Source organism: Microplitis demolitor, chromosome 3 (assembly GCF_026212275.2).
Source record: "Microplitis demolitor isolate Queensland-Clemson2020A chromosome 3, iyMicDemo2.1a, whole genome shotgun sequence".
NCBI classification, from domain to species: domain Eukaryota; kingdom Metazoa; phylum Arthropoda; class Insecta; order Hymenoptera; family Braconidae; genus Microplitis; species Microplitis demolitor.
In genome coordinates, this window is record NC_068547.1 from 4,167,778 (window position 1) to 4,222,828 (window position 55,051).

Genomic DNA, 55,051 nt, shown 5'->3' on the forward strand with positions numbered 1-55,051 from the left:
AATTAAAAACAAATTTATTTATCTATTCGAGTCAATATTTTTTTGTGAAATTTAAAATCAAGTTGAACGAGTCAGAATTCGGGACAGTGTCAATAACTGAACCCTTTACCTTTATTAACATAATAATAATTAATAATAAGTTTTGAAAAATAAAACTCAGTGGATAAAACAGTTTGAGGATAAAGTAACGCGGACGCGACTGGTCGGCCAACAGGTGCACATCTCACAGGTGAGAGGCCGGGAAAATAGTTGTTAAAAAAAAGTTAAATAAAATAAAATAAAACAAATGGGAAGAGAGGGAGGTAACCAAGGTGAGTGGTGGACTGAAGGGAACGTCTGCTGGCTCGATGATTCAGTTGCCTTGTTGCTTTTAGTACAATGCCGGTTGCTAAATCATTAACTTCATACTCTCTTTGTACTCTTAACGAGACTCTTTTCTAGTCAACAGTTTTGTCCGTTACTTTGTTTTTTTATAATTTTTAATTAGGTGTTTTCAAGAAATATTTTAATATTTATACTGCAAAAATATTTTATACGATTTTTTTTAAGTCATTAACTTTTTGCGCGGCTAATGTGAGCTTAAATATCTGTTCGAAAGTGAAAAGAGGATGTCCTCTGAAAGATTTCATAAGTACGTTTTTTTTTTTTTTTAATATTTTTTATTTTTATTTATAACAGTGAAACCAACGGACAACTAACAAATTTTTATTTTAAAAAAACCAAAGTCAATCTTCTATAAAAAAAAAACGGAAGTGAATTCGGAGTGAACATAAATTTTATTTCAATTCAAATTCTTTTCACCTCAGAGTTCTGGAGTTTAAAAAAAAACACTCAGGAGTAAATAGGGAATGTTATAAATTTTTTTTACTCCGAAAGAATGAAATAAATAAAAAATCATCCGGATAAACTCTGGATTTAATCTGCATTCGCTCCGAAAATTTTTGGGTGCAATAATAGAAAAAAATTTCAAAAGTATGCACACAGAAGTTTTCGAAATCGCTGTGTTCATACTTTTAAATAATGGTTCATATATAAACTATTTCTGAAAACAAAAAAATTTTCAGACCTTTGCAGTTTTAAAAATCAATTTCATTTGAATTTTTTTTAAATTTGTAAAAGTTGTTAACTAATAATTAGTATTAATATTCAAATAAATTTTGAATAATTTGGTCAATAAGTTATTAGAATACTATCATTAAAAAAAAAAATGTGATTTAATCATTGATATACTTAACAAAAAAAAATTGTTATAAATTTCCAAGGAATTAGATGAAAATAAAAAACAAATATCTTAAATAAATATTGTAGATAAATAATTATCAGTTTTGAGAATCATTATCTAGTGATAAATCAATAATAGAGAAGATAAAAGATTTCACCTCGTTTTATTTATTTTCTATTTATTTATTTAAGTGAATAATTTTTTAATCATAAAACAAATGACGCAGGTTTCCTTGTTTGTAAATTTGAAAAGAGAAAATAGTTATAAATAAAAAGTGTCGAATGACATTTAGCAGTGACAAGTAGATATCGCATCGTAAATATAAAATAATAGTATAAAAAGAAACTTGGTTTAAAAAGGAGCATCAATGACTGATGATGATGGGGAAATTGTCATGTAGTTCGTTGCACTTGTAATTTTTCTAGTCTCAATTAAGATTTTAATCTCTATTCACTTACGTGGACACTTTTATATATAGGGTAATTAAAAAAAAAAGTAAACTGTCATGTTTGTCTTCGACATGTTAAGAATTTATTAATTAACAGAGCAAAAATATTTTCCAGTAATTTTTAAAACTTTTTTTTCATGGTGAAAATACTTAACTTAGTTCACTTAAAACAGTTATTTAAACTTGTTTAGTAAATAATTTAACAAGTGTCAGTATTTTTTAGTATCATTTATTTTTTAAACAGAGCAGCTCGTGATGGAGCACTTGAGATCCTTAAAGAAGCAACACGAAAGGATTGCAATACGCGAGATGACGGAGGAATGACCCCAACGCTGTGGTCAGCTTTTGAAGGTCACGTGGATGCATTGAGACTGCTTGTCGCCAGGGGGTATGTTTATTGTTTCTATAATAAACTATTATTATTATTATTATCATATATTTCATTTAAAATCAGATCTAGATCAACTTAAGGCAGTATTCTACTTTAATCGCTTGAAAAAAGGCTGTTTTTCAGGAATTTTTAATTACATGAATAAAGATATACATGCAGGCTTCACTATGACACCATAGTATTTAAAACAAGAATAATATTCATTTGATTTATCTACGACACCAGGTCAAGAATAAATCTTGATTTAGGCTAGCTTCACCTTATTTTCTTTTGAACTTATCGATTTGCCGACGAGTTTCCGATAAGATCTCGACTTTTTCGAGTTAAATTAAATTTTTTTCAACTTTTAGAGCTTTTTCCATTTTAGATTGAACTTATTCGTCTTCATTTCGAGCACAACAATATCATTCACCTTACTTTAGACTTGCTCGACCAAATCAAAAGCAATTAGTATGTTTTAGTGGACAATGTGTTTTTCGTGTTGTACAGTTTTGACTTTTTCGCCTTATAATTCAAGTCGAATAAGTCTAAACCAAATTAATTTTAACTTGATTAAGACTTTTTCGTTTTAAATCGTGACTAAGTAAGTCAGTTAAGTCTAAACCTAGGCGAAATTCAATGTATTTCATATTTCCGTAAAAAAAAGGAGTTTGTCTTATGAAAAATTTGTTTGTCTAAATTTCGCCATGATAAACCAAGTCTAAATCAAGTTTTATTTGTGAGCCAGGACCAAAAACATCTTTAGCCCTCGTAAATTAGGTTTTTTCAACGGTTGAATCAATATGCGTGATAACAAATTATTGTCAGAATAAATTGATGAATATCCAACATTTAGTTTTTTTTATTTTAAGTAAATTTTAATATAAATTCTACACATTATATTGTTATGAAAATAATTGAATTTAATGATTATCGACTAAACATTTCCTTAAATATAAAAATTTTATTGAAAATGAAAAAAAAATCAGTCATCTTACAAGTATTAAATTACTGTCAGATTAAATATATTGTGCTGATGAATGTTTAAAATTTATAAAAAATTTTTTTTTATGAAACTTTTACAATAAAAATTTATTATTAGAAATAAGCGAAAATAAATAGAACAATAAACATTTTTTTTCTTATAAGTGCACATCATTTTCGCGTTTAGAAAGTTTTATCGTTCAGATTCTTGTGTATTATCATGTTCAATAGCATGAAGTTGTACATACAATAATCATTTAACGAGGATAAACAAAAATGTAATCGATTGATTTCTAGGTTATTGTATCTATTATCAACTGTCATTGTTCGATCATCATGATTCCGATAATATCAATGGGTTACATTTGATAAAAATAATAATGGCTAATCTGTTATGATTTTTTATTCTAATGAAGTTACAAAGGTGATTACTCTAGCTTCATAATTAGTTCATGATAAAGTAATCTTGATTTAACTTTTTTTATTCACTGTCTTTTATGCATAATTGATAATGAGTTAATTAAATTTAAAATAATAATAATAATAATGATTAAAGAACATTCGCAATCACTTACATTGTCTTTATAATAATTTAATCTTATACTTTTTCGCTTATTGTATACAATTGATATTAATTCAATAGCAACTTTCATCAAGTCATCCCACGTCTTTTCTACAACGTAACAGTTTCATTAAAAAAAAAAAACATTATTAGAAAGAAAAATATATTTTTTACTTGACAACTGAATATCTGAGAAAAAGAGATAAAATAGGCTCTCCAAAAGTTTCCAAAGATGAAATTTAAAAAGAGCCAAAAGCGCATCTTCAATTTTTTTTTTAAATTGAAATAAGGGAGCAATCCGGTCTCCTACGATTTTAAAATTTAAAATTAACTAAAAATATTATTGAGGAGTAATTAAATTGAAATTTTTGCTCTGGAGACTTTTTTTGAGGTGACTCGTCTCTCCCCACTACCACTGGCGAGTTTTTTAATATTTTTTTATGAAAATTTAGCAGAATATTCTTGGAATGATGCTTAATGATGTCACAAAATTTAAGAATTTTAATATAGAAAGTACTCTGAAAAAAAAAAATCACAAAAATATGTTCTTTTTTTTTCATATCTCAGACCCTTTTTCCCATTTTGCCCCCTTTTCTTTAAAAAAAAAGTGTACATGTACATTATGATTTCTAAAAAATTATGAATGAAGAAAAAAAAATTCCAACTATTTTTATATTTTTTTGTAATTCAAATTTCCGCTCTTTAATAATAACTATGAATAATGTAACGTAATAATAAATATAACGAGTGTTTGATGCATCGAACAGCCGGATAAACCACACGACAGGTGGTCCGAAAGAACCGGAAATGTGCGGTGGAAGGTAAAAAGTGTGTAGCCGTGTAGATAATAATTCCCCGCGCAAAAAAATATATATATATATATATATATATATATATATATATATATATATATATATATTTATATATATACATATACATACGTAAATATACAGATATATATGGATAAAGATAAATATACTCACTCGCACGTGTTTTCCTGATACAAATTGTATATAAATATATATTATATATATTTTATATATATGGTAACAGGCATGCGTAGACGCCGGTTTATATACGTATGTTTATATGAATGTATGGCATGGATTGTTATGTATGTAAAGACAATCGAGCGTGTATGAAATGAAACCAAAGTAGAGTACGCAGAGTAGAGCAGAGCGTATTAAACGAAACGGAACGTACCGGAATGGGAAGAGATGTAATGCTTTTTAGCCGTTGTTAAAGAACCGCCCCTATTACCTGTACACTCTTACATATATTATAAATATGCGTGCTTATATGCACATTTAACTGGTTATGCCATAAACTCAGGCACTAGAATAGGAAATAATGTTATCTAACGCTTTCTATCTTTCTATACATTATCAGCATTGGAATGTTAATTATTGAGATTGTTGTTTATTTTATCATTTTTACCCTCAAATTTTTTTAGTAAATTTTTCAATGAATTTTTCATAATAAATCAAGTAGGTTCTAAAATGTATATAGTATATTATATACTGTAACGAAAGTGAAACTGGTCTTTTTATAAATATTTGTGATAATAATTTATAAGTTACTAGTTATTACAATATATGTATATGTATATACGAAAAAAAATAACTAAGTGGTGCAATATGGACCGGTCTAGGTGGGTCACCATGAAAAAATCATATTGGGGTAACATAAAATAATGTTGTAGAAACATATCTGTCATGTTGCTACACTGTAAAAAAGCGGTGTTAATATAGATTTACACAAGTGTAGGTGGTGTAATTTTGCGGTGTTAAAATATCGGTATTAAATTAGTGTAAAAATTGAATAAGTGCTACACTGTAAAAAATTAGGAGTGATTTCGGAGTGAATTTTTAGTTTTTTTTACACCTGCCACTCGGAATACTGTAATGAATGTTATGTTACCACAACATGAAAAATCATGTTGCCTTATGTTGTCGATTTCGACTTGATTTAGACTTATTCAACTTAAATTATAAAGCGAAAAAGTCAAAACTAAGGTGAAATACGAAAAACACATTGTCCACTAAAACATACTAATTGGTTTTGATTTGGTCGAGCAAGTCTAAAGTAAGGTGAATGATATTGTCGTGCTCGAAGTGAAGACGAATAAGTTCAATCTAAGATGGAAAAAGCTCTAAAAGTTGACAAAAATTTAATTTAAGTTGAAAAAGTCGAGATTGAAAAATCGTCGGCAAATCGATAACTTCAAAAGAAAATAAGGTGAAATGAACCTGAACCAAGTTGTATTTTTGACCCGGGTTAGTTTAAAAAATTTAAGACAATAAATAGCAGTAATAGTTTAAGCTTAGTTTGAAATTTATAAATGTAATTTACATTAACATCCATATAATTACTGAAATATATTCACTGTACTTGTATAATGTTTATAATAAAAAGCGTATTAAAGAATAAATATACTCACAAATATATATTTGTTTCAGAGGCGATCCAGATAAAACAGATCATTTTGGTAACACAGCGCTTCATTTGGCAGCGGCCCGTGGTCACGAATTCTGTGTGAAATTTCTCGTTAAATTCGGTTGTAACATTTGGTCTCTGGACATTGATCGACATTCAGCACGTGAATTGGCAGCTATAAATGGCCGTGAAAATATTCTACAATTTCTCGACCTCGCTCAAGCGGAACAAGAAGCTATTAATCGTAAAAAAAGTAAACTGTTACGAGAAAAAGCGGAAAAGGATGCGGAAAAAAGGTCGTAATTATTAAAAAAAATAATAATAACCGACAATCAATAATTAATCGCTAATTATATTTTTTTTTTCATTGCAGGCTTAAAGAATACGTGAAGCGCCAAAAAATAGCAGATATAAAAGCGGAAAAAGAACAAAAAAAATTGTTAAAAGATCGCGCTAAAATGGATATTATTGATACAATTAATCACGAAAGTGTATTACCTCATAGGCCTAGTATATTAACGTTTAAAGGACGTATGAAACCTTCGCAAACGTTTAGTGACATTGTTGGTACATTGTCAACAGCATCTAACACGACTCGTAGACGTGGTAACAGTGCCGTTTGTCGTAAAGCTTTGGCAAAAAAAGCTGTCACTGATGACTTTAAAGTAGTTGAGGTGATTAAAATTTTTAATTAATTTTTATAAAATTAATGACTATAATATTTGAATAATAGGAAAATATGGACTTAGAAGAGTATTATTAAGTAATAAGTTCATTTTAGATTGAAGGTGATGGTAAAAGATCTGTAAGAAGCCTGACAGGACTAAGAAGGGATTCAGAAGTGATGTATGTGGGTACTTATGAGACTCAAGCACAACAGCAGATAGGCAAGAGAGGAAAAATTTCTGATGTTTGGGGTACTCTTAGTAAAGCTCAGAGTACGCCAGATTTATTAGGAGATCGTGACTATGATGACGATGATATCCACGATGTCAATGGATTTGGAAAAAATAATCTTGTTGAAGAAGCTGTACTTTTTCAAGAACCTGCTAGTATTTTCAATAGACCAGGATTTGGTTCTGTTGCTTTTAGACGATCGGTAAATTGATTATTTATATTACCTAGTGATTAATAATGATAATTATGTTTTTAATACATTACCTATAGTAAGAAAGAGGTGCCTTGATTGCAAAACACATTTTAAGTTTAAATTTTAGTCAGTTATTCCGTCATGATTTCGTTGTTTCATTTTTAATGTTACTATTAAAGTCTCAAACTTATTTTTTTTACTTATTAATTTATTTAGAAATGAAAACTATTAAATTTTCTTCTTACTTGAATTCTAGGAGTTTCCTATAAGATAATTGATATTTTATAGTAAACTCGACCATTACATAATAAATAATTTGATATTTATTTTTGTTTAAGATAACGGCAACACTAGAGAATTTACCAGTAAGACAAATTGATGATGAACATAAGTATAATACTGATTCATTGGAGAATGCGATGATTAACCGTAAAAATAATAATAACAATAACAATAATAATAATAATAACAATAATAATAATAATAGCAATAATAATATTAATGGACGCAATAATGAAGAAATAAGCATTGGTAGTGCTGGAAGTCTCGCTAGACGGCAAAACATGTGGGATGATGATCGATTATCTGGTAAAATATGTTTTTATATATTAAAATAGTAAAAAATTTTTATAATTAAATCGAGGCTCAATATCCGATTAATTATAGTACTCTGTAATTATAAATTATTCAAGGAATGTTAGACAAAATAGATTTAACAGAATGACTACTAATGGATTTGAATTTACTGTTCGGTTAATTATTTCAATAATCAATATAATAGAAGTATAAAATTTTTGAACGGTTGTTAAAAACAAATGCGTACTCTCTAAAGTGAATTAATGAAATTCATGATCAATTATACGCATTATAATTATACCCTGGTTCGGAAATCCGATTCAGCGAAAAATTTTTGATTGAATATTATTTTATGCAATCCCTGCCTCGAAAGTTCAATTTTAGAGCGTTAGATGGCGGTGGAGAAACGACGAATTCCTAATGCCTACACTATATCACTTTATTATTTCATCCAGCACTATAATAGAAAACATTATTGCATGATCTATACTTTTATTCCACTAACTTAAAAATATTATGGTTAGCTTTGGTTGTATACATACTTTAAAGAATGAAATTCCTTTTATCGACTGACGTAATGATGCATACCTATATGCTCGAGGTTACTAGTGGTGACTTGCGCGTTCTTTATACCGCGCACTAACCTCCCTTACGGATCCGAGTTACGGTAATTGACGACATTTTTACCGTAAGCAGGTTTCCCGCAAATGTACGGCAAAAATACCGTACGTTTACCATAAAATACCGTAACAGTAAAAATACGGTATTTGACCTAAAATACCGTGATTTTTTCGAATACTGTAAATTACGGTAATTACCTGAAATTTTGATGTAAAAATAACGAAATAATAAAAATAATAAATTGAACACAGGTGAAGATGATACAGATGAAACAGACGAAGAATGGAGTCCGCTTCAACGATTTTTAGTAGCCAATAATCTAACATCGATACAGCCAACACTCGAAGCTGAACAGATAGATCTAGAGGCATTAATGCTATTAACCGATAATGATATTGCTGCGTTAAAACTTCCTCTTGGTCCACGAAGAAAGCTCACAAATGCAATCGCCACCAGAAAAGCGGCTTTCGTAACATCTCAACGTATTATTAAAGACAGTAAATTATAATTTATAATGTAATAGATATTAATTATCATACAATAATTATTTAAGCTCAAACAATTATTGTGTACAATGTAAAATGGCAATAAAAATTTTTTTTTCAATTCATGTTGATAAATAAATTTTTTTATCATAAAAAATAAATTTACAAGAACAAAAATTATTATTATTAAATGTTCATTTTTTTTTCATCGATTTGTATAAGTATTATTATTAATATGCTTAGAAATATTTTTAATAAATTTTTTTTTATAAATATATATATATTGCATACACATATACGTATATATATATTTAAAAAAACAACAAAATTTTTTTTTCATACTATAGATCTTAATTAATTAATAATTTATTCGAGTGTTAGTATAAATTAGATTTTTAATAATTATATTCTTAATTAATTTATCATCATTCATACAAATAGTCAAGGAAAGGAAAAATTATATATATTTTTTGTTGCTTTATAAATTTTTTGTTGATGAAAAAGAAGAAAAAATATAAGAGCACCAGTTGTGAGTCTGTTACGCTTTTCTTCTTCCGCATCTTTCACTCTCTTGTTCGTTTTATTTTATTTTATTTTTTTAATTATTAATTAATTCAACACGTGTTATGATTAATCGATCCCTTATTTAATTAAATTTAGCATCAAACTCAACGTGAGAGCGATTAGTTACATAATTTAACAAAAAAATTAATTATATTTATTAATTAATAACTTAAATTAACAGTCATAGATTAATGTATTCAACTAATTAATTAATTAATCATTTATTATGCATTTTTTTTAAATTAAATAAATCTATTATTTTAATTACTTTAAGTAAAATAAAATAATAGATTTATTATTGTTAAAACAATTGTAAGTATGAAAACAATAAATAATTAATTAAAATTGTTTTAAATTAAAACGGAGCAATTTTTAATTTTTAAAAAGTATTATTTACATAATTTTTATTATTTATTCTATTAAATGAAAAAAATTATTTACAAATTTAATCAGCTTATAGTTAAAAAAAATAGAAATTATTTAATTAAAAAATTTTAATTGTTCATAAGTTAATTAAAATTCTGAAAGACTTGTGAAAATTTTTAGATCCATGCATCAATTTTCCTGCGATTTTTAAATAAAAAAAAAATAATAATTTTGTAAAACTTTAGTTGACTAAGTCAACATTTACTAATAATTTTCCTACCGATTAATGCATACTGCAAAATACCTAATTACTTATAATTAAAATAATTTAAAAAATACTAGTATTTAGTATGTAAATTTTATTACTAATGAACATTGAGAAATTTTTCTTATATACAGCTCCACTTTTTTATTGATTTTACGGTTAAGATCGTAAAAGAATGATTTTTTTCTTCCACCGTTTTTTACGATTAACTCATTACTGCGCATGCGCGTTAGTGCAAATTCATGGACTTTACCATAACCAAGGCTGATAGAGAAAAGCTCATTCTTTTGCAGACTTAATTATAATCTGATTCTTTACGATTGAAAACAAGTGGAGCGACGTTGTTAATAAATTAATTTTTAAGTGTAAATTATACAGATGTTTTCCTTTCGTAGCATGTCATTAATTACATTAAAATAATTCTTTGAATAGTAATAATGCATATTAATATACAATAAATTATCTACACACTTTTATTTGTTCGCAATTATAATTGTAGGCATTAACACACTATAGTTTGATATTTTTTAAGTTATAAAACAAAACTGAGTATTAAGCCATTTTGTTAAGTATCATACACAAGTATGATGAACCACAAAAAGTTGCTTAATTCTGAACTCTCAAAGTCTTTTTAAATCATTATTACGAATTAGTAAAAAAAAAAATATTTAATGATTAAAATTGATTTAGAATTTATAGTTTTCTAATGAACAATGATTTAATAAAACATAATGATTATTTGTCAATCATTATATTTATCTATAAAATAAATTAATTACTAAAACAGTAAATAACATTAAAATATTGCTCCGTCTTAAACAATAATTATTTCTATGTAATTTTTCTTATAATCTAATTATTCTGTTAAGAAAATTATTTAAAATAAAAAATAAAGATCATTTACAATAAAATCTCATTGCAATTAAAAAGTGTGACAATTTTTTTTTCTCTGTTAGGCAGTATTCTACTTTGAGCGCTCGAAAAAAAAAGCTATTTTTTATTAATTTTTAATAAGATTATGAATAACAATATACATGTAGGGTTTGGTAAGCTTAGTAAATACACTATTGAAATACATTCAAAAAAATTTTATTATAAATTTTATACACGTTTAATATACAAAAACATCATTCGAATACAAGGTCTCGATTAATAGAAGAGTGCTCTTATTATTAAAATTTCAAGAAAGCACAATCTAGAACAGAAATTTTTTAATTTTTAGATTCGACACATCACTAGAAACTGGCTGGACTAGAATTTTTAATGTACATGCAAAAATGACGGCAAATTTTTAAAAATGAAGCAATTTTGTTTTCTCCCTTTTTTTCGCCACCATTTTGTTATTTTTGGACGTACGCATTAAGAGTCCTAGTTCAGTCAGTTGTTAGTGATATATTGAATCTAAAAATTCGAAAATTTTCTGTTTTAGACTGTCCATTCTGGAATTTCAACACCAAATGCAGACCCACCTACTAATCAAATCATTGTATTCGAATGATGTTTTTGTATGTTAAAAGTCTATAAAACCCATGATTTTTTAAATGTATTTCAATAGTGTATTTATTAAGCCTAACAAACTATATATATATATATATATATATATATATATATATATATATATATATATATATATATATATATATATATATATCTTTATTCATAATATCATTAAAAATTCATAAAAAATAGCCTTTTTTTCGAGCACTCAAAGTAGAATATTGTCTTAAACTCCACTTTATACAACAGAACTTGGATCATTAAAAATTTTAATGAAACTTAGTTTCATCACCTAATAATTTTGCTTTAAAAGTAAATAAAAAATTTAAATTAAAACAGTTGAAAAAAAAAAAATTTACTATCAATTTAATTAACCAAAAAAAAAAAAAAAAAAAAAAAGAATAATAATAATGGTCACGTTTAAAGCTATTGTTAGCTATTATTATTAATTAATAAATGATAATATTAATCAATATTGTTAACTACAGTACTTAGTTATTGATTTATATATATCGCATTAATAATAGTTATCTGTTTCTTAATTAATTAATTAATTAATTAGTTAATCAATTAATTATGATTAATTAATATATAAGCGTTATTTACAACCGAACAACAATACTCGTTTATAAAACAGTATTCTTGAGGGTCTCAGTCGATGACAGTTAAATTTATAAATTTTAAATTAATAATTTTGTTCATTTAAAGTCTGTCTTTAAAAAGTATAATTTAAATATACGAGTACGTTTATTTAATTATACAGCAATTTAATTTCTCGATAAATTTTGAACTTAAAAAAAAAAAAAAACTATTGCTACAATTAAATAAAAATGAAAAACAAAATAAAACATAAACATAATAAACTTAGATCGCGCAAAATACTAATAATAATAATTATTATTATTTTAATATAATAAATAAATAAGTGGGCGTATGGTTTAAAGCAAAAACCAGTTTAGCCCGACGTCCTCTCGCATTTTTAAATCGACCTTGAGACCCATAAGCGAAACGAGGCACAGTGCGTTGCAAGTAATGTACATTTACACTAACCTTCAGTTATTATCGGACAATATTGTGGTGGTACGATAATAAAAGAAGAAACCTAACTATTTTTCACATACTTTTACATATTACACACACGCACACACACATATACATAATAACACATATATGCGGACACGAATTTCATAAAAAATAGCTGCCTGGATCACGTTATGTCTTTTCAATTTTTTATTTTATGAGATTTATTTATTCTATTCACAATTATAATTTGTTCATTAAAATGATTAAATGCCAAAATTATTTGAATAATTATAAATTAAATGAAGAAATCTCACTAATTACCTTTTTTTGTTTTTGATTGATTAATTTAACTATAAAATCCCAGATAACTATTTATTAACGTTTCCGCTCATATGTTACCTGTAGATATGTTAAACTATTTATATATATATATATATATATATATATATATATATATATATACATATGTATATATATTCGTATTATGTATAATATTTATAATAATATCATATAAATATATCAAGTGATTGATAATAAATATACAATAATATTTATATACGTTTGTAGCAGTGAGAATGTTATAGTAAACAAATCTAAGTATTTATATTTTTTAATAATAATAATTATTATAATAATATATTTAAATTTTTCTAAAGCCTGTAATCTACCACTTTATTCATTATTGTTATTATTAATTACTTATTGTTATTATTATTATTAATATTATTATTATTATTTATAATACGTGTTTATTATTAGCTTCATTTGAATATCTAGTGACAATGAGTTACGTTACGTCTCATTGTAAGTAATAAAAATGTATTTACCTATGAAATTTAAAGATCGGCTCTCGATGATTTTTTAAAAATTAATTCTTTCTTTCCATTGACGTTAGCGATTAGAGTATAGATTTAATAACTGAAGAATAAAAATTAATAAATTTGTTGTTATTGTTATTGTTTTTAGCTGTTTAATTTATTTAAATTTAGCAATACGTTCAAGGGTAGAAAGGTTTTTTTTAAAGGCTATTTTAGAACGACGCGATTCGTTACATGAAGCGTGAACGTTTGTGCGTGGGTGAGCCCATGTCCACGTCATGTGATGCCGGTCGTTTGTGATGTCGAGCAAATTCACTGCTTATGAATGCTGACAATTCTGATTGTCGGCCAGCACGCCGTGAAATCGGTGATCCTGAATGAAATAATTAAACTGTTAATTTTAAAACTTTCTAATTATAAATTTAAAAATTTTAAATTCATTCATTTTTTATTAAATTAAAGAACCATTTTTTATGATTTTTCAAATGCAGATTAATAATTAATTGAAAGTATAAATTAAAAAAATTAACTTCCGCATGTTTTAAATTGTAACTTAATGGGTGATAATTAGTTTTTATGTTATGGTAGCTTAAAGATATTTGTATTCAAATTATTTTAATCGAAGCACGCACCAACTTCCGGTACACTTTGGTAAACTATGATAGCTAAATAAAATACTTCTCTTTAGGATTCAAAATTTTTTAGTTATTTAGCATCGCGAACTCAGCGGAACTTTTTTTTTTTTTTTATAACTTTCAAAAAGATCAAAATATATTAGCTTAATATTTTACCACTTTCTTCTTACCAAGAATAAAAAAAAAAAAAAAAATTGCTGTAAGATAAAAAACCCAATACCCGATCATGAAAGTAGTACTCGATCACTCATATATTTGTATATCTATATTTACTAAATTATACTAAAAATTTCAAAAAGTAAAAGCGTTTTTCGCTAGATTAGATAGTAGTGCATCAATATGCAGTCTGTAGTTTGTATTTAGATTTTGTTTCCGAGAAAAAAGCCGAAAATATCGGAAACTCTTGTTAAGGTAAACAAAAATTAAAAAAAATTTATATTATTTACTGAAAAGATATAGCCGACTTGTTTTGGTAGTTTTAAATTATAATCAAACGAATTTCAGTCAACTTATCTAAATTAGTATATTCATTCAAGAAATTTTGATAAACAATTTACGAACAAATTTATAGATTTTAATAAATTTTATGGCAACCAAGTGTGTTACCATATATTTCATCATATAAAACGGCGCTTATAATTGATAAGATACTTCTAAAAGTCGATGACCATCTACCAGTTAAAAAGAAGCTTGAATTTTCATTCAATCTATATATTTATGTTTTTAAATGTTTAAATTTGAATTTTAAAAAATTTTTAGTAACAAATATAGATATTTCGCTTTTCAATAGAAATATGAACCTAAGAAAATTTTATTGAAAAACGATATTCAACAAGTTCTTATAATTCCATTGAGTTTCGTTTCATCAAATTCAATATTTTAAATATAACTTTATAGTGTAATAGAAAATTCCTACTATACTTCTAGTATATACTAAAAATGTTGAATAAAACTAAAAAACAGATTTTTTTTTTTTGAAAATGAAACAGTACCCGAGTCCTTTTTCTTACACAAAGAAATAATCGAAACAATCTTTGTTGCACTCGTAGAGTAAATGAGATTTTCAGAACGATTTTTTTCGGGAAATAAAATTTATGAAAATATGAAATTCTCAGCCCTCTGTCACTATTTAAGCAAGTACTGTCGGTTGTATAATTACTGTTCAGGATTTAATGAAATTTCACTGTAAAACAATAATAATAATAACAAAAAACATCTAATGAAATTGTTGAAAAAGTATAGAAAACCAGTCAAATTTCGATTTTCATACATTTAACATTGAGCCTCATAATAAATTAGATTCTACTGAATTGGTTCTCTTTAGCTCTTCAAAACGTTTAATTAGATCTTTTTCTCAACGTTCTTTACTATTATAAGAAATTTGATTAAGTCTTGAACAGTAATTATAAAACCGTCAGTACTACTTTGAGCCTATAAATACAATGTGTTAATAATAAATTTAAAAGTGAATTTTCTAAATTAGAATTTTTAAAATGAACTTAAAAATAGCTCATCAAATAACTTTAAGCCGTATAAACTAGTCTCATCTGTAGTAACCGATTGCCGTAATACAATACATTCAAACAAACTTTACGAGTGGCATTAGAATAAAGATGCATTGTATAGAATTTAATTAAAAAGTTAAATTTAAAATTAACAAATTGCTAAATAAATTATAATCCATACGTTCAAGATTGGCTACTTATTTCAAAGATAGCTTATTGTGAATAGCTGATTATTTTTTTACTATGATTCGAGCTATGAAAAATTGTAGGGTTATGCAGTGATTCCATTACTACTGTTGACAAAATTAGTTCCCGGGGAGATTTCGCATCTGCACACAGTGCCTATACCTAATGTATATAGTAACACGTCTACTGCTGAAAGGAATTTGTATTATCTGGTAAACGAACGGTGACTATGAACACGATAATCAGTCATATTTTTGACAGAATGTGTAACACAATAATGGTTACTCTGTTAAATCGTATGTGAAAACTACCAACCCCTATTATAACGAGAACTAGTAATATACTAAGATCAGTTTCAACATACTTTACGATCATTCTTGTGTAGCGCAGTAACCATTCCAATCTTTTTTTTCTATTTATATGGTTTTCAGGGTTGTCACTCTAATTCATTGAAAAACTTTCCTAATTTTTTCGATTTTTTGTCAATACAGAAACAAAATATTTTCCTGACTATAAAATTTGTATTAGTTACTATTATTTACTACGAAAACTTCTCACGGCATAACATACTCATTTTTCAAGTGAATACTAATACTTGAAACCTTTTACATTATTTCAGGAAAATTAGAACAGGAGAAAATTGAATAAAAAAAAAAGAAAGAAACCTCAATTTATTACTATATAAATAAATTTACAAAGTTAATCGAATAATTCGAACTAAAAATTGAACCCAGAGCAATTCAATATCACGCTGATAGCTATTATCGTTTTTTTGAACAGTAGAATAATTGTTTTTCTTGTGAAATATATTTTCAGTTGAATTACATAATTGCATTTTGATTTGATGTTTACTAGTGATGATGCACAAATAAAAAATTCATAAATTACAAGATTTAATAATATTCAATTTCACTGATGTCTTTTATCAGTTGATGATCGTTCGTTTATTATAATTAATCGATTAATTTTTTTTCAAAATTGATTTGAATATTTAATAAATCAGTCATTGAAAAATAGCAACTTTTTTTCATAGAAGAGAAAAAAATTACTTATTTTAAGTCGATTTCTTTCTTACTTTGGCTAATCACAAAACTCCCTGATTAGCTTGAAAGTTAATTCGAAATTATTAAACTGTTATTTTTTTTCGAGTAAGTGGCAACCCTATGATATTTGAAATTTAAAAAAAAATGGCAAATAAATAAAATAAGAAAACTAATTACCGGATAAGGCAATAGCTTCTCTAAAGGCATGAAGATCAGAATCTTGGTCAACTGGTTCTGGTGTTGGTGTAACAACCATACTAGCTGTAGGACTCTGCGACGGTGGTGAACCGCATACCATCATACGCGGTTTAGGAGAACTTCTAAAACAATAAATATATTATTTAAATAAATAAACCCAAACAATAGAATTTTCCGTTAAGAGGGGTCTGAAATTTTTTCTTTATCACACTCAAGTCAACAACCGGTACTATCTTTGTTGCACTTGCGCAGTAAATGGAAACTGTCCACGTTTTTCTCTTAAACAAATGAATATTTTTTAAAAATCAAAACGTAGACTGCTAAATTATAGAGTAATGCATCGAACCTTGTTCTCAATTTTGCGTTTAGAGGTTTAGTTTGAGAGAAAAGCTTGGACAAAAATTACTATAGTCCCTTTTTAATACAGTAGACTCGAGATCCTCTTCCGGTTTTCAGGGATGTTGGGAAGAAAATCAAAAGAAGGTTAAGAGGCGTGGTAGTTGATAGTGGAGATACGTCTGTGTAGATGTTTTGTGTATTTGTGCAAAAATAAAGGATCTTCAAGGAACATAGTGTAATATCCTAATATCTAATTTCTATTATTTCATTCATTATATCAATATATAACATATAGTTATAACTATTTTAATAATTCAGTATTGTTAGCAACAGTTTTCAATACATATACAATTATTAATTTCATTGTAAACAAGTAAACGATTTATCAGTTTTAGAATTACTAATATCGTTTAAATTATCGTTACAAATATGAATTGACATGGTACTTGTATTGTTTCCATTCAAAGTAATATAAAAACTGTTATTAACCATTTCTTCACTAAAAATTTCTGAAAAACTTTCTTTCAAAAATTTAATTGCAAAAATTAATCTGTTACAACAATCGACGATCTGACATAAGCCTGGTCTAGGAGACGTCGGGGAAATTTTTCTTGGATTTCAGCCTTCCCACTACAGTGCGTTTAGTTTTGTTCTCGACTATCCGTTATAAGCCTGTTTTATTTTATATCATTTTAAACGTCATATTTACATTTTGTTACATACGCGACTATCCCGATTTTCCTGCTGCTTATAGGGCTAAAATAAATATTTATCTCTTTACACTAATAATAATTATAATGCAAAAAATTATAATGATAACGGTATTGATTACAGTAATAATTAAAATAATAATTTTATTGATGAATTTAATGCTCAATAAAACTTTTCAATTGTAACAGAAGCTTTGATTAAATGATTAAATTATTATCCGCGAAACATAGATAGTAAATTTTCATCATTAATTTGTCTATTTTTCCTATTCTTAGTTTATAATTTTGATAATTTTAACGGAGGCTTATAACGGGCTCTCTGGTACGAAACTCCTTAGAGTGGTTAAGTGGGGGAAGTTTTTTGGACTCAGTAACACCCGATTAAGGGGAAGAGGCTTATGAAGAGCAGGCTTCTGACAGATAGTCGACTGTAATCTAGTTTGTCAATTATTAATATTTTCATGAAAATTAATTTTTGAATACATTCTTTACTGTACACTGACACTAACTTACAGTCAAGTAAACTAGTATTGAAAGAATTCTACGGGCGGAGCTTTAAGGCAACTAAAGTTAAAAATGACATAAAAAAGGGTCAAATGGAAGAAAATCAAAGGGGATAACAATCGCGAGTCTGCTGTAAGTAAAAAAAATAATTAACAGAAACAAAAAATAAGCTAAATAATATACCTGTGAGTATGGGGTCTAGGTGGTGGTGGTTTACCAGCTAAATACGCCAATAAATCTTCCCGTCTAATAGTCCGTCTTTTCTTTCTCGCCCAATTCATTATTTCTTTACTTCTTTTCTGCCTTCCAATCTCAACACCCAGTTCGCTGCATCTTCTCATACCATCTAGAGAATCTATTAATAAAATAAATCAATAATTAATTAAATTTATTATGTCAACATAACAATTAACATTTAATACAGCAAACATTGTCTCAACAATTATTTAACAATGATATCGACAAATACCTACAATAGCTACTAGTTTATTGAAACAGCAGCTGTTCTTTAACTAAATGATAACCTTTCGCTGACAAAGAATAATGACAATAGTCAAGACAATTGTTATCACGAGCACATGGATACAAATATTTAACTAAACTATAAAATGTATAATTAAGACATTAATTAATAAAACTTACTTTTGTAAAGAGATGTTACCGTTCCAGCGGCCGTTTGAAATGGCAGCCAAAGAGATGCACCTTGTGTACGATCTAATTGATAAATAAGTAAATAAATAAATATCAAAAATATATATATAGATTAATATTTAAAAATGAAAGCGAGCTAAACAAAATGGATGTCAAATTGAAAAATGGCTACACTTCTATCACTATTTATAATAAATAAATTATTTATAATTATTACTACGATGTATTCTAATATATATACATATATATATCTGTAGATATTTATACGTATATATTTGTATGCATACATACAAATATATATTTGTATGTATGTACGTATATGTGGAAATATATAAGTACAAATAAGTGATTAGTAAATAATATGATAAAATGAATAAATAAATACCTTTATAAAGTTGAGCAATGGCCGATGCTGTTGTCTGAAAACCCGTCCATATTTGCTGAGAATAAATTTCCTTTTCGTTGTGTAATTGACTCTCATAATCTGGTTCTGATTCAATAGCTTCAATGCACTGTTGTTCCCAATTGCTGTACCAAAGATCCATTATTGGATCTTCATCACTGCGATCATCACTCATTTTATTATTTTATTATATTGTTTAGTCGTTCAAAAATTTCTTCCTATTCTTAATCACTAGTATTAATATATTTATTGTACTGATGATAATTATTATTTGTGTGCTTTTAAAGTTTTTAAAATATATAAATGTAAAATATATTAAAAAAGAAATAATTATTAATGAAAAATATATTTTTTCGACTGACGAGGACTAAGATCTCGGATGATGATGAAGGTCAGGTCGCGGCCATTACGGAATTAATCTCGTGCTTTTATATATGTATATATTTATATGTACAATATATGTATATTGTCTTTCGCGTATTAAATAAACACAAATTACACTACACTAGATTAATAACAATAGTAGTTATTATTATTATTATTATTTGAATATTTACTTATTATTCATTCAGTTTTTTAGGTGGTGGGAAAATGTGGCTGGATTATTGGGTGACGGATGACTAAATAGATGATATAATTATAATGGTGTTGGGTGTTGGGTTGGTTGGTTGGTTGGTTGGATTGATGGAACTTTATGGCGGATGAAATTCCAACCGAGAATTCACTCCACCAACCAACAGACATATACTGCCGTGTATGTACTGTACTTCGATGCACTCGCTCGAGCTGAGGAAAAGATCCTCAGAGTAGATGACGAAAATTTTAATATTTTATTTTTTAGGTGGGTTTAAGTAGTTTCAAATTTTGACGCAAAAGCGCTGAGTTCAGAAAGATGTCAAGTAGAATTATTTTTTTAATTAGAGATGGCGCTTCATTGATTATAAGCGCGGGAAAATATGAATTTGGTGTGAAACTATCGCTAATAGCACAGTTTGCTACGGCAAAAGTTTACTTTGCAAAATTTCCCTTGAATTTTTCGTCAAATGTACGTCAACTTGGGACTTTTCCATTTTTTATGACAATTTGTATACAACTTGCTATACAATATGACGTAAATTTACCACCCGATTCAGAATACAAATTTACTTCAAAAGTTGACTAGAAAAAAATTGTCGTCTTTTTTCAGGCAAATTTTCAATTACCTCTAAATTGATGAAAAATGAACTACAAATTTTTCTTTATAACTTTTGCTGTCAAATTGTTGACAAATTAGGGCAGCAAATTTCAGGTAACTTAACGTCGAATTACTGCCAATTTCAAGCTAAAGTGTCTATTAGGGTACGTATATTTTTTTATGAGGGTGAATGTAACTGATAAGTAGGAATTTTTTAAAATTTTGAATAAATATATAAGATGTAAGTAAATAAAAATTAAAAAATCTGTATTTAGATCAATAAAAATTCAAAACGCACATTTTTTTAAATTTCAATATTTCAATTCATTAATTAATTTATTAAAAATTCATAAATTGTCTCGTGTCTTCTACATTCACACGTATTTTTTTATGATACCGAAGTTAGCCATGAGTGTCCGTGTAGCAGACATGAGACAATTTATAAATTGAAAATAAATTAATTAATTAATTAAAATAATGGAATTGAAAAAAATGCGCAATTTAAAATTTTTACTCTACTTAAATTTTATTCATTTATTCAAAAATTTAAAAATTGCTAATCATCAGCTACACTAGTGAGCTTACACGCATAAATTAGCCGAGCTCTAATAATTTATGAATTTTTTCAAAAACGATAAATTATTTTTAAGAAATATTTTTATATACTCCACCTGTATTTTTTTTCAATTTTCTACATATGCAGTTTTTAGCTTTTAGGTTTTTTTAAATTTCAGAATCATATTTTTTTCAGAATATTTTTGTTTTTCAAAAATTAGCGCCGAATCTTTTTAGTGGAATTGTTACATAAAAATATCTTAATGTAAATTTTCAAATCAACTTATCGAACTATTTAAAAAATAAATATATAAATAAATAGACGCCATTATTATGATAAAAAAAAAATTTATTTTTCATTTAACTGTTATTTGATATTTCAAATTAACAAATTATATAAGAAGAATATTGATAATTGTTTTTCAAATAGTATACATTAACTTTGTACGGAATTTTCAATCATCTATTGCTTCTTTCATTAATTGAATAAATATGACTTAATATAAAATAGTTAAAAATAAATACCAACATCAAAAGAGTGATTTTTTGTTCGAAAAAATAAAAAGTCATTACAAATTAGTACAATTACTTAAGAGTTTAATTTAAATTAAATTGTCAATTAAAATTTATTGAGTCATATCAATAATAAAATCATGCATGTAAAAAAAAAATAAAAATAATCTATCGTCCACTGATGTGTAGATCATTAAAAATAACTTTACATGCACCTAAGAGATCATCACAAATTCCTTTATCAGCCCAGGCTCTCAATATCACAGATATTCCGTTTCTAAAGTACTCATCTTCTCTCGAATTTTTCAAATGATAAAATATCGGCAGCAGACATCTTTTAAATGCAGCAACAAGTTCCGGTGCACATTGCTCTGCATCTTGAATTATTTTATTCGCCAATAACATGTAATATAATTTTTGACACGGTCTCGCTATAAATTTATAATAACAAACATATTTATATTCAATTATTTCAAAACACGTTTTTGTCAATTATTTTTTTTTATATCAATAAGTATCAAATATTATCAATAAACAAAAAAAAATATATATTCAATTACCTTTGTACATTTCGTTCCCCCAAACACCGATAATCAATTTTGTTTTTTGTTTATGGTGTACAATATACTTGTATAACGCCTCAATAGACGCCGGAGAAGCATTCATTTTTACCAATCTTTCTCGTAAATTAGCTTCATTAAAATGGCAAAAAAACTTCATTTTTATTTATGTCTTCTTTTTGAAAAAGCCGTTTGAAAATAAACAAAAACACTTTTAAAAAATTTCAAACATTTAATAGTTTTACTTATAAGACATAGTCTTACAGTCACTGTAATAGAAAATATACAGTAACTTATCTAACAAACTCTCCGACGTGTCGATACTAAGTGTGAGATGCAACTTTAGGACTAAGATATAACTGAAAAAATTCATGTACTGTACCCAAATTTATGTACTGTAATGACAATGACTATTTACCCCCACAATTACCTGGCCATCGGTAGGGTCACTAATGTCTTTCTACATTTCCGTACTTTTTCTCAGGTATCTTGAAGACCTTAAACTATCCCTCCATTACTTCTTGAAATGTTTTAAATAATTTTATTAAGTTTTTGAAAGTATATATTTACTCTATTTGAAATGAAAAATCGACAATAGATTCAATATTTTTATTAAGTTTTTTTATAATTAAATCTATTTACATAAATAGTCTATTTTTATGCATTAAATTATTTTAGTGTCAGTAAAATATTAAGAAATATTTTTTCTTTATTATCGACGTTAATTAGAGATTTGATAAAATTTCAAAACTAATATTTTCCTCATTTAAATAATTTTAATAAAATAGAAATTTATTTTAAGTCGATATTTATAATGACCATGACATTAAAATGGTTTCTTATTATTGTTATTATAAAATATGACTTTCTTTGATATTTAATAAAAAAAATATGCTTATCAATTAAGTATGTTATATATTTTTATTTACAGCATTTACAGGAAGTTGTAAGCATATGCTTATGTATACTTCATTTAAAATGTTCGATAACAAGTCTGTAGAAAATATATGTCAATGTTATATCTTTTCAAGAACTTTGACCCAAAGCTATTAGTGTACACGTGTAGTACAAATTATATTTCTGTGGGTAATTCCTTGAAATTATCGGGTCTTAAGCCTAAAACCATTATTATTATATACATGTACATATACTATACTTAATTTAATATTCATAGAATTTTGAAATAGGTATAATATTGAATGTATATTAAAATATAACTTATTTTAAACTCGAATATTCAAATAGCCATGGATTTTGAAATAATTATTTTCATAAATTTAGATTATTTATTGAGACCGAAGTAAATAAATTTTATGTATATGGTCTGTGTAATTTTTATGATTGAAGCCTTACTAAGGAATTATTAAACAGATTATTTTCTTAATATATTATACTATACTAGTGAAAATTTCAAAGTAATTGAATGATATTTTTAAAACTTATTTGAATGAAAGATACGTTTTTTATTTGAATACCAGGACGGCGGGGTTACTCAGTTGGTAACAATTTAAATTGAACTTATGACGCCATTTTTTAAATTGATTAACTTTGCTTGTTATATATTTATTTTATTGACTGCTTGTTTATAAGAATAAATAAATAATTTTTTTTTATTAGTTTGGACTTTGCAATCAAAAATATAATCAAAATAGACATTAATTATTTAAAAAAAGATTAGAAAAAAATTCTTAGAATCACATAGTGAAGAAAATAAAATTATTGTTGATTAAAGTAGAATACTAGAAAAAATAATAAGTACTTTTTCTATGAAAAATTAAATTTATATTTAATTAAAATAAATTCATGAATTACAAATTTTTTTTTTTTTTAATTAATGAATTTTAAAAAATACAATGTAATTGTTTTCATCAAAATGAAGTAAATTTGCAAAATTAGGAGAGAAAATCAGTATATGATAGCAGGTGAAAAAAAATATATTAAATTATGAATAATTATTATTTATATTAACCCTTAACGGCCACACCTCGTTCAGGCTACATAACGGCCACATAGGGCCTTTTTTTGAAAATATTTTGACAAATTTATTTCAGAGGTTTAAGACGTCTAATTCTACTTTTTTTAAGCATGGGATGACTAATCACCCCATGTGGCCGTTAAGGGTTAATCATAAATTTCACATAAAAATAAGAAAATGATAACGTTTACTTCATAATTTATTTAAAACTCTATAAAATTCCACCCTCGCAGAACTATCTACTATAGTACTATCTATATATTTCATGATAATTTATTTCCTATGAAAAATCAAAAATTTCCTTCATTATACTTTAAATAAAATATTATCGCTCTTACCCAAAGTATTTTAAAAAATCTTGTTATACAGAAAACATCTTTTAGTTTTTTTAAAATAATTAAAGAAATAATCACATATTTAATTACCAAATTTTGTACTAAATTTTATTAACAGTTTTCAATCTAATAATTGTTGTACTTAATCTTTAAATAAATATTATAAATTTATTTATGAAGTTAGTTACGTGAAAAATTTTAAATAAATAAAAAAAAAAATAAATAAAGGGTATTGGTATTAGTAAATAATTTTATTTAAAAGAATTAAAATTATGACAGTATTATAAAATTTATTGTTAATTTATCGACTAGTATAGTATTTATAGTAATTGTAATTGTAATAGTAATTGTATAGTATTTATAGTAATTCATTGAAGCTACCGAGTTTTATAAATAGAAATCTTAAAGTTTTATGTTACGAAAGTAATTTATTATTATTGTAAATGGATTTGAAATTTCGTTCTTTCATTATTATCTTTAGTATACTTATAAATATTTAATACATCGATTTTTATTTGAAATTTTTCAATTTCTTTACGCAAATTTTTAATTAATTAATGATTACAATATTTTCATTAATTGACTAAAGAAAGAAATCAAAATTATTTTAAAAAATTATGATTAATTACGCTTAATGAAAACATAAAATTTAAAATTATTTATCAATTAAAAAATGTTACGATCAATGTAGTAAAAGTTGTACTCACAAAAAAAACTGAAAAAAATAATTTTATAGGGGAGCCTGGGGCACGAAGGCCCCCTTAAGCCGGTTTTTTCTTTTTGTGGCTTTTAACCATAAAATTCATTTATTTTCCGTCGATATCGAAAGAATAAGTAGAAATTTTGCAAAAAATCGAAAAAAAAATTTGTTTTTTTTCTGGGGCACGAAGGCCTCCTCTCCAAAAAATTATCAACAAAAATTTTTTTTTTATTTCCCGTTAAGTTATGACCTTTATAATGTTTTTATGACGTTTTAGGCCAGTATGTGATGTATGAGGTAAAATGGACCATTAAAAAAAAAAAATTGTCACAAAAAAATTAACTTGACGGAAAATAAAAAAAAAATAATTTTTTCTTTATAATTTTTTTTTCGAGTTGTCCGTTTTGCCCCTCATATCACGTATTGACTTAAAATATACTAAAAACATTATGAAGGTCATACTTTGACGGAAAATAAAAAAAAAAAATTTTACCTAATTTTTGAAGAGGGCCTTTATGCCCCAGGGGGGCCTTCGTGCCCCAGGCTCCCCTAAATAAAAAAATATAAATTTGAGTTACAGTTTATTAAAAACAAATTTTAAATCTTGAATTTGATTTTGGCAAGTTTTGCTTTCTTCCCAAGCCCATAAAATGTTATTAACAAACTTTCGAAAGTCTGCATGCTGTCTATAATTTTTTAAATCATAAAATATAACTAGAAGATGTTCTTTTATGCCAGCAGCTAAATTTGGTGTAGTGTCATATTTTTCTCGTACAATTTTATCCATTAATATTAACATACCCAATTTAGTGATGGGTTTTGCTAACAAGAACAAAAAAAAATATTTATAGTAGTGTATTTATTCTCAATAAATAAAAATAATATCACTCACCATTTAAAAATTCTGTTACACAAACAGTGCTTATATCTTCAGCCAAATGTTGGTAGGGTACCAAAAATGAATGTAAGTTATCAATCCGTCTCAATGACAGAGTTAAAGATTCTAGTCTTGATCTCAACGTTTCTTCTAAGTAATAAAATGGTCTTCCATTGTAAACATTCATTTTTTAAAATGAAATTTTAAAAATAATGAACTGACAATGAATAAATTAAAAGTTTGCAGCCACTACAACGAGAAAGTTAAGTTCAAATATTTGGTTTGTAAGAATTTAAACCATCTGTACAAGTCCTTGGCAAAATCACAAATGTACTATGTAATTTCTTATAAAGGGTCTTATATACCTACGTACTAATGAGAGAATAAAGTTCGTCTGAGGTCCACTTTAGATAAAAATGAAAAACTAATTTCCTATTGGCTGGGCTAATTTTATACCTACTTGAATTTAAAGTTGTAAAATATATATTAAATTGAAAGTATTTAAATGAATATACACTGTAAAAAATTGGGAGTGATTACGGATTTTATGTCAATCCGAATTCACTCCGTCACTCAGAGTTTCGGAGTAAATAGGGAGTTTGTTTCTTCAGCAGAGTGGTCTGGATTTTATTTAAATTCGCATTCACTTCGACTCGGAGTTTTAAAATTAAAATAAATTTCCCTTTGGAGTAAATTTTACTCCAAGAGGAAAAATTAAAATAGGATAAGTAAAAAAACTTTGAGCATATGTAGCAAAATAGGCTCATTTAAAAATTCATTTTTTAATATATATACATTTATATATATATTCTTTGATTCTTCACTATGACATTCAATTGAAAAGTTTTATATTGTATGTTGAAAAAGCAAAATGAAAATAAATATATAAATTTCTGTATTTTCAAGAAGGAATTCATTCAATCTTATTATTTTTGTTATTGATGTATACTTGAGCGAAAAATTATCGGATTAATTTTCTAATATTAAAACCTATACAGACAGAAAAGATACTTTGGCTTAAAAATTATTTACTTGGCCCAAAAATATTTTTTGCAATCCAGTAAAGAAGGCCAAAATTTTCTTAAATAAAGAAATTTTTTTTTTTTTTTTTCAGGATTGAAAAAAATAATCTTTGGTCAAAGTATTCCTTTTTTCTGAGCAAGGAAAAATTTTTAAAAATAATTACCATTTTACTATAAGTGATATTTATAAAATAATTTTTTTTTTTTTTTGAGTAACTCAATCTTATTTCTTATATTTTATTATTGTAATTATAAATCAATTAAATTTATGAATACTTTAGCTTAATTATATTTTTCAGCGAAAAAATTTGTAAAATATTATTTAATTTTAAAAGAATTTTATTAGGTACTGAATTGTATTGTTGAAGATTATCTGTTTTCTTCTACCTATTGTCTGAAAGTACCTAGACATCAGGATAATAGATTCTATAAGCTGTTTATACAAGTCTATAGATTAGACATAGACAACCTTATTGTTTTATAAGTGAGGATTTAAACCATTGAGGATATAAAATGAAATTCTTTGAAAGCTTTGCAAGGTTAATTACAATGAGAAGAAAGCGCCGAAAATTCTTCTGTCATTTTATCATATAAGTAACTAATATCGATCTTGAACAAGATGAGCATCCTTTAGAAATCAAAATTAATTTTTTCAAAGGTACTATAGTTTTTCTAGATAAATTATTAAAACTCCAATATATAGATTAATTCATATAAGATATTCAACAGCAAATATTTAAGTGAAAAGCCTGGTTTTGTCTTTACTAGATTTTATTTTTACGAAAAATCATTGTAAACTGTAAAAAATTTTTGGAGTGAATGCGGATTAAATCCGGAGTGGATGCGAAGCGGATGACTGTTTATTTATTTAATCTCTTTGGACTAAAATTCACTGCGAAAGGAAGTTTATTTTACTACTGAAACTCTGGCTTAGAGTGGATTCAGACTGAAATAAACTCCAGATCACTTCCCTGAAAAAAAACTAACTCCTTATTTATACTTCGTATGCGGACTTGTATTTTTTTCAAACTCCAGGACTTCGAATAACGGAGTGAATTGAAATTTAAATAAAATCCGTAACTACTCTGAATCTGCTCTCGATTTTTTACATACGAAGCTTTAATCACATACTTAATAACAGTAAAAGTCACAGTAATTTTCAGAGTAGAAGATAACAAAATAAAAAAATTTTAGTTTCTGAATTTTTTTATATTGTTCATTTACAAAAACTTACATCCCCTTCCCCTAAATCCTTTAAATTTTTTAGTAGAGTGTAAGTAAAATGTGAAAAAAACAATTTTTAATTATAAAAACTTTTAACTTATCAATAAAAAAGTAAAGCAATGAAGTAGTTGTAATAAAATTGTAACGAAATTCATATTTATTCGTTTATATAAAGTTTTTAAAAAGTGATTTCGTATTTTATAATTTTTTATAAAAAATATTACATGGTCTGTTATCTAAAGTATGCATCCCCGTATATTTCTGATAAAATCCCAGTATTCCATTTTGCCCATTTCAAATTTTATTCTATCAAAATTTACACGGGACTCATTTTGACTTCCCTTTTCCTAATAAATATATATATATATATATTAAATTCATAATTATCTACGTCATCACTACGTATATTTCTATGGTCTAGAGTGTGTAAACTTCCCCTGTATTTTCGGTTCCGTAAACCACCGGTGTAACTTTTATTTGGCCAATAGAATTTTTGTAATATTTGTTAAAATTTTTAAGACCAATGAAATTGTAAAAACCATTTCCCTTATAACGCTATAATAATTTTCTTCCCTTCGCACTATGAAGGGAAGGGATGATTTTCATATATAAATAGGACTACTAGCTCACTCGTCACTCAGTTGGCTTGCGAATCTTGAGTATCATTGATCATACTTTATATCTATTTACATAATATTCATAATTGAAGTAACGCCTGACATTTTTTAACGTAACTGCATCTAATTTATTGACGAAAACATGCATTTTGTGAGTATTCTTTTGGTTTTATTATTACTAGCTGCAAAATTTTAATAATTTTTACTTTTAAATTTGGAAAAACGATTTGTTACTAATATTAGTTTACATTTATACTAACGTAAAAGTTTTTATAGTTCAACAGAATGTTCTACATATTTTAATTGTTACGTGAAAAAATTGTTAATAGTTGAGTCAATGCGAAAGTAAATTACTTCAAAAGTGAACGAAAACGAATCAATAAAATTTTTTTTCCGTTGATTTTACTTTAACAGAGACTTATTACCAAAATGAAATTTTATTTTTAAAAAATATATGTGTTTTAGAATTTGTTTGACAATTATATACTAAATAAAAGAATAATGTTCTATTTTTACAGATTTTAACTCAGTTACTTCTGGCATTAACGGCGTCAGCTGTACCTCTCATCGACATTGGACAACTTTATGACCAAAAACTGCAGATTCCTTTCAATGCTATTGATAATTCAAATGATGGAGTTGACATAGGTGAACTTTTCGAGTATAAAAAGTCTGATCCGATTAATTATCCGCCAAGATTTAAACGACGTGTTGAACAACTTTCTGATGTCAGCGAACTTGGAAGTATAGACAGCAGCAATGATATCGGTCAACTTTATGACCAAAACTCGCAAACTATAACTGATGACGTGAACAAGTTTCAAAATAATGGACACGATATCGACGAACTTTACCAATATAACAGCATTGATACCACTAACTATCCACCAAGATCCAAAAGAAGTAGTGAACAACTTTCTGATGTCAGTAAACTTGAATATAAAGACGGCGCCAATGATATCGATCAACTTTATGATCAAAACGTACAGACTACAACTGATAACGTAAACAAATTTCAAAATAAGGGACTCGATATTGACGAACTTTACCAATCTAACAGCATTGATACCACTAATTACCCACCAAGATCCAAAAGAAGTAATGAACAACTTTCTGATGTCAGTAAACTTGGAAGTAAAAGCGGCAGCAAAGATATTGGTCAACTTTATGATCAAAACTCGCCAATTACAATTGATGACATAAATGAAGTTCAAGATAATGGGCACAGTATTGACGAGCTTTATCAATTTAACAGTATTGACACCACAAATTACCCACCAAGATCCAAAAGAAGTAATGAACAACTTTCTGATGCCAGTGGACTTGAAATAAACAATAGTGGGATTAATCATAATGACGCTGCAGCTTTCAATATCCGACCCTTAAATGAGAATGATATACCAGTTATCGACATTGGAAGTCTTTATGATCATGAAAGAAAAATCCCACGCAATGAACTGCCTGGCTCACCAAATAATCCAGGGCCTTTAGACTTAGAAGATCTTTATCAATACAATGGAAACTATCCAGTTTATCCAAAACACTAGCTTTTAACTCTTAGCCCGTTTTTATAGTATATTTATTTATTTATTCATTATAGTCAAAAAAATTTAATAATTAATCAATGTTAAGCAGTGTAAATAAAAATAATTCTTTCAGTATGTATTGTTTTAAATTGTAAAGTAACAATATGATTTAACTATTTGTAATTTTTTATTAGGCCAGTGCTATTTCAATAAATTATTTATTTTAATATTTTAAACATATAATTTTGCTTAATTGTTTATTTTATTTAAATAGTTTTCTCATCTACAAATTAAATATATAAAATTTCAGGATGTTGTTCGCTGGTGTATTGTAACTTTTGTTGTAATTAATTTTCTTTAGATTTCATGTCTTCATCATCATAGAAATATACTATTTTAAATTAAATATTATTACTTATATTTTATTTACATAAATATAAATTTAAGAATTACATCAACACATTTGTTGAAAATTTTTGAATTTGCATTTTGTATCTAGGAATCTTCAGATTTAACAACAGTTTCACGGAATGAATTAAACAAATTAATGAGATATTGTAAATGGCGGTAAAATGAACATAAAAATAGATATAAATTTTATAAATGTATATTTATGACATGTATTTTAACTTCGATTTCATGAAATGTATCATTAGAACTAACAAATGTAACGCGCATGTAACGCGCATGCTCAAAATTGACGAGCCTTGAGCAGATCTTTAGCAAGCCATGCGTAAGTACCTGTCGTAAGTTACTGTTGCAAGAAATGCGCCAGAAACTTTTAAACTGCACCGTATCTAAGATATCTTCAATATTCTTTTGTACAATGCCTTGAGCAAGTCATGCACAAGTCTTGATGACAATTTCTTGCTACATGATCTTGCGCAAGACCCATACGTATAAAAAGTCACTAGTGACTAGAGGTTTTGCTCAAGACACTGGCACCAGAATCTTGCTCAAGCATATGTTACTTATATTAAAAGTTTATTTGAGAAAAATATGTATATATCGACATTTATTTAAATTCTTATATAAATAATTTAAAATTTTATTATTTAAATTTCAATTGCAGAATATTTACAATTCATAAAAAAATTTAATACAATAACAATTCTATCGAAAGTACAAAACAACAGTTATAATATTATAATTTTTTTTTTTTTGTATACAAAATAAAGTATTTAAGTACAATAAACTTGAATTAAATTTTGAAAAATTGCATTTGTCTATTCTATTGCACAAATATAAACTTATTATTATTATAAAAAACATTAATATTAAATTAATTAAATTGTAATTTTAACAAAGAAATGTACATCCTAACAAAAAAAAATTTATATCTATGATTAAAAAAAAATAATAACAATAATGTAAATATATTAACATTAAAAATATAGATCATATAAGCGGTCCTTCATTGTCCGTAGTCCCGTTAATGTCAATGACCGTTTTTTCTGGCAGACATTTCATTATCGTCGGCTCTATTAACTTCCACACTTCAGCTAACTGTTAACAAAAGATTAATAACGATTAACACTAAAGACAATATGAGGAATAATTGTAAAATTACCTCTGAATGTCCACGAATTTGAACTTTAACCAGGCTTTGTAATACAGTAGCAAGAATTTCAAGATGCGCATGTACAAGCTGTGTCTCCATATGAAGACAGTGTAGGGAAAATGAGTTTCTTAATTCAACATTAGCTATCACTGATTCCTGTGCTACCATTTTATTTTCTAAATATTCTACAGTATCAGCCTGTAATTAAAACAATTAATTTTAATAATAAACAAATTTTTTACAATATCTGCTCTGAAACTTTAACTTTCAATGCTTGTTTGCCCAACCGAAACAAGCTAATTTCTAACTAATGCCGTGAAAATATATGACATATGAATTCAATAAATTAGTGCCCCTGTAAAAAAGAATTGTTGATAAAAGTTTGTCATTGTGTCATGTTTTGAAGTCTAGAACAGCCAACATTTTTTCAACAATTTTTTTTTTACCCAGTTGGGATGAAAATAATTTGTTCATGATACCAGCATCGGAACTTGAAGTTTCAGTGTCTCTACAGCCTACGACTCGGGCAGCGAATGCAGTATATTATTACAGCATACAAAAAAAAAAATTAATTACTTACATCAGTACCACGTATTACTCCTTGCATTTGTCGTTTTTTTAATGCTAACATTGTTGACAAAGCACGTTGATGATCAGCACTAACACCTCTTTCATGTCTTTCACAAAGTGTTCGATGTGCGACTAATACGTCCAATAATAAATTCAATCTCTCACATACCATCGTTTCTTCACGCACTGCTTGCTGTAATGCACGTGCTGATAACAAATCAAATTCTCTAAAAAAGTTAAATACAAGTTAATTAAATAAATTAAACTAGTGAATAATATTAATACATAATAGCAACTAACTTGGCGATAACATGAAATCCTTTTTTCATATTTTGCCAAATGGTTGAACCACCACTGGCCCATCCACTATTCCCATGAGGCTCAGAAGCTAAATTGCTTAATTGTGCTCCCAACTCTGCCATATCCGCAGCGTACGAATGCGACCTTATCGCCAAACAATCAGCGATATTTTTCAATCTTGATATTCCACATAAAATCATACGTATTTGATCACGACTATTTGCAAATTCGGTCAATGTTTCTGGCGGTACTAACTCTTTCGCACGTGATGACAACTCTGAGGTCGCAAATTCGTCGGGCACACGACGAAATACATCACGTATTTTATATTGCATTTCTTCGCCGGTGTATGTAAAAAAAAATTGTACTATCGGGTCGACTCTTACAACTGGATGACGTGCTATTAATATAAGAAAACGTAAAAGAGATCTTCTACGTTCTTCTAAAAATTGTGAATCCGCTGAAAAAGAAAAATTTTAATTGCTGATGCAATTAATCTAAAATAAGTCGCTAAGACTACAGTCGGCTACCCGTCATAGGTCTTCCCTTCATGAGCCTCTTCCCCTCAATCGGGAGTTACTGAATCCAAATAACTTCCCCCACTTAACCACTCTAAGAAGTTTTGTACCAGAGAGCCCGTTATAAGCCTCCGTTAAAATTATCAAAATTATAAACTAAGAATAGGAAAAATAGACAAATTAATGATGGAAATTTACTATCTATGTTTCGCGGATAATAATTTAATCATTATTAAGTAAAATATAATTTATTGTTCATAATTGTAATCATGAATTATATTCAAAGCTTCTGTTACAATTGAAAAGTTTTATTGAGCATAAAGTTCATCAATAAAATTATTATTTTAATTATTACTGTAATCAATACCGTTATCATTATAATTTTTTGTATTATAATTATTATTAGTGTAAAAAGATAAGTATTTATTTTAGCCCTATAAGCAGCAGGAAAATCGGGATAGTCGCGTATGTAACAAAATGTAAATATGACGTTTAAAATGATATAAAATAAAACAGGCTTATAACGGGTAGTCGAGAACAAAACTAAACGCACGGTAGTGGGAAAACTGAAATTTCAAGAAAAATTTCCCCTACGTCCCCTAAACCAGGCTTATGGTGGGTAGTCGACTGTAAAAAATAAAATCTATAAATACCTCCAACAATTTTTTTAGGTGGCAATTTTGGTATTAATCGATATGGAAATCGTGCTAGAAGAAGATCGTGTAAAGAAACGAAATCATTATACCTTCTATGAACAACTGAATTAAATGCCTGAAATGTTTAATAAATGATTATCATTAATAAAAAAATCATTTGTATTTTTTTTAATTGATAAAATAATTTTTATATGTACCTTACTAATTATTTGATACTCTACGTGTTTTAAAAAAATTCCTTTACGCTCTGGAACTAAATTAACTTCAATAGTATCTAATTTACAAATATCTGAATAAGTGAGATTTAATTTAGAAGGATTATTTCCTTTGTACAATCTTTGTGCTAGCAGCGTTACTTCAGAAATATCACCAAGCACAGGAACTGGGAGCTCTACAAAATGTGAAAAAAACGTGTTTTAAATAAATAATAATAAAGTAAATAAAATTTAATTCATTATTAATTTTTACCTTGAGATTCAACATTTTCTAATAATTTATCACTTGGCTGTTTACCCTGTTGAGCGAATGCAACAAGTGCGAGTCCTTTGTAAAGTCCGCTGCGGCTCAAAAATCCTGTTCTACTATCCACAAGATCCCATATCTATGAAACAGAAGTTTATAATACTTTAAGTTTAAATGCAATACACAGTCTTACACATTATTAACATTTTTTCACTCTTCCACTATCAATAAAAATTCTTTTTACAAAAGATATCTATCCACATACAGAAATATAGGATTTCACAAAAATTTTTTTGCGACACGAAATCCTTTTTTTTTTTGCATATATATAAACTTTTAAAACAATGTTATTTTTCGACATAACTCTACGGGAGAAAAATATCGTAGCTAAATTTCTTAAAAGTTAAAACATAAAACCTTTTGCAATTCGTTGATTTCTATAGAAAATTAAATTCAAAAATGAGACATTTCCCGGGTCAAAAAATAAAACTTGATTCAGGCTCGCTTCACATTATTTTTTTTTAAAGTCAACAGCAAGCAGTATTTTTTAATGTAAAATGTGTTTTTCGTGTTGCACGAGTTTTGACTTTTTCGCCTTATAATTTAAATCGAATGAGTCTAAACCAAGTCAATATCGACTTGATTTTGACTTTTTCATCTTAAATCGTGACTAAGTAAGCCAGTTGAGTAGTAAACCAAGTCTTAATAAAGTTTTATTTTTGACTAGAGTTATTTTAGATTATAACGGTAAAAATTCTCGCACTTATTATGATTTGTTTTATTTTATTACTGATTTAACTTTTCTCAATATTCATAAGAATTATAAATATTTGTATATTATCTTAGTTATCTGTATAACCTTGACAAATATATATCTCTATTTCATAATATAAAAAATTAAACAAAAAAACTAAATTTTTTCACGTCTGTGAAAACAACACATACATTATAAATTATATCGCATGTCAATAATTGACGCATTGGAGTGATCATTTATACTTTTTTTTTCACTTTACAGTTTTATTTAATAATTTATACTCATGACGAAACTAAGTAAATTTACAATAAAGGCAAATGATTTTATTGATAAAATTATCAAACTAAACAATTTGTTTCAAAATGTAGCTTCTCATAAAATATTAAAAATAATTAAAAAATTATCACATGTCGATTTATTCGTGTAATATAATATATTCCTGATCCATTATTTTTTTTTATTAAAATCAAAGAATATTAAATGTTAAAGTTTAAATAAAATGCAATAAATAAATAGTGTTATCTATACTCATTATTTATAGTGTCATTAAGATAATTAACGTACTCTGCTTGGAAAGAATTTCTGTACCCGGAGAAGATATGAACATTCTAGTAACTACAGGCTCTGGAATTTTTATCATCGGATTTTTATTTAACTTTAAATTAATTTTGAAATAATGTTGCAAAAAAGCGGTAATGTATTAGATATTGATGTGTGCATTAATAGTAATGAGAAATAGTAATAATACATGATCACAATAATAATTCAATATTATTAGACTATCGTGCTATATATGTAGACAGAGTACATCCGGAGATATCGCAATGTGAGCACAACGTGGTTAATATATCTATATATATATATATTGGTCAGTTCTTTATTTATAGTACAACAGGAACAAAATACTTCAAAGTTTAATATTAAATGATTGCTATTTATCATTATTATATTATTTCAATTTGATTATATTTTAAATTATATTATTCAAATTCAAATGATAATTATTTTTTTTTTTTAATCGATTCTTATGTATATTAATATTTATTCAACTGCATACATATACAAATGTATAACAGTAAGTCTGGGTTAATCTTATCTGAACTTTAGATTGTAGATTACAGTCAAAAAAATTATTAGTGAAATATATACATATACATATATATATATATATATATATATATATATATATATATATATATATATATATATATATATATATATATATATGAATAGAACAGATTTTATTAATGCATGACCTACACAAGTACTAACAATATAGACTATATCAAGCTAATCGAGTGTCATTAAACTTCAATCGTCAAAAGTTAAAGGGGAAAAAATTCCACGTTAGTTTTTTTTATTATTACTATAAAAATTTGATTTATTAGCTGACGTTTAATTGATTAATAATATAACGAGTTGTTGCAGATAAATGAATTAATGAGAGTTAGTTCAGTGATTATATACTCTCTCGTCAAAGGAAGTTTTGTTATATGACAATTTTATACATTATTTAATAATTTATACGTTTAAATCATTAAGTAAAAATATTTATGTGTCATCACATCCGTTTTATAATCATCTTGTTAATATTAAAAACTTATAAAAATATTTTAAAATGAAAAAAAGAGTTTTTAATTCTCATTCAGAATTTTTAAACAAACATTTTTTCATTTATGTAATAATGAATTATTATGAAAATGTGCAAATTATAATTAATAACGTAAATTGTTATTTTGATTTTTTCCATGTTTATTTTATTTCATTAGTGTCACGTGTTGCACAATAATACTTATAATTAAGTTGATATTTAGTTGAGAATAGTAACAATTATAATAATTGAGAGTAGCAACAAATATATAATATATAAATAAGAGATAAAAAAAGTATATAAATAATGTAAAAAAATAAAAATTAAATAAAAAGAAAAACAGTAGGCGTTAAGGATTGATGTATCATCAAACAAGCGTATAGTTAAGCTGATAATAACCGTCATACCGTATATTATATAGTACACAACAGTCATTCGTGTTATAGTCAATTCTCAAGAGAGATCTTGATCAAGTTTATTTGAATGATAACAATTTAACAAGGGCAAAAAATTATTATTATTATTTTTAATAATATGATTGGTAATTATCTATGGCGACCACAGATTTTGGAAACTTAAATTCCCTGACTTTTCCAGGGATTTCATTCAAATAATTTAAAAATTCCCTGATATAATGTAGTTACATTAAATCATTGGAAATATTTATTTAATTCGAAATAAAATGCTATAAGTCAGTTCAATAAATAATCAATCATTGCCGTTAAATGAAACTTTATTTTATTATTTGTCAATGTTCACGTTTTTTTTATTTATTAAATGAATAATTTTTTATTTTTTATTTTAAATCTATGTTTTTATATAACTTACTCTAAAATAAAATATAAATAAATTTTTCATTTTCACTGGAATAAATTTCATAAATAAGAACGTTTTATAGAATATTAAAAAAATATAAATCAAGTACGCGAATAATAAATGTAGTGTAATTTATTAGTTCAATATTTATGTATACTTTTAATGTTTTTGATTTTTTAACTTGTCAATATGGATGTTAATAGCTTGAAGATCCTGACAATTGGTTCCTACTAAGACTTTTTTTTTCTAACAGCCTTTTCAATTCTAACTGCTTCATTTTTTCGCTATTGGAATCAATTTCTAATTTTTTTTCAAAATGGTTTTACAGTCGCATTCGCGCTGCGCCACTTTTTGAACAGTTTTGACAGAAAAAAAAATTTATCAGATTTTTCCAGTCAAAAAAAAAAAAAAGAAAGTAAAAATTTTTCCCGCTTTGTAACGGAATTCCCTGACTTTTCCCTGATTTTTCCATTATATTTATAATTCCCTGACATTTCCAGGTTTTCCAGAAATATGGCCACCATGTTAATGCAGTAATAAATTATTTGGAAAGTATGGAATAGAATATAAGTTGAAATAACAAATACATTGTGGTTTTTTTAATAGTGTTTGAGAGTTGCGCAATAAAAAAGATATAAAATAAATGATTGTAATTATTATTGTGATAATAAAAATTATATACCTGGCTTAAAATAGTACTACTCAGTTGTGATTTAACAAGCAATGATTTGAAGACCTCCCGTTCGACATTTCCACTAGTAGGTGAACATATCTTGTCATAAATTTCACGGTAGAAAGGTGGAATCGAGCCTGAGAATAAAATAAAACAATCACAATCCCATCAATTGTATACATATAATATACAATAATACAAATAGACCCAAGTGAAATAACTAAACTTTTTTTCAATAAAAAATTATTTTTGTTGTTTACTTAATAAGTAATTAAATAAATAAGTTTAAGTTCTTTTGAGGAACTAATTATCTAGGATAATAAATTTGCATATGTTTTCCACTAAAAATATTTGAATAAGAATTTTTATATGTTGGGCATCGAACTCTCCATAAAATAGTGACTTATCTACTCATAACTGTATTTTTTAAATTTTTATTTAGTTTTATGAATATCGAAATATATATTATCTAGAAATATATTGTCACACATATTTTATCAAAACTGTTATTGCAATAAATAATCAGAAAATTTGATTACTAAATATTTTGTTGATAGTTTATCATTTAAAAACAAAATTTAAATATAATTCATATATTTAAACAAAGTTTAAATATAAGAATTATTAAATCTTTTTTAAAATTAATATTAATTATCCACAAGGTTTATATTAATAAAGTAAATAACGATTTTTATTTACCGGACGACAAATCGGTTGACGCCATATTGTAGATAGTTAAAAAATTCTCACAACCGGTTTTATTGTATACGTATTCTTGCAGTAGGATTTTTTTTTGACTTAAAAAAAAAAATATCAATTAAAAAAAAATACCGATTTAAATCTGTAGTGACATTTGAAGGGTTGATATTGAGCGGGAATAATTCAAAAGTTTAAGTTTTGATCGTGAGTCAGACAGTGTTTGATGACGGATAAGATGATGAGGATCGGTGGTAATTTTTTTTTTCGGAGTACGATGAACAAACGTTCAACAACACGGTTGATAATGACACGTCGTACGCCATTGCCATGTGGCATGTAACTACTGGTGCCTGGTAGAGAAAATATGTTCGTAGTCGTGACTCAAACTGACAGCCACTACAGAGACCAGCGGTATCCGCGGCCTCGGTGACGATGTATGTACGTATAGAGAGGAGCCTAAATACAAAGACAGTCAAAAACCAGTTCTCACACGATCCGGATACCATTTCCTCCTCTCCAATCCACACACTCTTTATGTGTATGTTAGCTATCAGTAGCTATCTCTTTTGAGCCAGCTAGCTGTCTTGTTCAGTTTCCTATGCGGGTTTAACGTTTTATTATAATATATGTCGAGGTAATTCAGATACTTGAATAAAACGCGCCATATTACGACCTCTGTTGGAGTTTTTAGAAGCTTATTTAGTGTCGGTAAATTTAAATAAAAAAGAGAAATAAAATATCTCATGTGGCCAGGCTAGCTTTTTGTGAGCTTACAATTATTAATTATCATAATTAAAACGCTAATTGGAGCCATCTGAAAAGTATGATTGTAAAATTAGTAGACATGATGATGAATTTAAAAAATATTAAGTAGCTTATGAGTAATTAAACTTTAATGAAAAAATATTTTTTGGTAATGTGTATTTATTTATAAAAAACTAAACATAAAAGTACAAAATCAAAATTATGATCTTTAGTCTCAACTCTTTCAAGTACATTGGTTCAATGGAAATTTTGCACATAAATCAAACATTCCTGATTTTTTTTCGATTAAAATATAATGAATTAATGAGTACTGCGAAAAATATTTTTAACTTCCATTATTTTGCAAATATTCTGAAAAAATGACAAACACTAATAAAAATTTATATCGTAATTTTTCAAAAGTTATATAAATCTAGTAATGATATATTTAATTAAGTCGTTAAGATATTTATTGGATAATGACAGCAGTATAATTTTGACATATTTTTTTGGAGTTACTGAGTCCAAACAACTTCCCCCTCTTAATTATTCTAAGAATTTTCGTACCAGAGAACCCGTTATAAGCCTCCGTTAAAATTATCAAAATTATAAACTAAGAATAGGAAAAATATACAAATTAATGATGAAAATTTACTATCTATGTTTCGCGGATAATAATTTAATCATTATTAAGTAAAATATAATTTATTGTTCATAATTGTAATCATGAATTATATTCAAAGCTTCTGTTACAATTGAAAAGTTTTATTGAGCATAAAGTTCATCAATAAAATTATTATTTTAATTATTACTGCAATCAATACCGTTATCATTATAATTGTTTGCATTATAATTATTATTAGTGTAAAAAGATAAGTATTTATTTCAGCGCTATAAGCAGCAGGAAAATCGGGATAGTCGCGTATGTAACAAAATGTAAATATGATGTTTAAAATGATATAAAATAAAACAGGCTTATAACGGGTAGTCGAGAACAAAACTAAACACACGGTAGTGGGAAGACTGAAATTTTAAGAAAACCGATTCGAATAATCGAAAACGAGTTATCAAAGCATTAAACAAACTATCTATCGTTAAAGCTGGAATTTAATAAAAATATAAGAGTTAAGAAATAAATGGTCCGTACCCAAATAATGACCAAAAAAACTGAAATCCATCTACTTGTCTATATTATACTAACACAAATGCATTACTATATATTGGACGATATCAATGAGCTACAGCTTTACTTTTACTACCCGTTATTGTCTGCCCATTTCTACTTTAGCCGCCCACTGGTAAACTTATTGTTTAGTTAACAAATATTTATTGGCAATTTTTATCATTGAACATTACTCAAAGTCGTGTTTGATTTCCCGATAAAATCCCTATCCAATAAAAAAATAGAAATATTCAATAAAAAAAAAAATAATATTGTTATTGATAATGCGATTTTTCAAGATATAAACTTTTTTTCTTATCTTTATTTACTGAAGAAACCTTAATGCCCATCAATAATGCAACTTTTCTAATAGTATCATTCAACAATGGATCAATTCTATCAGGTAATGGTTGTCTCATAATATCATTATTATTATTAAAATCATCACAAAATTTCGTAGCTAATTTTTTGTACTCTCCATCTTTAGTATCTAATGGTAAATTTTTCAAACTCAAACAATTCGACCTCATAGCTTCTTGAATTTCCATATTTTTCTGATTTAGTCTATCAGCTAACTCAAGTTCTTTCATTATTTCCTCATTACGTGAATTTGTTTCTAGTGCAATGTATAGTTTTTCTAATGCCTCTTCATACTCGCCCATTTTAATTAATGCGCGTCCATAGTGAAAATAAGTTTTAGCTGTTTTATTAATAACATTATTACAAGCAATGCATGCTTTTCGCGGCATATCTTCTTTATTGTAACAAAGTGCTAAATTTTGGTAAGCACGAGATAACAATGAATTATAACGTTCTTCTTCTTGGTCGTTATCCAACTTAGAATCTTCCAAGCGATCAATAGCACGTTTATAATCGCGAATAGCGAGCTTTGTTTGTCCACGTTTATAATTATCTGCACCAGTAACTAACAATTGTTTGATTGATTTCTCAATTTTAGCAAACATTCTACGTTCTTCTGGTTCAAGTGCCTTATAATCATCAGCAGCAATGTTGTCTGCGTAATCCAATAGATGAACAATAAACATTACTTCTGAATTACCAGGTATGGTTGGCCAACAACCCATTTCACCGTAAGCTAAACTTGGGTCAATCAAAAATATTGACACTTCATGTTTTAGCATACTCTGAATTGATAAATCCAATCCCCAAATTAATTCACCCTGATTTAAACGACAGCGATTCACTGAATGACGTTGATAAGTTGAATCAAATGGGTTGTCTTGACCTTCAAGATAACCAGAATATTTTATTGTTACTTGAGAATCTGCTGGGATTATTTCTCCGATACCTTTTTGGAGGACTAACTTCTTTATCTGTACATAAATAAATAGTTTTGTTTTTGTAGCACTACCCTGTTTATGAAATCACATAAAATCCAATAGATTTTTGTAAATTTCCATGAAGATTTTATGAGAATAAACAAATTCTATGAGAAGTACTATGAGTATAGCCTTATACATACAACTATGAAAATGTATCGAATTTTTTAAGCAGATGAGACTATGGTGTATTAATTGGTTATGGCATAAATATAAATATAAATCTAATCTCTAATCTAATATAATTATATAATTCAGCTGCCCAAATTCAAAACACAGTAACTGACAAAAATAAAATTTTCGAAATATGAATTGAATCATGTTCACAACCCTGAATAAGAAATCTACTTTGAAATGATTTCAAAAATTTTAATTATTCTATATTGTACCATATCATAAAATTATAAGTTGAAGTAATTCGAAATAATTGGAAATCATAAAATAATATTTCTTTATTTTTGAATTCAATATGATTTAAAATGATTCGTTCCAAAATTTATGCTCATAAGCAAAATAATTCAAACAATTTGGAATGATTCAAATTGATTTAGAGTTACGTAATCTCAAATCATTCCAAATTATGTTTCTTAATCAGGGAAGACTACTGCAACTAAAAATACTAAAAAACTGGATTTTTAAAAATTTGTCTCTTACTGTATTTTGAAATTGGACAGCCGAATTGAATTTGCAATTGTGTTAAGACATCTTTAATAATTTGATATTTTGATAGATTTCAATCGTTATAGGTTATGAAACGAAACATTAAATCGTGAATAAAATAAGTTATTACGATAGTTCTCGAAATTCAACTTTTAAAAGTTAGTATGACCCCTAGCGGATCGAATTTACCGTAACTTACGGTAGAAACACGAAAAATTTCCGCATTAAATGAATTTATCGTATTTATCGGTACCAAAAACTAGATATTTTCTTGTCTAGGAAAGGAATTATCGATTTTTTCCCGCTAAATCGTTAAACGTTTAAAACTAGCTTGTTTTGATCAGCTAAACAAGCATCGAACTTACAGTTTTAATAGATATAATATGAAAAAATCAAATAAATAAAAAATTACCTTTTCATTGTTACCTAAATTTTCCATTTTATTTTTAATCTTATCAAAATTAAGACCCGGTGATACAGGGGTTTTATGTTTTTCATCATCATCACCACTCTTTTGATCGTCATCATTATCTTCATCGTCTGATATCTCGAGATTCATAAATCTAAGTAATTCATCATCGGTAAAATTAATATTTGGATCAAATTTGAAACGTTCATCATTTTCATTAAATTCATTGCCGTAATTAAATACTACGCCATCGTCTGACATCAAATCTCTTCAATAAAAAATATAAATTATTTATTAACAATACACTTTAAACTTCCATTGTATTTAGACACTTAAATAAAATTTATCATAGTAACTTTTTTTAAATACTTCATGTACAAGGATAAATTGTCGTGTCCATAAATACTTTAATATTTAAATCCGAGGTTTATGTCCTGAATCAACGTACCTGAGGCTAACACCAAAAACTGGATCAATTCCATTAGCCATGATTAATAATTAAATCAATTAATTACCAATTTCTTTAGTAGATAATTTATAAATTAATGTAAAAATATTTGAATTTGAAGGTTACTCCATGATGGAATTTCAAACAAACTAGTACTTGGTGAGTAGACAAAGAGGATTACTGAGAAACTAAGAGGCGTTTGGTGTTTTAGATGTTGATACTTGACATTTGATATTTGAAACATCAACACGTGCGTGCTACGGCATGATGATCACGAGGTTATTCGTTATTGAAAAATTAAACTCAAATATTTACTGTGAGATGGCGTGTGAATAAGTTTTAACCCTCACAGAATAATTAAATAATTTTTTTCCAACTCAACTATTTATATTTTAATAAGTTGAACATAAAAAAATTAAGCAACGAATAAATAGTTTCAGATAATTTTTCATTGTCAATCTCATTATTTTTCTCCCATTTCTAATAAGTTATTTTTCGGATATTTAAATTTACCGCGCAAGTAATAAGAGTAATTAATAAATTATTGAAGAGAATAAGAACTTCGCGTATACTTTTTAGTCTAATTAATATAATCATTAATACAAATAAATTTGAATAAAATTATTAACTTTCAATTTTGAAATTTTGCGCCAAGATGGCGCTACTGCGTGTTGCTGTGTTCAACGTTCAAATTTTTGCTAAAGTGGGGATGGGAGAATGAATTGCAAAATATTGTTTAGTATCAACTAGCGGTCCAATAGCGACAGTCAGTATCATCGACAACGGCAGTAGTAGTCCAGATCCTTCTTTACGTTTAAATTGAAGCACAGTATTGCAGTTAATTCGCGGAATCATCCATAAAATTTATTGCTCAGTCATTGTTTAATTGAAATTTGTAGTGTTTCTAAAATTTAAGTAGTGCAAAATGCCTGTGGTGTAGTTAAGTGTTGAGTGTTCAGTGCTAGTGTAAAGTGTTGCGAATCGCTGATGCTGATAACTCCCAAGTTCCTGAGCAAAATCATCTGGCATCGTCTGGTGGGAAATAGCAGTCAAGTGATGTTTATTAGCTGCAATACACTTGGAGCAATTTAATTCAAATCTCCAAGTGTATTAGGATACCCTTCTGCATATTATTTCCCCACCAAGGTTTGTTCAAACACTCAAGTGTTTTTTTTTTAATTTTTCATATATTTTTCTATCATATTCTGCCGCCATTTTATTTTGACGTACGATTTTTAGTTTTCTCCAATTTTTAATAATCTATTTTTAAAATATTTAAATTTACTGCGCAAGTTATTAGAATAATTATTAAGAGTGGTCCTTATTTAGGACATTTTCAAATTGATATGCTCCCATAGACTTATGTGGTTTGAAATAATTTAAAAAAAATCTGAAAAACGGTTGACTCAGCGGGACAACCTAAAAACTAGATCACTAGATGCGAAATGACCGTTATTTTGAATTTTAATCTCAAGACGGTCCATTGACGGTCTTGTGACATGACATGACGGTCAAAACAGGAAAAAAACAGTAAAAGCTCTGTCCGTATACCATTGTACGGCCTTAGAACCACCTATTTTATCAATTGTTGTATAAACCTTTGTTGTATGTCTGTGAATCTGCTAAAATATTTTTGTTGTTTTGTGTCATGCGCCTTAGTTATATATCCATGTCAACAAACCAAATTTATTCAGTTACTTATTTATTTACTTACATATCAATAATATTTTTATCCCGTTTTTATGTTGTTTGATTTCTATTCAAAATCAATATTAAATTGAACCCATTTTTTTTGGGTTGTCAGTTTAATTTATTTTGAAGGTTACCGTGTTGTGATTTTTAAAAATAAATTTTTTAAAATTCTAAGTTTAATGTTTTAAAAATATTGACAATTTACTGAAATGGTGTTTCGTATAAATAAACCATGGGATAAAGATTTCCCATATTTTGAACGGCCTAAAGCAATTGGATACTACAGTATTGACAGTACGAGATCCATTTGTTTTGATTCTTCTCAATTGACGTATTATTATCCTCCGAAAAATAATGAAGTGAGTTTTGATTTGAATCATGGCATTGAATGTGTACGCCGTAAAACTTCAACAACCAAACATGATAAAATTGACACATTTTTAAAATGGATAATGAATAATTTTGATAAAATCCGTGCTCACCCTGACAGTAATCGATGGTAAACTAATAATCTATATTTTAATATAAATTTACTGTTAAATTTAATTAGCTACTATTATTACTAGGTTACAACCACATATTGTTTGTTTTCGTGGATTATTATCAAGGATTATGAAAACTCCGTATGATGAAAGAGAAGGCTGGATTATATGTGCAGCTAAATGGAAAGGAACTATTTATTTAATGGCTTTTGATACTGAAGCTGATACATTTGAATTGAATAATCGAACAGAGAAAGATTTACAATTTTCCTCGTGGGGATTCAAATTTGAACAATATATTTTATCAGGTAACGATATATTTGATAACATTTTTACTTAATTTAAATGTTAGTCAAGATGTGTGAGTTGGCATGTACACTTTCATGTCAGTGTCAGAAACTACAGCACAGGAAATTTTGAATATCAGAAACTAGGTCTTCAAACGTTACTTTTTGAAACATTAATTTAAATTATTAATTAGCTCAAAATAATTATTTTCCGTTTGTGGCAGAGTTACATGTCTACTCACATCTCTACTCAAGGGAAATGCTTATAACTCTACTCATTTACTTCTTTACTCAGCCTCAACTCTACTTAAATATATTTTAATTCAGCTTCAACTCTACTCAGTTATATTTTTACTAAGCTTCAAATAGATTCTGTGACAACTTTACTCAGCTACAATTCTACTCGCAAAAAGCAGATTGCCATGTCTACGAAAATTCTCACTACCTCGTACCAACTTTATTCAAAAATCTTTAGCCCTAATAGCACAGCTTAAAAATTTATTGATTCCAGGATTTCCTTTCTCTATTACATCATTATTCCAAGACAATTCTAGCCAAACTTTTGAGAAAAAGTAAGCATTTTCCTGCTTACTGAGTTGTTTACTTTTTCTCAAAAGTTTGGGTAGAGTTGTCTTGGAATAATGATGTAATGGAGTAAAGAAATCTTGGAATCAAGAAATTTTTGAGCTAAGCAATTAAAGCTAACGATTTTTTAATAAAGTTGGTACGAGGTAGTGAGAATTTGAGTAGACATGGCAATCTGCCTAAAATACTGTTTATTTAAACGGAATTTAATATTAGATATCATAAAATAAACTCAGTTGTCGCTCTAGAAGTGTCAGAAACTTTACTTTGTTTACCTAAAAAAATTTTAACATTAATTTAACATGATTTAATATTAAAAGTTATGTGAATATGCGATTTAAACTGAATCATATCATTATAGATGAACCGAATAAACCTCCAGATACTTCTAAACCAGTAGATGAAAAAGAGGAATTTTGTTGTGTATTCCAAAGTCGTTTAAGAGAAAGGAAATTACTTTATGCTGCTGAAATGGATGGAGTGTATTCAGATAAGTTATTAACAGATCCTTTGCCGATTGAAAATTTGAAATTCATTGAATTAAAGACAAGCCGAATAGTTGACAATGAACGTCAATTTTCAAATTTAAAAAAATTTAAGTTTATTCGATGGTGGAGTCAGAGTTTTTTAGTCGGCATCGAAAATATTTTATGTGGATTTAGGGATGACAAAGGAATAGTTAGGAATTTAAAAAATTATCGAGTTGCTGATTTGCCGAGGATTTCAGAAGTGAGTTTTGTTAATAAGATAGTTTATATAATACATTATATTAAAAATACAAATTTATTATTACTTTTTTTTTTTTTTGAATACAGAGATTTTGGAGTGCTTCGACAACAATGAATTTTTGCGATGATTTTTTAAAATACGTTGAAAAGACTGTGATAAATGATTGTAATAAAACAATATATAAGTTTGAAAGAATTCCACACAGTCATATTATTGTGACTGAAGTTTCGCCAACTTCAGAATATGCATTTTTACCTGAATGGTTCATTAAGTCTTTTAATAAATAATTATTGTAAATATTAATTATATGATATTTATACTTCGTCAATTTAAGTGAAAGATTCTTGATTTCGCCAATTGTGTCGCAATCTATAAAAAAAATTTTTAATTAAAATATTTTGTAAATAAGACTCGTAAGCTTCAATTTATTTTATCGTACAATTTTGGAATATCTTTAATGTAAAAAAATGGGTTTTGGTTTTCTGATGCTTCCTGTTTTTTACACTTTTCATTCCAAATAATTGTTGATTTCATTAAAGTCGATACATGGTTAGATTTAATATTATTCAGTTTATTAACATTGTTGTCATTATTTATTTTGTATTTAATATAATTTTGATTTTTTGATTCTAGGAGACGTTTTCTTTTGTTTATAAATGCATCATCTTTTCGTCTGTAAAAAAAATTAATGAGATAGTATATTGTGTGCACACCACTCAAAAAATTTTCTAATTTGGTACTTTAATTATTACATTATTGCTAAATGGTAATTTTTAGTTTTAATAAAGAATAAATGGTTTTTAAAGAAATGAACTTTCTGTGAGCAAGAGGTAATAATTATCTTACATTTTATTGTGTTCGATTTACATTTTCAAACTGTAAATATTACTGCTTCATTTGAAACTAATTTTTTACTGGGTAATATTGAAAAATTACAATATACATTGCAACTTTTGTAATTTTTAGTATGACAGGCTTGATTATTCCAGTTTTCTTTTTTCCTTGCGACGAAGAATGAAACTAGACGATTTCAGATTAGGATGAACTTGGCTGACCACCCGCAGTCTGAAATCAGGTTTCATCCTGAGTCGCACACTATATTTTTCATGATTAATTGCATCGGAACTTCAAGATTCAGTGTCAGCAGCCAGTAAGAAAAAAGTTCATTTCAAGCCGATGATGTGGAAAACTGTTAAAGAATGAGAAATTTGTGATTTACAGATACTTATTAAATAGTAAATAAGACAAAAATATCATTTTTACTCATTTTCAGTACTTTTATTTGGTTAATTAAAACTGTCACTTAAAAAGTTAAATGAGTAAACTGAAGTGACAAACAAAGAAATGGGTAATAAGGTTGCAAATGAACATTGAATGTAACTAACACCGGGCAAAAACAATTGTGTTTCTTCCCAAGGAAGAAATACGCATGTTCCTGCTCGGTGTATGCACGTATTTGTGAATTACGAAGTCGCTAGCAGTTGTTTGTAGTATCGGCTCGAAATTAGTTTGTTTCGACTGGTTAAGACACTGAAACTTCAAGTTTCGATGCTGGTATCATGAAGAAATAATTCATATACTGTTTTATCTTATTTAATTTTAAAGTTAAATCTAAGTTTATCTATTAAAAAAATAAAAAAAATTAATTATAATACTATTACCTAAAACTTTTAACAATGGAGGGTGATTTTATAATTTTTTCATTTTTGTCAGGTAAAATTACAATTCTCTTCATTTTGTCTTCTTGATATTTAATAAGGGCTTCTTTATTTTCCATAACTCGTTTTGCAAACTGTTTTTCACGGGAAATACGTTTAATTTCTAATTGATTTTTTAATTCCAATTCACTTGCAATTTTAGCTCGTGCCTTATCAATTTTCCATTGTTTAATCATTTCTTTTTTTTTATCTACAATTTTATTAATATCTCTGTTAGATATTAACGTTTTTGCTGATTCACTTTTGTTATCATTTAATTCAATGTCATTCTTCGATTCGCATCGTGAGTTAGATTTTTTACATTCATTATTTTTTATAAATTCAATTTTTTCTTTTTTCTCTAATTCTTTTTTTGCGCGCCACGACTTTACACTAGAACGTTGCTTTTCTCTCAATTCAAGATAAATTTTATACCATGCTTCATGATTAATTATTTTTTCAGCTGATAAATCAGGAAATTTTTTTTTAATTTCCGTAACTAATGCCGGTATACCATTAATTTTATTTCTAATTTGTACAAAATATTTATGATCTTCTTCTTTCCAATTTTGCATATGACCTTGTACAGTATAAACTTATTTTAAGTAAATGACTTAAACACATCTTTATTTTCATTGAAAAAAAAAATAAATAAATTACCTGTCTTAGCAATTAATGATTCAAAATCTTTAATCTCACTATAATCTTCTGTATTTATTTTATTTTTATTTCCAGAAGATTGATTAACTTTATATTTCGTTGAAGTTAGATTTTTTTGAGTTTCATATTTTCTGAGATTTACTTTAAAATCATACAAATAATCTTCCAATTCTTTTTGTTCTTTTTGCAAAATTTCTAAATCGAATACTTTTTCAAACTTTTGCATTTTTTCTAATAATTCATTCATTTTAGTTTTACAATCATTAACATCTAAATGAAATTTTATAAAGTTTATCAACACTGAATAGTTAAAAAAAATTTTTAACCCTGGGGGCCCAATATTACGGTAAAACTACGATAAAAATACGGTAACTATTTGTGCGATCATCAATAGCAAAGTTCCGTTTTTCGATTGAAAGTAATATCTTTACTGTTAATTACAGTAAACCTACCATTTACTGTATTACGGTAATTTACTGTAAATAATTTACGTGGTTGATTTCAAGACATGACCATTCATATATAAAAAAGATCTTATAAATCCACGTCGCATGAATGTAACCCTGGAGGATCCGAATTACGGTAATTACAGTAATTTGCTGTAGTTTACGGTGGTTTACGGTAAAATCCAGTATTCTACAGAACAATATGGTATTTTACGGTTAACGTAGGTATTTAACGACAAAAGTACGCTATTTCACTGCAAAAATGCGGTATATTTACCGTACGTTTGCAGTAAGAGAAGGGTAATTTATCATAAAATTACGGCAAACCTGCGGTATTTTACCGTAAAGTGAAATATTGAACTGTAAAAATATAAAAAATACGACGCTTACGGTCAAAATCCCGCAAATTTCAGTAAATTGCCATATTTTACTGTAATTCACTGTACAATACCACATACTACTGTAAATTACCATAAATTGCGGTAAATTCACCGTATATGCCGTATTTTATGGTAAATTACGGCAAAATGCGGTATATTACCATAATTTGGATCCGCCAGAGAAAAGCCTCAAATCCACACTGGATTCTATTCATTTACTTGGTCTTTTTTTGGTAGATGGCGTCATGTAAACTCTCTATTTGAGTAATAAACTTCCAAGTAAACATCAATTCCCAAAGTATTAGTTTAAAAAACTAAAAATGGCTAAATAGATCTACCGTAACAATAACATTATTTTACAGTATAACTACCCCGTAATTTTACGGTAGATATACCGTCAATTACCGTACGTATGCCGTAAGTTATGATAGACCTACCGTAATATTAGACCCGCCAGGTCAGTAAAAAAAGAAAACTAATAAAACATACCAATTATTTTCCCATTATTGAATTGATTTACAATAGATTTAATATTTTCAAAATCTGTATTCAACTCTATTATTTCACCATAAAGCTTAAACAATACATCATTGCTATAATAAAAAAAATTTAATCTTCAAAGTTATTTTTTAATTAATTTTTCAAAATATTATTATACCTTCTTTCATTGCAAGTGTTATATTCTTCTTTCAAAATTTTCATCACTTCCGAATCCGTTTTAATGTTATTCAAAAATAATTCAATACCCTTCTCTATAATTTCTTCTTGCTGTTTTAATTTAGTATAATTTTTTATATATTCCAATTTTTCAGTCAAACTCATATTAATAAATCTTATAAATTCACTTAATTTAATATTTTATTATTTTTTAACTTTAGTTTCACTTACAGCGTTAAAGTATTGACAAGTTATTAGTTTATATATATATTATAGATTGAGTATTAAACTAAGTTTTGAAACAAAAGGGGTTTCCATAGAAATAAATATAACTTTCCCCTTCTTATATTTCTAACAACCCCAGACAGATGTTCATTTAAAATTAATACCAGATTATAAGCCATTCAATATTTACACGAATTGGATTACTTTTTTTAATCTTATTGACGAATCTTATAATTTCAACAGAAAGTTTTTTTTTTAAGTAAAACTAATTTGTTTTATTCACTTCATATATTTATATTTATTTAAATAATATAATTTTAAAAAAAAATTAATTTATTATTATTATTTCGTAATGAAAATACAGTTTTTTATTAAATGAAATTTTATAAAATATTTATAAGAAAAAAAAAGATAAAATAATTTTTAATGTTAATTATTTTTATTTGTTGAACCAAGATGAAGATACTCAGTAGTTAGTAGCTTATCATACTAATTCTGGATTACATGATCTCTATCACAACTGACCTTAAACATATAATAAAGTTATGAATAGTATAAATTTAATTATAGATTTTATTATTTTCATGATCATTAACTTACTTTGATTCATGTCCGTCGCATTTTGGAGAATACCCAACTGTTTTCCAGTCTCTGTTTTATATTCTGAGTAGATCTATTCTTAAGATTGCTTTGATTATTTTTTTTTTGTTGCAGCATATTTTTCAGTTGTACGTGTGTTTAATATCATCTGAAAACGAAAAAATAAAAACAGAAATGAAGACCAAAATACAGTAGAAATATGAGAATCTATACCAGATTTCTATATGGATTTGGCATTGTATGGATATCCATAGGAACCCATATAAGAATCTATATCGGGATTTATGCTGGATTCCTACAGGAAACCATATGGGAATCCATCTGAAAACGATATGTAGGAACCCATATAAGAATCTAGGCTGAATTCCCATATGGATTTTTTTGATAGGGTTAAAACTCTAAGTTTTAATGCAGATAATATGAAAAGTATTGTCCATGGCACAGGATAAAATAAGATTTCAGACTTCGATGGCATTCCTTACCATCGGCTTCGGTAGCCAACTTCACTCTCGCCTGAAATCCTATTGGATCCCGTGCCACGAAATGTACTACACGGAAAAAAATTGTAGTTCAATTACAGTAGTTGCTACAGCAGCAATTGTAGTCGAGGTTACTACGAATTGGAGTAAAAAAATGCCAACTCCAACTTGGAATAACCTCAACCACACGTGTAGTAACGTCAGTATTATTTATATCGTTTCCTTTACTACATATTGGAGTACTCGCTACTATGATGTTTTACGACAATATGGTGGTTAGAAGAATCATAATTTTTCCCGTGTAGTAGATGCGTTGACTCGTAAATAACTAATTTTTTTTTTATTATTGACAAAAAAATTTTCAGAATGAAAAGTTAGATAAGTTAGATAATGAAATAAAAATAATATATACAATGTTGTTTTCATTCTATTTTGCATCGTATTATTCGTACTAATCAAGCTTATCAATAATTCATAAACCGAATAATTCATGCCTACCATAATAAATCGATTACAACAAATGGAATCCTCAAGGGAATACGTTGCTGAATTTTTCATCAGACATAACAAGAAAATTTAGCCATGGCCCATATTTTATTATTGGCTATTATATTACTTAATATGAGTATCGTGAATATTTTGCCATTATTTTGCGTTAATTGTCAAAAATTTAGATACTTAAAAATTTTGCACTAAAAAATAAAAAAAAAATTGTAATAAATTAAAACATAGAAATATATTTATGAATGATAAAGGATAAAATATTGTTATTGGAATAATATCATATAGTATTCAATTCCTACTTTACATTCTTAAGTTATTAGTATGCATAATATATTATATCAAACGTTTTTATATTCGTCTCATGAGTGAATTCGCGTATTTCAACAGAAAAAAAGCAGCAGTTATTAGATTTGTTTAATGGATATTCGCTTTTCCATGATTTTATTTTGTGTTTTTTTGTTACAATATGTTTTTCGAGCTCGGAGAACTCGAAAACAGTGGGAAGTTTTGGAGTTAGCTCATAGGGTCAACTATTTTTTAGATTTTTTTTATTGAAACTCATATTATTTCAAAAATTTTCAAACACAACTGTTAGCTTGGTTGATTATTTGAATTATAAGTATTTAGAGGTTTACAATAAACAAATGTTCTGATACAATGATATGAAGTCAAAACGAATTTACTGGGCAGAAACTAATGCACTTTTTACCTAGAGAAGAGACTAGGAAATCGGCTTGTTTCGACTGTCACAACAGGCATTAAAACTCGCAGTTTCAATACAAGTGATACGAAAAATTTATTGAAAAAATTAAATGTAACAAAAACTATGCTTCGTTTTTTCTATGTAGGTAAGGTAAAAGACCTAGTACCCTATCATATATTTATTCAATATAGATATAGGTCTCTGACCTTACACTGAAAAAAATAATCGTTAGCTGGAAGCGATTTTTTCGTTAGCTACTCACGATCTTTTCGTATTCGAGATATTCCATGGGTTATTATATAAAAATAAGAAAAATAATTTTGTCAACTAATATTCTCTTGACAGCTCAAAAACCAGATCATTGCATATGGTTGATCTCCAAATTTATACTTACGAACATATTTACATATATTCATTCAAACATAATCTATACATGGAAATTACTGGAATTATACTCAAAATTTGGATGGATTGAAAATTTATTTTTCGAAAATCAGAATGATATCGATAATTTATCATTAGTTTTTTTTTTTTAATACTCCAATTACAAAAAAAAATTTAAATACTTGTCGTTATTTTTTATGCAAAAAAGAACCACTTAGACTGAAAAAAGTTGAATTAAATACTTTTACTTACTAAGACCTATTAACTTACAAAAAATTTTGGGAACCCGAGCATTGTTCGATGACTCGATATGCTTTATTAATCCTTTGAATTATATAATTAATAATTTCATGTTCTCTTATTTTAATTCAATACACATTTTAAAAATTTAAATAAATCTTGAAATTTTGAAAAATGTTATATTATGAAAAATTAAACTATGAACATTTATCATATTCAAATCACTTCAGCACTTAGAGTAAATAAAAGTGAAAGTAAAAATTGGAAAGTAAATAATTAGATTGTCTACCCATTTCGAATCGATAAGTAATCAATATATTAAAAAAAAAATAATTAAATTGAAAAAACAATATAAG

At 26.8% G+C, this 55,051-nt stretch overlaps 9 protein-coding genes across 9 annotated transcripts; 3 read left to right on the plus strand and 6 right to left on the minus strand.

The window, feature by feature from the left end:
• Positions 1-374: 374 nt before the first annotated feature.
• LOC103580641 (pre-mRNA splicing regulator USH1G) lies at positions 375-8,891 on the plus strand. Its single transcript, XM_008562472.1, has 7 exons — positions 375-631; positions 1,915-2,058; positions 6,046-6,318; positions 6,396-6,696; positions 6,804-7,121; positions 7,451-7,700; positions 8,561-8,891. The coding sequence occupies exons 1-7, from the start codon at positions 609-611 to the stop codon at positions 8,815-8,817; spliced, it is 1,566 nt and encodes a 521-aa protein (XP_008560694.1). The 5' UTR covers positions 375-608; the 3' UTR covers positions 8,818-8,891.
• A 4,171-nt stretch (positions 8,892-13,062) lies between these two features.
• LOC103580643 (HUWE1-associated protein modifying stress responses) lies at positions 13,063-20,286 on the minus strand. Its single transcript, XM_008562473.2, has 5 exons — positions 19,484-20,286; positions 19,090-19,161; positions 18,631-18,802; positions 16,874-17,016; positions 13,063-13,700 (listed from the first exon to the last, which is right to left on the minus strand). The coding sequence occupies exons 1-5, from the start codon at positions 19,674-19,676 to the stop codon at positions 13,558-13,560; spliced, it is 723 nt and encodes a 240-aa protein (XP_008560695.1). The 5' UTR covers positions 19,677-20,286; the 3' UTR covers positions 13,063-13,557.
• A 1,344-nt stretch (positions 20,287-21,630) lies between these two features.
• Positions 21,631-22,741, minus strand: LOC103580644 (regulation of nuclear pre-mRNA domain-containing protein 1A). Its single transcript, XM_008562474.3, has 2 exons — positions 22,304-22,741; positions 21,631-22,174 (listed from the first exon to the last, which is right to left on the minus strand). The coding sequence occupies exons 1-2, from the start codon at positions 22,461-22,463 to the stop codon at positions 21,912-21,914; spliced, it is 423 nt and encodes a 140-aa protein (XP_008560696.1). The 5' UTR covers positions 22,464-22,741; the 3' UTR covers positions 21,631-21,911.
• Positions 22,742-25,378: 2,637 nt separating this feature from the next.
• LOC103580645 (uncharacterized) lies at positions 25,379-26,547 on the minus strand. Its single transcript, XM_008562475.2, has 2 exons — positions 26,206-26,547; positions 25,379-26,135 (listed from the first exon to the last, which is right to left on the minus strand). Exons 1-2 carry the CDS (start codon positions 26,375-26,377, stop codon positions 25,888-25,890), a joined length of 420 nt encoding a protein of 139 aa, XP_008560697.1. The 5' UTR covers positions 26,378-26,547; the 3' UTR covers positions 25,379-25,887.
• A 2,511-nt stretch (positions 26,548-29,058) lies between these two features.
• Positions 29,059-30,805, plus strand: LOC103580646 (uncharacterized). The gene is made up of 2 exons (XM_008562477.2): positions 29,059-29,204; positions 29,572-30,805. Exons 1-2 carry the CDS (start codon positions 29,196-29,198, stop codon positions 30,598-30,600), a joined length of 1,038 nt encoding a protein of 345 aa, XP_008560699.1. The 5' UTR covers positions 29,059-29,195; the 3' UTR covers positions 30,601-30,805.
• A 933-nt stretch (positions 30,806-31,738) lies between these two features.
• Positions 31,739-39,567, minus strand: LOC103580647 (sorting nexin-8). Its single transcript, XM_008562478.3, has 9 exons — positions 39,183-39,567; positions 38,493-38,620; positions 34,653-34,785; positions 34,382-34,575; positions 34,182-34,299; positions 33,011-33,470; positions 32,721-32,937; positions 32,150-32,338; positions 31,739-32,085 (listed from the first exon to the last, which is right to left on the minus strand). Exons 1-9 carry the CDS (start codon positions 39,205-39,207, stop codon positions 31,978-31,980), a joined length of 1,572 nt encoding a protein of 523 aa, XP_008560700.1. The 5' UTR covers positions 39,208-39,567; the 3' UTR covers positions 31,739-31,977.
• Positions 39,568-40,113: 546 nt separating this feature from the next.
• On the minus strand, positions 40,114-44,259 carry LOC103580648 (inactive peptidyl-prolyl cis-trans isomerase FKBP6). Its single transcript, XM_008562479.3, has 3 exons — positions 43,946-44,259; positions 43,501-43,765; positions 40,114-42,422 (listed from the first exon to the last, which is right to left on the minus strand). Exons 1-3 carry the CDS (start codon positions 43,984-43,986, stop codon positions 41,364-41,366), a joined length of 1,365 nt encoding a protein of 454 aa, XP_008560701.1. The 5' UTR covers positions 43,987-44,259; the 3' UTR covers positions 40,114-41,363.
• A 1,273-nt stretch (positions 44,260-45,532) lies between these two features.
• Positions 45,533-48,007, plus strand: LOC103580649 (decapping and exoribonuclease protein). Its single transcript, XM_008562480.2, has 4 exons — positions 45,533-46,136; positions 46,204-46,427; positions 47,353-47,720; positions 47,807-48,007. Exons 1-4 carry the CDS (start codon positions 45,847-45,849, stop codon positions 48,005-48,007), a joined length of 1,083 nt encoding a protein of 360 aa, XP_008560702.1. The 5' UTR covers positions 45,533-45,846.
• LOC103580751 (coiled-coil domain-containing protein 112-like) lies at positions 48,006-51,725 on the minus strand. Its single transcript, XM_053737799.1, has 6 exons — positions 51,562-51,725; positions 51,393-51,496; positions 50,078-50,347; positions 49,382-49,997; positions 48,160-48,393; positions 48,006-48,089 (listed from the first exon to the last, which is right to left on the minus strand). The coding sequence occupies exons 1-6, from the start codon at positions 51,723-51,725 to the stop codon at positions 48,050-48,052; spliced, it is 1,428 nt and encodes a 475-aa protein (XP_053593774.1). The 3' UTR covers positions 48,006-48,049.
• Positions 51,726-55,051: the final 3,326 nt, after the last annotated feature.

Excerpts from the sequence above, each read along its gene's own strand:
- LOC103580641 (XM_008562472.1), top strand. The coding sequence starts at position 609 with ATGTCCTCTGAAAGATTTCATAA. Across the intron at positions 632-1,914 it reads TCCTCTGAAAGATTTCATAA|AGCAGCTCGTGATGGAGCAC; the intron begins GTACGTTTTTTT and ends TTTTTTAAACAG. Across the intron at positions 7,701-8,560 it reads GGATGATGATCGATTATCTG|GTGAAGATGATACAGATGAA; the intron begins GTAAAATATGTT and ends AATTGAACACAG.
- LOC103580643 (XM_008562473.2), bottom strand. The coding sequence starts at position 19,676 with ATGAGTGATGATCGCAGTGATGAAGATCCAATAATGGATCTTTGGTAC. Across the intron at positions 19,162-19,483 it reads CATTGCTCAACTTTATAAAG|ATCGTACACAAGGTGCATCT; the intron begins GTATTTATTTAT and ends TTTATCAATTAG. Across the intron at positions 13,701-16,873 it reads AGAAGCTATTGCCTTATCCG|GATCACCGATTTCACGGCGT; the intron begins GTAATTAGTTTT and ends TATTTCATTCAG.
- LOC103580644 (XM_008562474.3), bottom strand. The coding sequence starts at position 22,463 with ATGAAGTTTTTTTGCCATTTTAATGAAGCTAATTTACGAGAAAGATTG. Across the intron at positions 22,175-22,303 it reads GGGGAACGAAATGTACAAAG|CGAGACCGTGTCAAAAATTA; the intron begins GTAATTGAATAT and ends ATAAATTTATAG.
- LOC103580645 (XM_008562475.2), bottom strand. The coding sequence starts at position 26,377 with ATGAATGTTTACAATGGAAGACCATTTTATTACTTAGAAGAAACGTTG. Across the intron at positions 26,136-26,205 it reads TGTAACAGAATTTTTAAATG|CAAAACCCATCACTAAATTG; the intron begins GTGAGTGATATT and ends TGTTCTTGTTAG.
- LOC103580647 (XM_008562478.3), bottom strand. The coding sequence starts at position 39,207 with ATGGCGTCAACCGATTTGTCGTCCG. Across the intron at positions 34,786-38,492 it reads GTAGTACTATTTTAAGCCAG|ATATGGGATCTTGTGGATAG; the intron begins GTATATAATTTT and ends TCTGTTTCATAG. Across the intron at positions 33,471-34,181 it reads ACCTAAAAAAATTGTTGGAG|CGGATTCACAATTTTTAGAA; the intron begins GTATTTATAGAT and ends TTTCTTTTTCAG.
- LOC103580648 (XM_008562479.3), bottom strand. The coding sequence starts at position 43,986 with ATGGCTAATGGAATTGATCCAGTTTTTGGTGTTAGCCTCAG. Across the intron at positions 43,766-43,945 it reads GTTTTTGGTGTTAGCCTCAG|AGATTTGATGTCAGACGATG; the intron begins GTACGTTGATTC and ends TTTTTATTGAAG. Across the intron at positions 42,423-43,500 it reads ATTTAGGTAACAATGAAAAG|ATAAAGAAGTTAGTCCTCCA; the intron begins GTAATTTTTTAT and ends ATTTATGTACAG.
- LOC103580649 (XM_008562480.2), top strand. The coding sequence starts at position 45,847 with ATGGTGTTTCGTATAAATAAACCATGGGATAAAGATTTCCCATATTTT. Across the intron at positions 46,137-46,203 it reads CACCCTGACAGTAATCGATG|GTTACAACCACATATTGTTT; the intron begins GTAAACTAATAA and ends TATTATTACTAG. Across the intron at positions 47,721-47,806 it reads ATTTGCCGAGGATTTCAGAA|AGATTTTGGAGTGCTTCGAC; the intron begins GTGAGTTTTGTT and ends TTTTGAATACAG.
- LOC103580751 (XM_053737799.1), bottom strand. The coding sequence starts at position 51,725 with ATGAGTTTGACTGAAAAATTGGAATATATAAAAAATTATACTAAATTA. Across the intron at positions 50,348-51,392 it reads CAATAATGGGAAAATAATTG|ATGTTAATGATTGTAAAACT; the intron begins GTATGTTTTATT and ends AATTTCATTTAG. Across the intron at positions 48,090-48,159 it reads ATTAAAGATATTCCAAAATT|ATTGCGACACAATTGGCGAA; the intron begins GTACGATAAAAT and ends TTTTTTTTATAG.